Source organism: Momordica charantia (assembly GCF_013281855.1).
Source record: "Momordica charantia cultivar OHB3-1 chromosome 6 unlocalized genomic scaffold, Mcharantia_2.0 BLBB01000006.1, whole genome shotgun sequence".
NCBI classification, from domain to species: domain Eukaryota; kingdom Viridiplantae; phylum Streptophyta; class Magnoliopsida; order Cucurbitales; family Cucurbitaceae; genus Momordica; species Momordica charantia.
Window position 1 is genome coordinate 9,036,185 of NW_028275164.1, and position 60,948 is coordinate 9,097,132.

The window sequence follows — 60,948 nt, forward strand, 5'->3', positions numbered from 1 at the left end:
TAAATTTATCTTGTTAGACAAACATTTTTTTTTTAACTTCATCAAAGTAAAACTGCAATCACACGACTACTTACAAACTTCGATATATTAATTTTGTGAAAATGTATATTGTAGTGAAAATTTTGGGAGGGAAAATACATACTTATACCGGTAGACAAAAAGTTACAAAACTTTTGGAATTCAAAAACTTTTGAAATCCTACTGTTAATTATTATTAGTCCTTCGATAATTAATTAATTAATTTGTTGTTTATCATTACTTATCTGTGTCATGTTTTTATTTATTATAGATAATTAATTAATCAATTTACTATTTCTCATTAATTCTTTATTACATGTTTTGTAAATTGAAATAGTATAATAGTCCAAAAAGATTTTTTCATGTCCTCAATATTTTTAATATAGTTTATATTTATTATTGATAATTAATTAATTAATTTACTATTTATCATTAATTACTCATTTCATGTTTTTATTTATTATGGACAATTATCTAATTAATTTATTATTTTTTAAAATAATTTACTATTTATTATTAGTTCGACATGTTTTGTAAATTTATAAATTCAATAAATGGTATAATAGTTAAAAACAAATCATTTCTTTTGGAGTAGATTATTTTCTTTTAAACTATGAATCCGTTCTCGCATCAAGTTATGTTTTAAACTTTTTTATCTAACATTTAGTTTCGGTATATTTGTTTTAAATTTCATATGTCGTCAATTTATTTTTTTATAACAACTGTGTATTTAATTTTGAAGGAAAAAATAATTTTGAATATTTAAAAATATTATATTATGATTTCCGAAAATCAAATTATATTATAAATCAATTATATCAATTTGAATGAAAAATATATGTATACTATATCAATTTCCAACTAATTTTGGTGAATCAAACTATAGTCCACTTCCAAATTTAATTTCAAAAGTACTAAAATGAAGAATCAAATCTCCTTTGGTGGTTGGGATTTGCCCAACTTGACTGAAAACACATTTAATTACTAATTATTGTTGTTCATTATTAATGAATGTATTTAATGTGTTCCAAATCCCAACAAAAAGATAAAAAATTGTTGTTGACACAATATTTCGAAAAATTTTAATTTGTTGATTTGAACACGAAGATAGCAAGTTTTAATTTGTGAAAGTCTCATCTGATCTCACTTCTGAAATATTTTGGAAATCTTACCATATCTCTAAGGTCCGTGTCAATTATCACTTAATTATTCTCGCTTTTGAGATTATTTAGACGATCTTTAAACCAACTCAAATTGTGATCAAATTGTGATGGTAAGTCGTAAATTATTATTAATCCATGACTCTTAAAAGTTAATTTGTGTTTTAAGGCTGGATTAATATTTAAGAAGTTTTGGAATTGTTTTAAAAAAAAGTATCACTCAAGATATTTTTACAAAATGGCATTTATGTGGCACCCATTTAATTCTAGTGATCTCTACATAAAATATTCTTCAAAGAAAAAAATATCATCAATTTCATAATTATCTTATACTCCAATTTTAAAGAGCAATCATTTGATTTCCATTTTTTCCATATGATTCCAAAATGTTAGTCTCTACCAATATTAGCTTCCATCACATCAAATTTTCAAATAGCATTCCTCACATGTCTCTTTCCCCCAATATTATTCTAGCATGGAAAGTATATTAATAATGAATTAAATTTATTCAATTCATTAACTTAATCTTTTGGATTGAATGGTGGTTTGTTCGATGGTATCAGAGCGGGAGGTCCTGTGTTCGAACCCCTATGTTCGAGGTTGAAATATGGTTAATCATTACTTGGCTTTTAAAACGGTTTATTTTGTCCTCAAGAAAATTTCTTATTTTTGAATTGTCCACATAACTGGTTGAAATAGTATGGAGAGACAGTGCCAAAAACGAGCATAGCGGTTGCGAGTTCGATCCTCCACCACTTGTTTTACTAAAAAAAAAAGTAATGAGAAACAATAGTGTACATGTGGTCGAGGTAGAATATTGAATTATCATTAATCAATTGAATATTTTTTTTTGCGATTTATCCGTTGAATATAATAGTTATCAAAACTTTTCCTATTTGTTCAATTATTCAACTATTATAATTTTGACCGAAACGAACAAAGTTTGACGGTAATTGACATATAACTCCAACGAAGAAGTTGTGAGTTGCAAATATATTTATTTTTAATTATTTTTAACTTTTTTAATTATACCCCTATTCAAGTTGGTAAATGTTAAAATTGACTATTAATGATACCTGAAGTTCGATAAAAATTTAAAAAAAGAATTTGACTACCTAAAGAAAAAAAAAGTCGAAAACTTTTTCAACTTCTAAGAAATTTGGAGGAATTATAAAGCTTAAGCTTAGTTCATCCCCTAAGTTTTTTGCTCATTCACACAATACATACATATGCGTGCATAATAAATAAATAAAAATGATAACATGTTTATTATCCCATAGTTTTCCGTTTCATCATTTCTCAAGTGAGTTAGCTCCAAAATTCTCATGTAGTTTGGTTATTAATTTATACTTGGTTATGAACTACACAAGTAAAAGTAATACAGAGTTTTTAAAACTGTCAAGTTTGTGGTAGAATTTTTCTATAGTGTTACTAATATATCAACAACTAATTGAGTCAGAATAAAGGTTGTTGCTTGGAATCCGTCTATTGGAATAAAAGTTACTCGACATTTACAAATCTCTTCTTACTAAAATCTTTGCTATTTCGATAGACTTTGTTTGACACATACAACTGGAAATACCCGTCTTTTATCGTCCTAACTTAGATGGAAGACAATTAGATGTTAGTTGGAAACTTTTAGAAACAGTTACCTTCAATTATGTGTACAGAGGTTGGAATATGGTTGTTTATCATTTGGCTTTTAAAGCGGTATAATTTGTCCTCAAAATAATATTTATTTCTAAATTTTCCACCTGGTAAATTGAAATAAACAATATTCTGCATGGTACCAAAATGGTAACATCTTCCTGAACCGAAGGCTGTTCAGTTATAAAAAAACAAAATAACAATATAAACAAACATTTTTATTATTAGTTTATCAAAAAAATTTCAGAATATTGAACCTTCTTGCGATTTGTTCCTCAAATAATAGTTATGAAATCTTCTCCTATTTATTCGATTATTGAAATCTTCTTTTAATTATAAATTCTATATTCTTTATACCAAATTTTAAGTTATATTTGTTATTAAATACTGTGTCAGACACGGGCCACGGTCCGGGGACCTTTTTCTTTTCTTTTCTTTTTTTAAATTGTAAAACAAAATCATTATTTTAATATGATTATTTCAAAACTAATATTTAAAATATTGTGGTTTAAATTTAGGCAAAGCAAATTTGTCTCTTCAATAATTAAATAATTAATTTGATTTGATTTGCTTAATTGGTTAATTAGATTTAGTTTAAAAATTAATTTAACTAAATAATATTTAAATATCTATAACTTAATTAAATAATTAGTTTAGATTTAGATTTTATTTGTTAACAAAGTGGGCTCTTAATGCCACTTGGGCAAGAAATGATCTGGCTTCACCGGAATTAAAATTAGCGTTGAAATAATTAAATTTCTTACAATATTGAAAAAAGTCGGGTTACAGATGTTGAAAAAATAAAAAATTTAATTAGCTCGCTCAATATTTGTTATCTGTATTTAGATGAGTTAATTTTGGGATAGAATGGTTGATGAAGCTTGTTCTAAAGTAATTTTAGTTTTTTCTTTTCTTTTTGAAACTGCTTCTAAAGTAATTTTAGTTAAATCAACGTAACTCAAATTTATTATTTACAAATATTTACTAGTTTTAGTAGTCTTTCTAGAAGTTGAATTTAGAATTTCTACTATATTTTTTTAAAATACTATTTATTCTTATATTTATTTTAATCACATTTCGTGATAATTTTCTATTCTTTTACTCTAATAATTGATTTAGATTAGTTGTAAAATGTAGTTTTTTCATCGTATAAAGAACGATCAACTTCTTTTTTAATTCAATGAGTAAAATTAGAAAGAAAAAACATGGTTAAAAGTAATATCATTCCATATCTTTTACAACATTTAGGAAATGAGTAACATGATGCAAATAAAGTCAAATATATTATATAACCGAGTTAAATTAGAGCTATCGAGTTAAATTGGAGCTATCATTTAATTAAATCACACCATTTGATTAGATTCAGAATATCTCTGGATCAAATTTATTTTAATCTTTCAAAATTGTAAGGCTAAATTTGGAAATGACCTTAATGTTTGATTTTTTTTTTTTAATTTAATCCCAATTCCTTTAAAAGTTAGTCTTGTGTGTCCTTTTAACTTTAATTAGACTACCTAAGAAAAGAAAAGTTAGAAAAATTTGCCAACTTCTAAGAAATTTATAAGATAAATTAGAAAGTTCTAGTTGTCTCTAAGTTTTGCCAATTTACCAAGAAAAATATTATAAATAATTTATTATAGTAATATAAACAATGTTCAAACTCCTTCAAAGTTTAGATGTAATGGATTTTGGGTACATGGAAGAGTTTGTAAAAGGTCAAGTTCGGTAGAATTTTGGCTGAGTGTTACTAATAGACTAGCAGTTTTGTAAAGTGGTATTTGGTGTGTTTATGTAAAAGGATTGTACAACGCTGTTCTACGAACCAAGCTCGAACCCGATCCCCGGCTCGACCTGAACTCAAGAGTGAACCTGCACAAGAGGGTAAACTCTCTGACGCTCAAGTCAGTGTAGGTCGGGCACAATATAAGGTTCGAGATGAGATTCGATACCTGAGCGTGAAATGAGACCCTCTATTTATAAGTGGTGGGTTCGACAGTACTCACAATCGACGGTTACTTTTGTCCTTTTTCATGTCGAACCTGTTGGGTCTGAGCAGATCGAACCCGTCCAGGTCGGACCGGAGCTTTTTACACTTAGCCCCCACGATGGGTGAACCTAGTCTCCTCGACAGGTTTGAGGTGGACCTGGTGGTACTTTATTCCAGAAACACCAATAAGCGTCCTCCACGTGTCCCAAGTATTTGTAATGAAATCTCGATATTTACGAATCTCTCATCGTTGAAATCTTTGCTATCTCAATCGATTTTTGTGCGACAAATCAAATGTCCTTCCAACCATACAATTGGAACTACCTCTCTTTTCCATGTATAGAGAAACAGTTATCTTTAATTACGTGTGCAGAGGTTTGGAACGATTTGCTTTGTACTCAAGAAAATTTCTTTATCTTTGATTTTTTCACGTTGAAACAATAATCTACGTGTAGTCCAATTGGCTATATTTTTTGAATAGAAGGTTGTTTAGTTATAAAAAGACAAAATAACAAAAAAAAACAATTTTTATTATTAATATAAATAAAAAAAATTTAGAATATTATATTGAATATTTTCTTGTGATTTCTTCCTCCAATAATAGTTATCAAATATTATCCTACTTGTTCAATTATCTCTTCTTTAATTATCATAAGTCCTGTATTTTTAAAAGAAAATCTTAAACTATATTTGTTATTAATAATATGTCATACACGAACTATATTCGATTAAATTATTTATTCTTAATAATAAGTTCTATATTTGATTTGTTGCTTGCTCAAAATATTTATTGTCTGAATTTAGATAAGTTAATTCATCTGAAGATTGGTTGAATAAGATTTTTAAGTAATTTTAGTTAAATCAAGCTAACTCAAATTTATTACTTCTAAATATTTATTTTACTATGATTAAATTATTTATGTTTAACTCATAGTTCAAAGTTTTAGCTATTCTCAAGAATTGAATTTCCACCTGCATTTATAACGTTATATTCTAAAAAATATTATATTAATTTTTATATCTGTTCTAATTTTAGATTTCACTATATAATAATTTTCAATTTTTTTACTCCAACCATTTTTTTTAACAATTGATTTAGATTTCTTAACATGTTTTTCTTAAATAAAAAAATGACGATTAACTACTTATTTTTTTAAAGCTTTAATGAGTAAAAATAGAAAAAAAAAAGTTGTCAAAATATTATATAATTGAGTTTTGATGAATTCAATTCAATCTATCAAAATTTTAAGGTTAAATATATAGTTTAATTATTAATATTTAAGCTTTTTTTTTTTTACCATGAGTCCTTTTTGTGTCGTTTTAACCTTTTCAATTATACCCTTTAGGTAATTGTTAAAATTTGCTCACTCAAACTTACATTATATAATATTTAGTAAATTATTAACATAAATTTAGAAAACAAATTAGACGCCTAATTAATGAAATAAAAGTTAAAAAACTTTGCCAACTTATAAGAATTAAATTGATTTGGTGGACCACTCATATAGCTTTTTTGCCAATTTCACCAAGTATCACGTCATCTAAAATTTATCATCAGCTATAAAAGATTAAATTAAAACTTTTTAAACAATAACGAGTAAAGCTTACTTTACAACACCCACTTAAATATTTTTCACAAGTCTCCATATTTACAATCGATATTGTTTGAACAAAAGGAAAAGGGTTGAAAAGTTGGGTTAGAAACTTAGAATTTAAAACTTAAAAGCCATCTCTAAAAAAGAAAGATCCAAAAAAGAAAATTCTTTTTAACCTTTTTTTTCCTTTTTCAAAATTCAGTTCATAGAGAAGAGAGATGGAGATCAGCTTTTTTTTCTGACCAATTCTCTGTGTGCGCTGAAATCTGTCTTTTAGATTTCTTTGAACTGGCTTTAATCTCTGCCCTTGGATTCCCTGACTCATTGACGTGGCCTAATCTCTGCCCTACATTGCTTTGACTTTTTTCACAATCCATTTTTAGGGAGTGAAGATTTGGTTTTCTTTTCATTATCTTGTTTAAGTAAAAAGGTAGTAAGGTATTCAATATTCATAGTCAAATACTTTTTAAGGAATTTTGACTCATCACTTAGGTTTTTCATTTCTTGGGTCACTATTTGGTAAGCTAGATTTTGTGTAATCCTCGGTTAAAAAGTTTGAGCTATTATATGAACTTGTGTTTTATAATTATAAAAATTTTATTTATCACGAGAAATTTCTAGTACTATGGAAGTATCATACTTGCTCCCATTTACATAATAAATTAAAGAAATAAATAGATCTCACATCATTTTTAATACACTGTTGATATGACAAGTAGTAAATGAAAGGGAATATGGTACTTCTGTAGTACCATAAATTTTTCCATTTATCACTAATTACGTAAGCCGGTTGGATTTAAAATTTATCGGATATACATATATACATATATATATATATATGTATAATGGTTGCAAATTCAAAAAAAAAAAAAACTAAGTTTACATAATGTGATTAATATTCCTTCCGAGTTGTGAACACTATCAAATACAATATAAATTATGAAAATTACTTAAAATTATTTCGCCAAACAAATATTAAACAAACTTCTATCATTTTGATAATTTAGGGGTAGTTAAAAACAATCTTATTTCCTAATTAATTCAATTTGATGTGTTTTTTAAAATATTTTTTAAATTTTAATACTTTTTCAAAAATAGGTTTCTGTTTTCAAAATCTAATTTCTCTCAAATAAATTTGTTTCTCCCTCTAAAACTTTTTCCTATCCAATTTTCTCTCCCTAAAAAATTTATCTTTCTCTCTAAATTAAAATATATTGAATATTTACTATTATTTCTCCCCTCCAAAATTTTCATCTCTAATATATCATTCTCATTTTTTCTAAATTCAATGTTAATTGCATTCTATATAACTTTTATTTCTCTAGATGTATCTCCAACTTTTCTTTATATAAAATTCTTGTTCTTTCACTTCTATTTCAGTCCAACTTTTAAATATCTCAATTTTTTTCTATCTAAATTTTTTTCACCCTATAATTTTTTTTCTTTCTCTAACACGGCTTTTGCTCTCAACTGTACTCTCTGTTGGAAGGCATTCTCGCCCTTACACGTGGCCTATGCTGGTTGGATCTCGAACAGTACACGTGGCAAATGTCATTTATCTCCAAGTTTCATTAGTTCGGTCATATGCATGTGCCTGCGTCGACGTCTTGCATGGCCGAGCCGACTTAAGCTCCTTCAGGTTAACTATTATCGATTTGGCTGAATTGTCTAGTTTCACCTCGGCTCAGTCCCAGACTCCAACAGACTCTACAACAACACGTCGTGATTCACAGCAACCTTAAGGAGCATTTGAGGCGCTGTCGGGACGATTGTCGGGGAAGTCGCCTATAAATAGACTCATTTACTCCCTTTCATAAGTACACGAACAATCCAATTCTCTCTCTTCAATTGATTTGGACATTCACTAATGTTTGGGGAAGGGTATACTCGGGACACGTGGAAGACCCCTATTGGTGCCCCAAGATGACTCATGAATCACGCCCAGCTCGGAAGGCCGGGATGGCCGCCACCAACGCCGACAAATGCCAAGTGTGAGGGCCGAGGTGAGCCCGGCTCAGGTCCGACCCACCGGGGAGCCCGGTATGGGCCGAGATGCGCAACTGTCTGCGGCGTGATTATCGGGCGTAACCGTCGGTCCCGAGATTACCGGATGTAACCGACGGTCCCGAGATTACCGAATGTAACGGTCGCTAGATTAGCGGGACCACCACCCATAAGTAGGGGACCTCACTCCTCGATCAGGTACGATGATTTCTGGCTTCGAACTAGACTTGGAATCCGTCCTATACTGACTTGATCGTCGGAGTGCTCACCTTTCTGTGCAGGTCCGCCCAAGTGGTCAGGTCGGTCCGGAGGCCGGGTTCGAGCTACAACCAGAAACACACTGTTGTGCAAATCTTTGCATAAACATTTGGCGCCGTCTGTGGGAAACGACTGACAATCTAAGTCATCCCAATTCCTTTAAACCAACACGCGAGCGAACATGGTTCAACCAGCGAATTCGACCAATACGACGGATCGAAGGACTTTGGCTGCCAGCGATGCCCACCAGAGGGAGGTCGGAGCAGCGGCGGTAGAGGGGCAAGGTCACGACGGCCTAGCAGCGGAACCCCTCCGCAGGTCGGCACGAATCACCGCGCCTGCCCTGCCGCCTGCACACCCGAGGACGTCCAAGGCCACCCGTGGTCGAGGTGGGACCTCTAAGAAGGGCGCCCGGGGTCCAGCCCCGGCTCCAACAAGCGAGGATTTTGATGCGCTCCAAAGAGAGATGGAGGCAATGCGCACGCAAATGCGCTCCATGGAGGCGATGTATAACGAAATGGTGCTAGCTGCAGGCGCGGGGTCCCGATCTGAAAATCGGGCGACGCGCATGGACGTACGCGAGCAAAGGGGCTCCCACCTCGGCCCAGCCGAGGAGGAACGTCCCGAAGACAACGGGAGTGAGGGGTACACTCGCCAGAGGGGAGACCTCCGCGAGCATCTCAACCGAAAGAGAAGCTCGTCTCTCCGAAAAGGGCAGTCGCCATCCCGCTCCCACAGGAGCTCCAACCAGCAGGCTGAATCCTCTCACAACCCCGCAGGGATAATCACAAGGGAGGAGTTCGACCAGCTGAGGGGGGAGCTCGATGCTCAAGTGGAGGCCTTAAAGGCCAAATGTGAGCAGAAAGACGATTCACTGAACGATGGCGACTTGAGAGAATCGCCTTTCACCTCGGACGTTTTGGAAGCACCGATCCCCCCGAAGTTCAAAGCTCCTACCGTGAAGCCTTATGACGGGATGAAGGACCCCAAGGACTATGTTGAAGTCTTTGAAGGCCTCATGGACTTCCAAGCGGCATCAGACGCAATCAAATGCCGCGCCTTCCAGATCGCGCTTACTGGCAGCGCGCGATTGTGGTATCGGAGACTGCCAGCCAGGTCGATCTCGACCTACTCTCAGCTGAGAAGGGAGTTCCTCGCCCAGTTCTCTTCTCGGCACTACGACAAAAAGACAGCGACCCATCTCGCCACCATCAGGCAGAAGGAGGGGGAGACGCTGCGGGAGTATGTCACCAGATTCCAGGAGGAGCAATTGAAGGTCGCACACTGCTCCGATGACTCGGCCATGTGCTATTTCCTCACCGGTCTAGCCGATGAGGCCCTCACGGTGAAACTTGGGGAGGAGGCCCCGGCCACCTTCGTCGAGGTGCTTCAGAAGGCAAAGAAAGTCATCGATGGACAGGAGCTCCTCCGAACCAAAACCGGCCGACCTGAACGAAAGATCGGCCGGGGCAGAAGTGGAAAAGATGAAAGGGCAGATCCCAAGTCCAAGGACAAAGGATCTTTCTCCAACGGCCGAGCTGAGTATCGAAGGGCGGAGAACGGACCTACCAGGAGCCGACCCTACGAGCGCTTCACCCCAACAACGATTCCAATCTCCGAGATCCTAACGAACATCGAGGATTCTGGAATGGAAAAACTACTCAAGCGTCCGGAGAAACTTCGGGGAGCCCCGGAGAGGCGCAGCAAGGACAAGTATTGCCGCTTTCATCGGGAGCACGGCCACAACACGTCGGACTACTGGGAATTGAAGCGCCAAATTGAAGATCTGATTCAAGACGGCTACTTCAAGAAGTTTGTGGGAAAGCCCGGGACCGGCTCAGCAGAGAAAAAGGAGGAGCGAAAGCGTTCAAGGACGCCACCCCGGCGCACCGACCGACCTGCGGTCATCAATACCATCTTTGGAGGGCCAAGCGGGGGTCAATCCGGACATAAAAGAAAGGAGTTAGCCCGTGCAGCCAGACGCGAGGTGTGCATCATCAGGGAGCAGGGGCCGACCTGCCCAATCACCTTCGACGGTGCAGACTTGGAGGAGGTCCACCTGCCCCACAATGATGCGCTTGTGATTGCTCCCTTGATTGATCATGTGGTGGTCAGGAGAGTGCTGGTAGACGGGGGCGCATCCGCTAACATCCCGTCCTTACCGACCTACCTCGCCTTGGGCTGGACGAGGTCGCAACTGAAGAGAAGCCCGACGTCGCTGGTTGGGTTCTCTGGAGAGTCGGTCGTCCCAGAGGGTTGCATCGACTTGCCGGTCACGCTGGGGCAGAACCAAACCCGGATCACTCAAATGGCCGAGTTCGCGGTAGTTGACGGTAGGTCGGCCTATAACGCCATCTTTGGGAGACCCATCATCCACTCCTTTCGGGCCATTCCTTCAACACTTCATCAAGTGTTAAAGTATCCCACCCCCAACGGCGTGGGCACGGTCCGAGGAGAACAAGCCGCTTCGAGGGAGTGTTATGCCGCCGCGCTCAAAGGCCCATCGGTCTGCGCCCTCGAAACTCTCAGGGATGGAACGCTCGAGTTCGAGGCCGACCTGCCGAGGAAGGAGTGTGCCGCGCCCACTGAGGAGCTCGAGCTTGTTCCTCTGCTTAGTCCCGAGAAGCAGGTAAGCATAGGAACCAAGCTGGGGGCCACCGACAGAAAGGAGCTAATCCACTTCCTCAGATCCAACTCGGACGTCTTTGCGTGGTCCCATGAGGACATGCCTGGCATCGACCCGCGAATTATGACGCATCGCCTCAGCATAGATCCATCATTCCGACCTGTGAAACAAAAGAGAAGACCTATAACCAAGGAGAGGAGTGATGTAATTGTTGAGGAAGTTAACAAACTTTTGAAAGCTGAATACATAAGAGAAATTTCGTATCCCGAGTGGCTCTCCAATGTTGTATTAGTTAAAAAATCTAACGGCAAGTGGAGAATGTGCGTAGACTTTACGAACTTAAATAAGGCATGCCCGAAAGATTGCTTCCCACTGCCAAGGATTGATCAGCTCGTGGACGCCACAGCTGGGCACGAACTGCTCACTTTCATGGACGCCTACTCTGGGTACAACCAAATCAAGATGCATGTCCCAGATGAAGGTCATACCGCTTTTATAACAGACCAAGGTTTGTACTGCTACAAGGTCATGCCCTTCGGGTTAAAAAACGCAGGAGCGACCTACCAGAGAATGGTGAACAAAATGTTCGCTAAGCAGATCGGCCGGAATATGGAAGTGTATGTGGACGACATGCTTGTCAAGAGCAAGCAGTCTAAGTCGCATCTCTCCGACCTGGCCGAAGCCTTCGAGGTTCTGAGGGCATATCAAATGAAGCTCAACCCTGCTAAGTGTGCCTTTGGAGTCTCCTCGGGAAAATTCTTTGGCTTCATGGTAAACAACCGGGAAATCGAGGCCAACCCCGAAAAGATTAAGGCCGTGATCGAGATGGAGGCACCTAAAACGCTGAAACAGCTTCAGTGCCTCAATGGCAGGATTGCGGCCCTGAACCGGTTTGTTTCAAGGTCAACAGACAAGTGCCTCCCTTTCTTCAAGATCTTACGAAAGAAAGGACCGTTTGAATGGACGGCGGAGTGCGAGCAAGCGTTTCAGCAATTGAAGAACTACCTCTGTTCGGCACCCCTGCTTGCCAAGCCTATGTCGGGGGACAGGCTCCAATTGTACCTAGCAGTGTCTGACAGTGCCGTCAGCTCGGCCCTAATCAGGCAAGAGGAAGCGCGGCAAAACCCGGTCTACTACACAAGCAAGGCTATGACCGAAGCCGAGACTAGATACCCTTGGATGGAGAAGTTGGCTCTCGCTTTGGTCACCTCGGCCCGACGACTTAGACCATATTTCCAAGCCCATACGGTGGTGGTGCTCACTAACCTGCCCCTTAAGAGTATCTTCCACAAGCCGGAAGCTTCCGGACGCCTGATGAAGTGGGCCATAGAACTAAGTGAGTACGACATCCAGTTCGAACCCAGAACTGCGTTGAAAGGGCAAGCAGCGGCAGATTTCATAGCCAAGCTCACACCACCTTCCGAGCTGAGCGGGTCCGACCTGCCTTGGACAGTCTATGTCGACGGATCTTCCAATGAGAAGGGGTGCGGGGCCGGGGTCCTCTTGCTCGGACCAGGGGGTGAACGATTTGAGTACGCCTTGCGGTTCAGCTTCCGGACTTCTAACAACGAGGCTGAGTATTAAGCATTTATTGCCGGCCTGCGAGTCGCTCAAGCATTGGGGGCCTCTTGTGTTAAGGTCTTCAGTGACTCCCAGCTGGTTGTGAGCCAGATCAAGGACGAGTACCAAGCCAAAGACACCCGAATGGAGAAGTATTTGGGTAAGGTCAGGTCATACCTAGCCCAGTTTCGAACTTACGAAGTAAGCCGGATTCCGCGGGCAGAGAATTCTAATGCTGACGCCTTGGCCAAGTTAGCATCGGCGTACGAGACCGACCTGGCCAGGTCGGTCCCCGTCGAGATCCTAGATAATCCCTCGATCTTAGAGCCCGAACTGATGGAGATCGGCGCTCCAGAACCCTCATGGATGGACCCGATCGCGGACTTCATTAGGGGCAACTCACCACGAGACCCCAAGGAGCGCAGAAAGTTGGCAAGACGGGCAGCTCGGTTCGTGATCCGAGATGGGGTATTGTACCGACGTGGCTTTTCCCTGCCTCTGTTGAAATGCCTAACCCCTGAAGAGGGCCTGTACGTCCTCAGGGAGATCCACGAAGGAGTGTGCGGCAATCACTCAGGCGCCCGGTCGCTGTCAGCCAAAGTGATCCGACAAGGATACTATTGGCCGACCCTCAGCCAGGACGCCAAGAAGTTCGTTAGAACTTGCGACAATTGCCAACGCTACGGAACCATAATCCACCAACCTCCCGAGCTGCTCACCCCCATCTCGGCCCCGTGGCCATTCGCGCAGTGGGGGGTAGATATCATTGGCCCTTTCCCTTTGGGCAAGGGCCAGACCAAGTTCGCGGTGGTTGCTGTGGATTACTTCACCAAGTGGGCCGAGGCCGAAGCGCTCTCCCACATAACGGAATCCAGGGTCACGTCCTTCGTATGGACGAGCATCATATGTCGCTTTGGTATACCACAGGCCATAGTGACAGACAATGGGAAGCAGTTTGACAACGCCAAGTTCAAAGACTTTTACAGCAAACTTGGCATAAGTCACCTCAGCTCGTCCCCCGCACATCCGCAAGCAAATGGGCAGGTGGAGGCGGTCAACAAGATCATCAAGCGAGGCATCAAACTTAGACTGGACTCCAAGAAAGGCAGGTGGGCCGAGGAGCTACCCGAAGTTCTATGGTCGTACCGGACCACCCAGCGGGGGTCGATGGGTGAGACCCCGTTCTCCCTGGCCTTCGCTCCGAAGCTGTAGTCCCGGTTGAGATCGGCATGCCATCTGACAGAGTAGAGCATTACAAGCCTTCGACAAATGAGAGAGAGCTGCTCCTCAACCTCGACTTGTTGGAAGAAAGAAGAGCACTGGCCCAGCTACGCCTGGCGGAATATCAGAGCAGGATGGCCAGACATTACAATGCCCGCGTTCGACCTCGGGACTTTCAGGTCGGACATCTGGTCTTAAGGAGGGTCCAAACGCATGTGGGTGCCCTTGATCCGGCCTGGGAAGGCCCATTTGAGATCAAGGGCATAGTCCGACCTGGGACGTACGTATTGGCCGATCTGAAAGGAGATGTCCTCGTGCACCCGTGGAACGCGGAACACCTGAAGCGTTATTATCCTTGAAATGCCAAAAGGATTTTCAATGAATTTGTAACGACTGTTCCAAAAGCATTATTATCGGAATAAATGTGATGATTTAATTTCGTGCTTCCGAGTTCGACCAGAAATTAAATGGGGGCCACGGACTCTCACGCGATCGCATTCCAGCAGTTGGTTCAAATTCAATCCTTCGAAGCCTAAGGGTACGAGGTGCGATGCCAAAACCACTGACGAACTTAAAATTCAAACCTTTAAGACAAAGGGGCGATGTGAAAAGTTCAAAATGATCAAGCCTCCGAGCTTGGGGGTACGAGGAACGATATGAAAAACAGCTACGGACTTAGGATTTTGGCCTTTTTACCTTTTTAAGTTAAGGATGGAATGTTAAAATCCAGAGTTGGTGCAATGTGATTAAACATTAAGAGATTCAAACTCAAGCTTTCAAATTATTTTAATTAAAGGCGCGACCTTAAAAGTAAAGAGGTGCGAGGTGACATTAGCTGCTGTTCAAAGGAAAAGCGAAGAAAAAAGGTCACTAACAATGAAGTCGAAGCGAATGGGAGTCTCTTTATTGAATGAAGAGCAGAGCCAAGGCTTATAGACCTTGCAACTCTGCCCTGACACTTACAAACAAAAAGAAAAGGGAGGGAGAACGGCGAAAAGCCTCGTGAAGGGTGGTCGCCTAAGAGCCTGTTGGGGGAGCGCCCTCCTGAGTGGAGTCGACCTGGTCCTCTTCGGGATCGGAGTAGTCAGAGTTCAGATCCCTGACATACCGATCCACCAACGCTTGGGGGCCAGGGGTGCCGCTAGGCCCAGACGCCCACTTCTCGGCATACCTCCTTTTCAGACCACTTAAATCGATCTGAAGGTCGGGCATGTCGGAAGCAATGCCCTTCATGAGGAACTTGAAGCCCGCGTCAGAAAAGTCTTTGGCAAATCCATCGAAGTCAGGATGTTGCCTGAACGATTCCTCCAGCAGGACTCCATTGCTGAGGCGTTCCTTCGCCGTCTCCAGCTCGGCAGTCGCATGCTCCAACTCCTTATCCTTCGCTTCGAGCGCCTGGAGCATGTCGTCCTTCTCCTTCAGGAGCTGGAACTTCTCCCTCTCCAAGCCCCTGGTGATGGCGTGGGCAGCTCGGAGTTGAGCCTTGCGCCTGTCCTCCTCCTTCTTCAGTAGCTCGGCCTGAGACTCCACCTCGGCCTTCAAAGTCTCCACCTCGGAGTGAGCCTTCAGCAGCTCATCCTTCATGGTGGAGGAAGCAGCCTCCAAGGCAGCGGAGAACTCCTCTTTCTCCCTCGCTGCCAAAGCTTCTCTCCCATCCAGCTCGGCCTTTATAACCAGAGCCGATTGAATGGAAGCAACAAACACCTGAGAAATGGTACAAGGAAACAGTTAGGTCGAACTATCTGTTGGGCGAAATCAAGCAAAAAAAAAAAATGGGGCACTAGTCTTACCTCGGCAGCGTAGTCAATAGTCCTCTGCAGAACGGACCCAGGAGCGCTCACAAATTTGGACGCCCTCCTTATGCAGCGGTCCAAACTCGCAGCTGAGATGCGGGTCACCTGCTCCCTCACCCCGAGACTTGACGGCTCAATTCTGAACCGCGCCGTCACATCGGACGTCCCGCCCATCCTGGCCGCAGGATCGTCCACCCGATCAGCCCAACTTGCAGGCAAGACCCTGCAAGCTCCGACCTCCGAGGGAGAGATCGCCTTCTTTTTCTTCCTTCTTCGCTTTAGAGGGGCTTGCTCCCTCGCCTCCTCGCCCAAAGGCGGGGCGTCCGCCGCCTCGGTCTGGGCGTCCACCGCCTCGACCTGATCCCTGGGGCGCTTCTCCCTCGAGGGACCCCCAGAAGACTCCAGCTCGATCACCGGGGCTGGATCTTCCGAGGCAGGCCCTGCCACGGCAGGGGTGGGCGGTTTCGAACTCTGGGCAGCCTCAAAGGCGTGGGCTCGGCCCTTAGACTTGCGCTTCACGCCGCTTGCAAATCCGCAAACCATGGCTACAAGATAAAATAAGGGTCAACACAAGGTTAGAGGAAAAAGGGGGGAGGCGAGTTCGGCATACCGAGTTCAGAGTTCGGCCTAGAGGATTCGATGGGACGAACTGTAGGGTTGTAATCTAGCAGCCCGGACTCGAGCAGCAGTTCGTCAGTCACCAGGGTTCCGACCTTCCTACCCCTCGGAAAGCGCTCCTTGTAGTATTTCAGAGTATCGAAGGAGGCCTGCGTAAGCTCGGGGACTGGTCGGATTGAAACTGCACGAAGACAAAATCCGAGTTAGACCTGAATGACAGAAGAAAATTACGCAAAATAAGAACTACTCCGTACCTAGGTTCCCAAACCTAGTGGGGACGTCAAAGAAGGAACGACCTGACTCGTCCTTTGCGAGCCATTCCCCCGAAGCGTAGAACCACTTCATCACCCATCCCTTGATGGAGGTCGGCCCCTTAACTATACCGCCTGCGCCTTTCCTTGCGCACATATAGAACCGACCAGGCTTCTTAGCTATCCTTTTCGCCTCGAAGCACGCGAGGAGCTGGTCTACGTCCAACAGCTCGGCCTCCTCACTATCCCGAGCTCGAAGCCAAAAAAGGATGGCCAAAGCAAAAATGACACCCCACCCATTGGGGGCCACTTGAGCCGGAGCCAACCCAGTCCGGAAGAGAAATTCTTGGACAAAAGGGTGAAGGGGAAGTCTGAGGCCGTACTCAAACATCTTGAAGTAGAGAGTGACCCATCCCTCTGGGGATGGTCAGCTCTCTCCCCCTCCTCCGGAAGCCTGAGGAGGATGTTCTCAGGGATAGCGAATCCCCTACGGAGGGATCCGAGGAAGTGCTCAGGTATCCTAGAAGGGTATTCCAAACCCTGACCTGAAGTGGAGGCATCGCTATCCTCCCCGTCATCGGAGATTCTAAAGTGTTCTATCTCCTCGAGCTCGGCCTCTAACCTACGAGCTAGATCGGATCCTAGGTTGCTGCTAATAGAGGACGACATGACAATTATGTTCGAAAGAGAGAGGGAAGAGACCGACCTACCAAGGGTTCGAGCTGCCTTCAGATCGAACTCCAAGAATTCAAGGAACGTAAGGTATGATCTGAAGGATTGGGGGCATTTATAGCCCGTCGGAGGAACTTCCCCACCGTACACGTGTAATCAACGAGTGGCTGGGATCCTCTCTAAGACCCGAAGCGTCGGAATATTTGAATATTCCGACAATAAATCTTCCGCGACGGTTGTATTTTCCCACGAATAGGAAGTCGCCACGTGTCCAAAGCAGGTTGAATGAACTTCTCTGCCAGGTCGAGATCGGACCAGACAGAGAGGGGGCCAATGTTTGGGGAAGGGTATACTCGGGACACGTGGAAGACCCCTATTGGTGCCCCAAGATGACTCATGAATCACGCCCAGCTCGGAAGGCCGGGATGGCCGCCACCAACGCCTACAAATGCCAAGTGTGAGGGCCGAGGTGAGCCCGGCTCAGGTCCGACCCACCGGGGAGCCCGGTATGTGCCGAGATGCGCAACTGTCTACGGCGTGATTATCGGGCGTAACCGTCGGTCCCGAGATTACCGGATGTAACCGACGGTCCCGAGATTACTGAATGTAACGGTCGCTAGATTAGCGGGACCACCACCCATAAGTAGGGGACCTCACTCCTCGATCAGGTACGATGATTTCTGGCTTCGAACTAGACTTGGAATCCGTCCTATACTGACTTGATCGTCGGAGTGCTCACCTTTCTGTGCAGGTCCGCCCAAGTGGTCAGGTCGGTCCGGAGGCCGGGTTCGAGCTACAACCAGAAACACACTGTTGTGCAAATCTTTGCATAAACATTTGGCGCCGTCTGTGGGAAACGACTGACAATCTAAGTCATCCCAATTCCTTTAAACCAACACGCGAGCGAACATGGTTCAACCAGCGAATTCGACCAATACGACGGATCGAAGGACTCTGGCTGCCAGCGATGCCCACCAGAGGGAGGTCGGAGCAGCGGCGGTAGAGGGGCAAGGTCACGACGGCCTAGCAGGGGAACCCCTCCGCAGGTCGGCACGAATCACCGCGCCTGCCCTGCCGCCTGCACACCCGAGGACGTCCAAGGCCACCCGTGGTCGAGGTGGGACCTCTAAGAAGGGCGCCCGGGGTCCAGCCCCGGCTCCAACAAGCGAGGATTTTTATGCGCTCCAAAGAGAGATGGAGGCAATGCGCACGCAAATGCGCTCCATGGAGGCGATGTATAACGAAATGGTGTATAACGAGTTCAGGGTGCTCACTCTGTTTTGCATGCCTTCTGCGTGGTTTCCGAAGCTCATCTTTCGACTCATCCTAGCTGATCCGACGTTCGCGAAATTGGTCATTTTCTTAATCATTTTCTAGAATTTTCTCTTTTTGTCTTGCTAAATTTTTTTCTCTAAATATTTTTATATATTTCTCTAAATTAACTTTTGTAGTAGCTAGCTTAAGCACAGCTAACAAAACGTAGTTTAATAGAAATTGGGAAATCCTCTTTATGGGGTTTTACAGAAGAACAGGGCCCTTAATTTTTGGTTCTTTTTTTTTTCCAGGTACAATTTATAGAATCCTTTAAATGGGTAGATCTTTGACTATGTTATTTACCATTAATTACCAATGAGAAATAGGAATATATGAGCCTAAACTCGTTGAAAACTCGATAAAAAAAATCAACAAATTAAATAATAATTGACTTTGACGAAATTAAAAAGTCAACCTAGCTATAAGAATATGGATCACACAATCATTAAAATGATCTTCATAGCAAGACAGATGTGGCCAACCTCGAGGAAATGGGTTGAAGTGAAAATTTATTCATGGATTACGTTCATATTTAATTTGGGAAATATGAACAAACATGTGCATTCACCAGAGGTATGGTTAGGAACTCAAATTTTAAATGTCGAGTCAACTTACAAAAAATGAAAAATATCGAAGATGAGAATATACATCAATGCAATAAAATGTGGGGGTGGATCGGGATTTAATCCCCTAACATTTTAGTTGATGTTGTAATGTCTTAATCGTAGTTGAGCTCAAATTGATAAATAATTTTGTATTGATGTAGTTTTATGCCTTTAGCTAGATTTATAAAATATTGTTAGTTAATTTTATTTTATTTATGGTTATATTTGGTTGTTCTAACAAGAAAAAAAAATATATATTTATTTATTTATTTATTTATTTTGGTATGTTATATTTTTTTGTAGAAATAAAAAAATATTTGGTTCGTGGGAGTGAAAATTTGAACGAAAAGTTCAACCACACCTTAACTAGTAGATAATGCTGAATGATCATCGATCTTTTCTAGAATTAGTTCTCTTTAGCTTTTCATAGTAACAGAAAGTTGAATAGTTTCATTAAATTAACTTTTACAATTTTCTAAATGCTTATTTTCATTTTTTCTAATTTCTTGGCTTGCATGAAAATAATTTAATTAAATCTAGATTTATTAATTTACCAAAGTGGATGAAAACAAATTCATAAAATTAAACAAACTTTAATGCTGTGTACTTTAATATACATATAGTCATCCGTGAAATTATTGTTTTTTTCTGTTTTTTTTTTAACTATTCTTCTGCTCCATCCAAAGAAAACATGCAAGGGAATTTGTAAGGAGTACATATAAATTTTCTATATTTAACAAAATAACATGCCTTTTTGATATTTTCAGATATAACAGTATTCCCAAATTACTTTTTTTAGTTATCGTTTCGCTATTATATATCAAACATATATCAAATATATATCAGGAGTATATCTGAAAACATTAGTATATTAGAAGTAAATCAATAGTATATAAAAAATCAATAAGTTCTATATCAGTTGTATAATAGTAAATCACTATTTTACCTGCTTTAACCTTTTATCTTGTATTTTTTTTATCAATTAGAAATTAGTAGGTATTGGCATGCATGGAAAATGAGAAAAAAATTTGATACTTACTGAAAATGACAAAGAAAACTTGAAAGGAACGTGAATGTGAATGTCAATGGTGATTTTCGAAATTACTATCACTGAGAAATCAATTAGAAATTAGAGGTAAATAGAAACTTAGGGTTTTTCTGTATATCAATAATATATCAGTGATATATCAAGTATACATCGTATATATATCAATAGTACAATTAAGTTTTATTTAAAGTTTTAAAGATCAAAATGAAATCAGCAACAATGTCATTCTTAAAAGGTTTAAATATCATTCTTGGGTATCAACATCAAATCAGTAGCAAAGTCCTTCAACCAAAAACTTAAAGGTTTATACATCAAAACGAACCAGTGGCATAAACCAAAAGTAGACTAACAATGTCATTCTTAAAATTCTATAAAAGAAGAAGCATAAGTTCTAGGACAACACTTTTGGTGTTGGTTTATGTTGTCTTTTGGGATGAACCACATCAACATTTTCGACGATGTTTTTTTATTTCATTTTTCGTGTTTGTACCATTGCTTTTATCTGAAAAAAAAAATTATTTTATATATTAGTAGTATATCAGAAAACATATATTAGAGGTTATATGTTCGAAATAATTGGTAGATATCATAGTTATATAAGAAGCAAATCAATTTCATATCAAACATATATCACATATATATCAAGAGTATATATGTCAATCATAGCTATGTCAGAAGTAAATCAATAGTATATCAGAAGTCAATCAGTTCTATATCACCTATAATAGTAAATATCATAGTTTATCAGAAGTAAATCAATTTCATATCATATATATATGAAATATATATCACATATATATCAGGAGTATATCTGTCAATCATAGTTATATCATAAGTAAATCAATAGTATAGCATAAGTCAATCAATTCTATGTTACTTATAGTAGTAGATATCATAGTTATATCAGAAGTAAATCAATTTCATACCATATGTATATCAAACATATATCACATATATATTAGGAGTATATCTGTCAATCATTAGTATATCAGAAGTCAATCAGAAGTAGTTTATTGTTGGTTAGGATATATTTGTAATTTAGAATGTGGGCCTCTGTTTTTTTGCAAAAAAAATGCTATATTTGAAAAACTCAAACCTTGTTGCTATTTTGCTTATTTTCCTAACTTTTTTTTGTCATATCTCAAGTTGCCCCTAAAAAGAAACTATCAACGCGACTTCGGCCAACAAGAAACAACAAGGGATGACAAAAAAAAAAAAAAAATACTCGCAGGACCCTAGCCCCGTGGGTACCCGACCCGATCGAGTTGGGGAATCCTTGGTTTGACCGGAGACGGGTTAAAGTGGGGATCCTAAACGGGGTTTCCACGGGGATGGGGGAGGTCTCCCAATCCCATCCCCTCCTCGGACCCCACCATGTTTAATATTTTATTAATATTTTTATTTTTATATATAATAATATTAATATACATTAATTTTAATAAATACTTTTTAGTTTTTTTTTAAAAAAATCCAAATTCCAATTCCAATTTATCCCCTTTTCTTTAATTTCAACTCCCATAAAAATTATATATATATATATATATATATATATATATAAAGTTAATAATAAATATATTTATCGGGGACGGGTTCTCGATCTGAGAATCCCCCATCCCTGCCCCCAAAATTTTGGGGATAGGGGCGGAGATAGGGATGGCCCCCGAACTTATCCCACCCCATTGCTATCCCTAGAAACAACGTCTCAAAAAGATTTAACCAAAGTATATGGATTAAAAGGAAACGTTGGAGATGTAGAGAGAGATAAGATTGGAAGTGATTAAAAGGGTGTGGTAAAGAAGAGAGAGAAGAGGCATTTTGAATGGCCCTATCTAATAAGCCCTGACAGAGTAAAGAAGAGGGTGAAGGGTGCATTTACAGCCATGGCTGCTGCTCCAATTTGTGTAGGCACATTCAGATCACTGCCCTATGCTTAAGGGGCCCCCTCCCCTATGAAGGGTTTTTTTCACTTCCTAAAGTTGTTTTCTAAATTAAATGGTTCCAAATATACTACTTTAGAAAAGGGGTATCCTTTGTAAAGTCCAATTCGAACCTAGTTCAGAGTGGATAAAATTTTTATTGCCTCTCTTCTTTAATTATTTATCAAAAATTAGAACGATAAGAAATCAAAATGAAAATCAATTGAAATGAAAATATTTTTTTTTTGGTCGTTGTTTACTAAAAATTTTCTGGAATCATGATAAAAATACTGATGTTGTTCTACTGAAATGGTAAAAAATGAATTAGATATATAACAATTATTGGTATACCATTTTCTTATTTATAGCTATTTACATATTCATTCACTAAAAAATGTGCTCATATTATTTTAATTAAAATAATAATACATTTATTTTATTTTATTAATAATAGTAAGTATCTTTATTATAACAATTTATTTAATAATAATAACTACTTAAATTAAAATTAAGATTAATATAATTTTATTAGAATTAAAAAAATAGTTTTTTAAACATCATTTATTGGGGTCATTTGATAGTAATTTGATGGTGTAGATAAATATATGATATATTAGTAAATCGTGTGTCGTTGAATTTGAGTTTGATCAAGAAAATTGGATATAAATTATATGTTCTAAAAACTCACCAAGTGAATTTAAAATTTTGTAATAGCTTCATAAATTGAAGGTATGTTTAAAATGTGGGCTTAACCTAATTAATTTTAGTGTACTAAGAAAAAAACTAATTAATCTGTAAACTGATTTTACTTTCCCATCCACTTTTCATTAAAATATATATATATCAAAATCATTCAAGTACTAAAATGTAAATCCACTATTTCTTTTTAATATAAAATGGGTGAAAATTCTAGTTTTAGAATATTACATCACAACAGCTCTGTTTTTTTTTTCTTTTTTAACGGCTCGTTTTTAAAAATTTAGGGTGGCAGTGGAGATATCTTTGACTACTGAACTAAATCATTATTGTCATTTTTTAATGGTCAAACATTGCCTTTTAAATCGGTTAAAATACGATTTTGGTCCCGGTACTTGCAAGTCTTGATTTATTTTAGTCATCGTACATTGAAAATGTTAATTTTTGTTCCTATACTTTTAAAAAGGGATTATTTTTGTCATTCTTTACAAAATTTTGCACATAACGGGAAACTTTTTAGTATAAAGTAATATTTACATTTTAAAAATATATTGATTTTAGTATTGTGTTGAAATTGTGATAGAAAAAAAATGAGATTAAGAATAAAATTAAGAGACTAAAATAGTTACTTTTTAAAAGTACATGGACCAAGATGAACATTTTGAAAGTACAAGGACTAAAATGAACCAAAATTGAAATTACAGGGACCAAAACGTAAATTTTGAAAGAATATGGACCAAAATGAACAAAAGTTGAAAGTACAGGGACCAAACAAACAAGGTGTATTTTAACCTTTTAAATAAAACTGATTTTGGTAGGGTAAAAATCACTTTTTCAAACACTTTTAGGATGTGTTTGGAGTAACGGTAGAATGAGTGATTTAGGAAAAAAAAATAGATTTAAGTATAATTGATTTTCCAAAATCACCGTCTAAGGATATTTTAAAAATCAATTTAAAACTATTTTAAACTTTCCTAAAATCGATTTTTTTAATTTGACAAACATAATCAATGGGGATGGAAGTGATTTTGGCACTCTCAAATACGGATTTTTTTCTTATAATGTTTTATTTTAAACTTATTCCAAATATATATCACCCATCAAACTATTTCTAAAAATAATCCTTGGAAAATTGAAGAGACGACCTACAATTTTCCAACCTACAATTTTCCAAGTAATTGGGAAAGCGTGAAGTGTCACAGATTGTCTCACCTACAATTTTCCAAGCATTATTCTTGAAAATAGTTTGGTGGGTGATATATATTTGAAATAAATTTAAATAAAACATTATTAAAAAAAAAATCCTCTCAAACACACCCTTAGTTTCTTATATTTGACAATGAAATACAAGTGATTTAAGAAAATAGCAAAGAGTGATTTTAGTTTTTTAGCTTTTTTTTTTTTTACTTGATTGATGAAAATACATATATTTCTAAGGTAAAGTAATTCAATTTTTTTAGTACAATAAATGTGGGGATGAGAACTGAACTTCTCATCTCTAAGAAATGAGCTAGATATCTGTTGAGCTATACAGGTTGGCCATTCCATCCCATTTTTAACTTTTTATTTCTAAAAATTATACTTATTTACTAACCATTTTTTTTAATCTAACTAAGATTTCAACTCTTTCTGAAAATTAAAAGAATAAGAAGTCTTTCTATTTATGTTTTTGGAAAAATTGAAAAAAAAAAGCTCCCTACTCTCCCTCCCTTTCTACATTCTTCTCTCTTACTAGTAAAAAAAAAAATATATAATTGTATTTAACATAAGATTCTTATACTGACCAATCAAGAGGCAATTAAATATTATTCAATGTAAAAGGCTGAAATATAAAAATTACAAGTGAATAAGCACAATTTTTAAAGAAATTAAATGAAACATTGGAAATAAAATGATAATGAAAAAAAGAGTAGGAAAAATTCAAACATGGTATCCTAGCTATGACCAACAATACTCATCATATTTGGTAAGGGAATAAAACTATATGCTAAATTGAATTTGGTCAAAAATGAATATATTGGCTGTTGCACCAACTAAGGAAACCAAAAACTATCAATATCAACCCAACAAATTCAACCTTCTTCTTGTGAGCCTTCCCAACTTCACTCTCTTAATTACCTATAAATACAAGACTTTCTCGTCTCTTTGATTCATTCGAATAAACTTAATAAGAAGAGTTGATATTTAGGGCTCGTTTGATAATGTTTATGTTTCTCATTTCTTCTTGTTCAATAAAGAAAAACTAAATTGCGTATGGTAACTATTTCTTGCTTTTTTGTTCTCAACGATTTTAAAATAAAAATTTTAAGCGAAGGTCAATTTTTTTTAATTAAATATTCGAAAATTTTACGTTTGATTTATTTTTTAGATATATGGTATGCATTTATAAATCAAGAATGATAAAATAATGTCTTTTACTTATGTTTTGAAAAAAGATGGAAATAGGAAAAAAAAAATTTGATTTTGTTATCAGTTTAGAAATATTTCTTAAAAATAAAAATGAGAGATGCATAGGAACAAATATGAAACACTTATATTTATCGAAAATTGAAAATTGAAAATGTGAAATAAGAAATAATAAATATACCAAAACTTTCCTGCAATTAGATTAGTTTCTTTAATTTAATTAAAATGATCATATGATTAAAAAATTTTTTTTTAATCTTTAAGTCAATTCCCAAAATCATTCAGCCAGATGAAATCTTTGTCAAATAAATTTATACTCTTACACTTTTTTTATTTAATGATTTTGAGTTCATATATAAAATCCCATGTAAAGACACGTGTAATGTAATAGGTGGACAGGCTACGAGTTAATTTATTTGTCAAATAATTGAGTTTGAAACAGGTTGCCTTTTTCTTCAATTATTGCCTTCCATAATTACATCGCTTTTGGATTAAAATATTGTTTCTAATTTTAAAACTACTTTTGATTTTTAAAAGTAAAAACAAAAATGAATTTGGCATATTAGTTTTTTAAAACCAAAGGGTGGCCTTCAAAGTTCAATATTAGTTTTTTTAGTTTTCTTTTTTTTTTATATTAAAAAAAGACCTTTCATTTTAATGTGGGAAATCAAAATTTTAATTCCCTTTTATTTCTGAAAAATAATTTAGTAATTTTGACTTTTTTTTTTCTTTCTTTTCAATAAGCATGGTTTGGAGTGGATGCATCCAAACATATTTGTATTTTATTTAAAAAAAATAAGAAAGAAACTATAAATAAAAAATAATTATGGGTCTCATTTGATAATGTTTCATTTCTTTCTTTCTTTGTTTCGTTTCCAGTTTTTAGAATTATATTATTCCTATTTCTCATCTTTTTTAGAAACGTTTTCTATAAAAAAAAATTTAACAACAATTAAGTGATGAGTTATCTATAATAATTTTTATTAATCATAACTTAGTCATAAAATTTTTTATTTTATATTTTTTTTGACATATAAAATTTTTTATTCATCATGTGACCATTAAGATGAATAATTTATCCACCTCAAAATAGCTAGCTATTATAGGAAAATGATACCATTTATTTGGTCTAAAAATGTTGTTATTATGTGGTAAAAAAAATTGGTTGTTAATTACCCTAATAAACTAACTAGTCTCAAAATAAAAATTAACATCTTTCTTAAATTTACCAAATGATCTTTTTTTTTAATTTTTAGTGATCCCTCATTTTTAAAAACTAATACATAAATAATGAAATTGAAACGAATTAAAAAAAAAAACTAAATATATATTTTAGTCCATGACGTTCAAATGTTCTTTCGATTTTGCCCACATTGTTTAAAAAGTTTCAATTTAATCATTCATATTTTAAAAATTTTCAATTATACTCTTTTTGTTAGTAAATGTTAATTTTCGCTTATGATAAGTTTACATGACATTATTTTGTGTGAGTTGACGTAAATTTAGAGGATGGATTAAGTCACTGACAGAAAAAGCTAAAAGTCAAGTTTTGTTATTTGAAAGAGAAATTAGAAACTCTCGATCTATTAGACTGGTTACCTATTCTAAATTTCTGTCAATTATGACATTTACCCATTAGAAATTTATAGTGAAAATTTTACAAATATATAAGGGACTAAATTGATACTTCTTAAAACAAAAAAGACTATATTGAAAAAAAAAACTTCCAAAATATTAGAGGCTAAAACAAATATGGTTTAAAAATAATTTGGTCGTTTTACCTTTTAACTTTGGTTCATTTTAGTCTATATACTTCTAAAATATTCATTTGATTTATCGTACTTTCTACTTTTATCCATTTTAGTTTTTTGACTTTCAAAAAGTCCATTTTAGTCTCTCTACCTTTAAAAAGTGACCAAATTGATCCCTATTTGCAAAATTTTATATACATTGAAAACCTTCTAATATAAATTTGTGGCTACAATTCAAGAAATTCAATGCGTGAAATGTCATGCTAAAATTATGATCATAAAAAATGAGATAAAAATAAAAATGAAAAGACCAAAAGGGTCACTTTTAAAAATACATGGACTAAAATGAATATTGCAATCGTACATCGACTAAAATAAACAAAAGCCGATAAAAGTCTAGCTGCACAAAAATAGATATTTTGAAAATAGAGGAACCAAAACGAACGTGGTATCACCTATCACGAAGTCTTGGATTCAAGTCGTGTGCTGCTCAGTCCAAACAACGAGCCTCGATTACAAGAATCCACCGAATAAGTCATACAATATTAATTTCAAAATAAAAAAAATGAACTAAAGTTGAAAGTAACCGAGTAAATAACATTTAACCAACAAATATTTATCTTTAAAAAAAAATAGCATAAAATCTCATAGAGGTGACATTGCTTTTTAGATGTATGTTGAATGGTCTTTGTACAAATTACAAAAGAGAGTGAGTGTGTGTGTGTGTGTGTGTGTGTGTGTGTGTGTGTGTGTGTGTGTGTGTGTGTGTATGGGTGGCAGTGTACGATTTTATTCTTGTCAAATAATTGAGTTTGAATAATAGCCTTTGCCTTTTTTCTTCAATTATTGACTTCATCTATACTTTCATTTACTTTTCTTTTCAACAAATAATTATATATATATATATATATATATATATATATGAAATGATGGTCCAAGAGAATTTTTTTCTTTTCCATTTTTTAACCAATGCAGTTTGTTTTTTTTAGCGTATTACATTGAGGTGAAGATTCGGTCTATAGTTTTGGTCTGGTTATGACGCATTAATACTTTAACGTTTAAAGTATATTTGAGTTGACATGTGATATGGTAATTTAAAGCCTATTACGTCATATACATGACATGTTATGTTAGTCTATTAAACGTAAAAAGATAACAAGTTTATTTTTAGCCAAATATATTATTTGGGTGTGGGAGCATGCATATCATTTTTAAATCTAGAGATAAAGTTTGATATTTGATATTGAAAATATGTCTCACCTCATATGAGAATAATATTTCGCAAATGTGAGATATCGAAAATGTTATATTATTCCGCTTTATTTTTTCCTAGAGTTTTTTTAAACCAATGTTTATTATGGTTTTATATAATAAAATGTTATATTTTTTTTAATATGTAAACACTTCCCAACACAATTACGAAAATAGCACAAACTATATAATATATATATATATATATATATATATATATACACCACAAGTGAGATATTGTGACTTGTTTTTAACTTTGTATTTTGTTATTTTTATAGATTTAAAAATTAGATATTATGACTGTATTATTATGATTTTATTATGTTATTTCTTTAATTCTTTACATTTTGTTTATGTAATATACATTGTGTTTTAAAAGACTTTTTGTATAAAAGAAATGGCTTCTTGACTAGTTTTTTTTTTTCTTTTTGCTGTATGAAATAAATTTAAACATCGAAAGTCCAGTTTCCTTTTGTTATTTTGTTTTGTAAAACATTTTTTAGAAGACCTAAAAAAATCTTTTTTTTTAACTTTTTGAAAACAATATTTTTTTAAAAATTTTGTTTTTAACTAGACATATATCTCCAACTAAAAAATATCGTGAGTTTGAATCCTCATTCTTATTTCTTATTGTACTAAAAATAAACAAATAAATAAATATTTTCGAGAAAATATATAGCATTTAATGTTTATACAATATATGATTCTCTCTGAATTTTAAAAAGTTTTGAGTTACCTAACAAAAATTCTATAATTTGGTACTTGATCTCTTATAACTATCAATTTTATCCTTGCTATATTAAAAATTCTCAATAAAATTCTTCCATTAAAAGAATGGTTAAAATTTGAAAACAAAAATTTTATGTTTCAAGAATTATTGTTTTATTAACATTGTTGGGTTTAGTCCCATATAGGTTAAGGAAATGAGTGATCTAAGAAGAACAATTATCTCCATTGGTGGGAGGACTTTTTGGTGGAACTAAAAGCAAAGCCGTGAGGGCTATGCTGGACCATAACACATCAATTTATATTAAGATCAAAGACCAAAACATAAAATGGTATTATACAAATCAATGAACGGAAAAAATAAATGATGGTTAAATACTATTTTGATCCATGTACTTTTAGTTTTAGTTCATTTTGATCCATATACTTCCAAATTTTGTTCATTTGAGTATTTACACTTTCATGTACATTTTAATATACACTCTTTTAAAATGTGCATGAATTAAAATAGATATTTTAAAAATATAGAAATCAAAATGGTACTGAAACAAAGTAAGAAATAGAACTATAGACGTTTTGAAAATACAAATATCAAAATAGTACGGAGACGAACCAGAAATATATTAGATTAAAAATCCATAATGAAGTGGGGCAGGTGGAAGGGTGGGGGTGGGGGTGGGCAGGGCTATGATTGTCATTTCCTTAAACCAGGTGAAAGCTTGAGGCCCTGTTTGGCTTTATTGAGACATCTTCAACAATTTTGTCTTCTCACACCCTCCCCTCCACTCAACTCCATTTCCACTTCATTTCAATCCTTCAATTCTTTTTAACAATTTTTTTTGTTAAAATCAATCAATGGCTTACCTAAATTGAGTTAATCAATTCCTAACCAGTACGATACATAGTTTGATTTACGTGTATCTAATAAAGAATAGATAATTGTCTAATATGAGCGTCACAAATGTGGCTGTCACTCTCATAACCGTTAGATGCATGATTGTAAAATACTTTTTTAGTTTCTCATTGGTGCATTTAACTTCGTGAAAGTAGTAGTCGTGTTGTGTTAGTAATATGTATGCTAAATTATTTCTTCAAAGTTTGGTGACAAATTATAAATAATTAATGTATTGATTTTCGTTATCATCGAAATGTTACAAATCATATTGACTAACTTTGAAAAGTAAATAGTTGATTAATGATTTACCATGTCAATTTGACTTTGAAATAATAAAATTTCAGTTGATATTTGAAGTGTTATAACACATTGACTTATTTTCAAACTTTAAAGGTAATGTTATTGGTTGAGTATGAGGATTAAACAAGTAATTTAACATAAGATTAACTTGAACGAGAGAAAAATGTTAGAGGAATTTTCATCAAATTTTTAGAAACATAAATGTGCAGTAACTATTGATGTTTATAGTTTCTTATTTTTGAAACATTTTAAAATTTGTATAGAAATTCTACTTCCCTTCTTTAAAAAACTAAATATAAGATAAAATTTTTAAAAAGTAATTTTCAATAAAATCTTACCTTTTACTTTTCCTAATTTTAAGATTTTAGAAAACAATATCTAATTTTTCAATATATGCAATTCTATTTCTATTTATTAAAAAAGCATAAACAAATTACAAATAATAGAAATAGAAGCAAGAAGCAAGAGCATTCCTAAATAAAACCCCAATAATCGTTTTACTTGATATTAATAGGTCATTGAAAAATAGTGGACTAAAGAATGGCATAAGCTAGCCAAAATAAACAAGAGACATATGACAAATCTTTGCATCATTACTTTATAATGCAAATGTTATTTGATATTAGACCTAAAAATTTCTAACAAAAAACACAAAAAAAAGAGGGCTTTACTGTGATGATTGGAAAATGACGAAATCCAAAAGAAAAGCCACGCCATTGATAACCAAATTTGGAACAAAAAAATATATATAATAATAGCAGGTGACAACACAAAAGGCATAAACCTCAAGAAATCCAAAAATGAAAAAGAAAGAACAGCATAAACCTCAGGTCTCTAAGTTACATACAATTCATCAATCCAAATCAACGTCCGACAATTGAGTAAGCTCAGTAGAAACATCTCCTAATCCAATCCAAAAGGAAACACGCTCCCAAATAAAATCCAAAGACAACACACATGGGAGGACTTCTACACCTCAAAATCAATATCTCCTCCTCGGGCTCCTTGAACGTCGTTCCCGAGTAGGTCTGCAATTAAGTTAGGAAAAATATGGTTCGTGAATTTCCCATAATGCAAACCTTTGGTTATCCCCAAGCTTTGAGAAGCATACCTTGTGTTCTTTCTTCTGATGGGTCCATGGCTGAATGCCCAATCGACATTGATAATTTGGGTCAGAAGTTCAGATCCATCCATGGCAGATATGGCTCTCTCTGCTTCCTCAAAGCTCTCGTATTCGATCAATGCATAACCCTTCATGAAACCAAAATAAAATGTCGTCACATTGCCACAGCAGAAAATTGGTAAATATCTGAGAGTTAGGTAAAGATACCCCCACAAAATAGATGGAATATAATGAAACTCAAATAGTAGTCAAGATATAATATTGGAAACAAATATCATACGAACCAAAGAAAAGTGGCTCTAAAGCCGAGCATACAGGTTGGTTGGGTTAACAATTTAACTTATAAAACAAAGCCTGTTAAAAGAAATGGTGGGAGAGTGGCTCCTCGAGGTACAAAGGAAAAGGCAGAGTCCTCTAGTCCAATACCTCTACAGCTCTTTCTTGGCTCCTATGCAAGGAAAGAAATGCTAGGACTTTTTCAGAGGAACTTTTTTGTGATGTTGTACCATTAACAGCCTTGGATTGGAGTGCTCAAAAGAACTGTTCCTTTGTACCTAACTAGGATTGGAGGGCTTTTGTTTGATCCATTCCCTTTGGAAAAGGAACATTTGTCCCTATGTTCTACAGATTGTTTTTGTCGGCTAAGGCCCCTTTGAATGTCATTCTCTGTTTCTTATCTTTAGAAAAAATGGTGGAAGAGATGATCAACGAGGTTGATGGCACTAGCTGTGGACTTCCTCATGTGAATCTTAAAACCCTCCAGTCAACTTTATCGTGAAAGTTGATCCACATGACTGAATCTGAGGGGAGTTACGGATTTGAGAGCTGGATAGAAAAGCGTCCTTTTCCACCAAATCCTTACTCCTAGACATTGAAGCTAAAGGTGAATCTACACATTCCATATTCCCTCTTATATGAGTTCATATGGAGAGATCAATACCCAAAAAAGATTAAATTCTCTCTTTTTGAGTTGGGTCACCGAGCCATCAATACTTTTGACAGGTTTCACCATTGATTACCATGCATGTCGACTTTCCTCAATGGTGCTTCCGTTATAAGAAGGATATAAAGTCTCAAAGCCACATTTTGCTCACTTGTAGTAGTAGCTATGCAATGAGATTTTGGGAGAAATTGCTTTCAACATTCAGTTGGTCAATAGCCTTGCCTACCAATACAAAGAATATTCTCTCTTACATACTCAAGGGCCACCCTTTCAACAAAGAGAAGCAGCTTCTTTGGATGCACTTCATTAGCCCATGTCTTTGGGCTACATGGAATGAGACAAACCAAAGGGTCTTTTGTTTTTGGATGCACTTCATTAGCCATTGCCTACCAATACAAAGAATATTCTCTGTTACACACTCAAGGGCCACCCTCTTTCAACAAAGAGAAGCAGCTTCTTTGGATGCACTTCATTAGCCCATGTCTTTGGGTTACATGGAACGAGACAAACCAAAGGGTCTTTTGTGCTAAAGAGCAAATTTTTGTAGGCTTTTTGAATCTATTGTTTATCTAGCTATTTCAGGGTGTAAATTCTCATCACTTTTTCATGTTTATAGCTACTTTACACTTTTGTCCAATCGGGGAAGTTTCTCGTAACTCCCTTGGATTGAGATTTTTCTCCCTCTTTTGTAATTACATACATTAATGAAATTGTTCTTATAAAAAAATTATGGAGAAGAAAATCCACATGTTTGACTCTAGAATGAGCAATCTATGTTGGCAATCGATATGTAACTTTACCTGAGAAAAATAAATAAAAGTGTCTCCATTGCTTATCTCCATTTAGATGAATTATGAATGTGAAAGTCGACTCTATGATGGTTTCTTCGTAGGAACGTCACTAGGTTCTTTCTTTCAAGATCCTCAAGGGGTCAGGAGTTTGTTGGATTTTATCTATTCTCAAGGTGCACTTGCATTACTTTATCAGGATTCTATTCATAAAAATTTCCTAGCACTCTTTGGATGGTGCATTTCAAAGCTTTCATTAATGAAATTATGGCATATTAAAGAATCTTTGAATTCAAGGACATAGTACAACCTAACAGAACTTGTTCAAGTAAGTTCGTGACATATTCAATAAATTTTCCAGAAGCTTGAGTAGAGTTGAACTGCTTTTTCATCTTGTGTTTGCCAATTTGAAACACATTAATGTTCTTTATTCCATCGTAGCTGGTTAACTGTCCTGTAAAATCTTGGGTGGAGGACACCTTATACTCCAACCTTTTGGTACCCCTTCTTTGATTTATTTATTGCATTGGAGCTGGTTTCCTTTGTACTGCAGGATCTTATGTGGAGGACATAGCCTTAACAACCTCTGGGCCTCTGGCCTTTTGTACTCCTTTAATTTTTATATCTTTTTAATATTAAATTGCAGAGAAAAGGGTACTTAACCACTTGAGCTATGCTCAAGTTGGCCTTTTGTACTCCTTTAATTAATTAATTTCCCCTTTTTTATCAAATTAATTGATTAATTTTCATAATGAACACCTTTAATACAACCAAGAAAGATATTCAGATAAGACCAATAGAGCTTGAAAAGAATTACCCCAATTGGTAGACTTAACAAAGAAATATAATTACGAAAGGAAGGGGGAAAGGTACACCAGAAAGGGTGAGGAACTACTTGGTAACACCCTGTTTAATACTAAAACAATTTATTGTGCTTTCAAGAATGGTAGTGGAACTAATGTTGCCTAGAAAAAGGGAGAATGCGCAGATAAAAAATTGTTTTCAAATATAAAAATAAATTCCACAATACTACTTTCTTCTTACGAACCATCCATCAATCATTAGCAAAACATTAAATTTCTATCTGGATTCCTCTAAAAAATTCCTAGTTATTCTACTTTTTTTAGTTTAAAACAACCAAGTATATGCATATTTTTCTTCTCTCTAATAGGAAACAGATAAAAATATGTAATTCTTGTTTCCTTAGGATTAAAAAAATTAAATAATATAGTATAGTAACCAAATATACCTTGACAAACCCAGTACGACGATCAAGATTTAGATGCAAATTCTTTATCTCCCCAAACTCACCAAATGCATTTTGTAGATCATCCTCCTGTGCCTCTTCATGTACACCAGTCACCAGAATGATCCATCCTTCAATAGCTACACAGTACACACAGTAACTTAAATCATAAATTAATCTGAGGTGTAATAGCTAAAGGATCTATTACCCTCCATATGAACTATTAAGATCACATATTTAAACATTTCTCACTGACAACAGAGTGCCAAGGATAAGCTCGGAAAGCCTAAACAATGGCAACAGACACCATCAACAAAAATAAATGTTTTAAATTTGAAAAGTAAGAAGCAAAGGATCCATCACCTTCCTGCAGAAGCAAGTGCATAAGTTATCCGACTACAATTTACTGTAGCATTAAATCATGGTTAGGATAGTCTTGATCTTTTTGAAAATTCATGATTATTCTAAACTCATGAGATCATAAGAAAAAATGCAACGAAGTAACCTAGGTTATGTTTAGCACCCTAAACCTACAATGAAGAAGCTTTATAAATGAATAAAAGGTCAAACACAGATTCTTACATTGAATCATTAATTTACTCGTAAATTCATTTTAGAATCTTCGATCTGATCTGGAAGCAAATTCTATATTATCAGGGTAAAGTTAATCCATTTTTGGTATGAAACACGATATTTCATTTATAAAGTTTGTCCATTTTCAGTTTCAACCTTTAAGAAAGTCTCGGTAAAATGTTCCAGCCCAAAAATTGAAAACTCAAAACATCTAGATTCTAGAACTGAAAAAGATTGGATATTTGAGAGATCATAAGACCTAGCAACAAGTAGAGTTCTAAAACACCCAACCAATCCAATAATCTTTCCTAAATTTAATTCTTTTCCATTTTCCAACTTAAAATAGCAGAGCTGGTCTACTAAAGATCTACATTTTTTGATTTGGAACCAAGGAGATTTAGGACAAAGGAATGGTGAAGAACAAGTAAGCCAACCGAGACCATCCAGCCCAACCTTGATTTTTAATTAGTTGATGTTGAATGGTCTTCCAAGGGAAATCTCCCAACCCCCACTAGGCCAAAAGGGCTAAATTACCTAATTTTACGCAATGCCCAAACCTCCTTCAGAATGTAAAGGAACATTGAGCACTTCACAATGTGGCTGCCACACTGTATTTGCCCCGCCTTAAAAGAGTACCTGATTAGGTTTAATACTTCTTTATGGGGATCGGTCATTAAGACCTTATGTAATTATCAGTTAGGTTTTATTCTTTTGGATTGAAGTCTGTTTCTTTAGGGGTTCCCTTTTGCAGGGCTGTTTTTGTTCGCCTCCATTTTTTGTATTTGTTTTTTGTATCTATTTTTCATTTCTCAAAGTGATGTTTCTTAAAAAAAAAAAAAAAAAAAAAAAAAAAAAAAAAACTTCTCCATTCTCTTAATAATTTTTTATGGGATTTTAAAAAGGAGAAGTAAGATCATTTGAACGAATCAATTGAACTAACCCCATTTTCTAAATAAATTTTGAAGGGGCATAGAAAGGGAAAGAAAGTAAGGTAATTTGGAGCAGGCTAGGGCTTTCGAATCAAAGCATGGGCATCTGCAACTAAGAGGGCAGTAGATCATTGATTGACCCAATCAAACCAATGTTATTCTTCCACCCCTAGAGAGAATATAAGTCTTCCTTTGAGATAAGTAGCCAGAGATCCTCTCACCAAAAATAGAAGATGAGAAAAACATTGGTCTGATCCCTACCAGTTGTAAAGACCTTCAATAATGTTGGCCACTGTAGACTCATAACTCAGAAGTCCATTGCTCAAGAAATCAGCCAAAACTGTTGAGAGAAAGGGAAAGCCTGGCTGGCGGACTTCCAGACAAGGTCAATGCTGTTGGCCATCCCAAATGAAGCTGAATAAGGGATATTTAGTCATGATTAAATGGAGAGATGTCTTTATGTTAGTCAACAAACCAACCTCTAATCAGGTTGAGCGAACATAAGCATTTAGCCTTTTCCTTGAATGGGTGGTTAGTCGGGATAGAGTGGAGAGATAACTTTATGTCCCTGTGCAAAGGGTTCGTCCGCTCATAAGAAGAAAAGAGGAAATTCCAAAAGCAGGAGGCGAGGTGGCAAATGAATGGAAAAGTGGTTTTGAGACTCATTCTTTGAATTCTCTCTAGAATGTTGATGCTCCATCATAACTTCCCACTTCAAGACTTCGATCCTTATCTCTATGATAATTTCCCACATCAAATTTTAGCCAAGATCTGTTCATTGTTGAAACAGTAAGGCACACGAGCTGACATCAACAGTAAGCAAAACCCCTAAAAAGCTCAAGGGAAAGATTTGTCTACTCTAACCTATAATTTCCGAAGATTCAAGAAGAAAAGAAATAACTTCCCTCACAACCCAAGGGGCAATGTATCTAAACTCGCCACCTACAAAGTAAATAAACATCCAGAATTTCATAACCCTAGCTATAACGAACGGAAAGAACCCAACAAACAAAATGGTGAAAACCAATCTGTCAAACTAGGTAATGAGGAGGAGGAGACAAGGAAGAACTAACATCGTTGGGGGCCGGGGCCATCAGCAGACTTGAGGGAATCAAAGTCGGACCCGGCGAGACGGGTGTTGCGATCGGATTCGTCTCGGAAGCCACGACCCTTGGTCTTCTTGGGACCGGCGAGAGAGGACGAGGCGCCGCCGGTGATGGCGGATTTGAGCTTAGGAAAAGGAGCTCGTGGGGAGGCGTCGGCTTCGGCGGCTCCGTCCTCGTCCATGAGATCATCTTCCTCGGGCTCAAAGTCCACAGCCTCAACATCAGCGCTTGCCATGGCTCGCCGCCGTCTCTCAGAGCTCCTCGTGGGTTCTGCGGAAGAAATGGGAAGGAGAAGGAGGAGAAGAAGATTGGGAAGGTGGGGTTTTTGGGGATCGGAACGAGGGTTTCTGGTTTGCCGCTAACCCAATTTCTCTCTTTTTTTTTTAGATTTTTTTTTCTTTTTTCCCCTTTTTCTCTTCTGATCTTATGACATGCTTTTGCACGTTCCCATTGTAAATGGATTTTTTTTTATTTACGAGTTTGATTTTCAATTTTTTCAAGGACGAGTATCAAACTCACAACTTTTTCGTTTAAGATATATGTCAATTACTACTGAACTATGAACTATAGTTAAATATTTATGTAATTTTAATAATTTCTAAAACATCAATATAATACATACATGTACTTGATTTTTGATAGGTTTGTGACTTTTTTTTAAATTTTTCTATAATACATATTCGTACTTGATTTCATTAAGCTATACTCGTTTGGACGATTTTTTAGGAGAACATGGGTTATGTTCATGTTGTCTATTCATTATTTTTATTAGTTTAATGCTTACGTAGCGTATTGATTGTATTATTAAAGAGTTATATGATAACATACCAATGACACAAGTGTGAAATGATTAGAAGTTTTTTAAAATACTTAAATATATTAGACTCAAAATTGAGATTTCAAATTCTTATTAAAAAATTTTTAGAGTTGATCATACGATATTGGAAAAGCATTAGTAATCTGTCATGAATATTAAACATTAAAATCTCCTCTCCTGATCCTATTCTCGATTGACTACACAAAAAAATAGACTTGGTATTTAAAAAACCATCAATTTTGTTATTTATATTATTTTTTATAATATGTAATGTAATGCGTTAACCTACGTATGGTTCAATTTGTTAAGACATCTTTGACAAAGATGTTAGAGGTTCATATTAATATTAATTTAATAATGTATTTTTTCTTACCGTCATCTATCTTATTGGGCCTCTTTTACTTGTTTTATTTTATGGCCCATTTTTCACCCAACCCATCTAAGTCTAGGTCTTGGTTTGTAAAGCTTATTTAAGCATCCTTATCTCTCTTTAGTTGAAAACTCGAAGAAGAAGAAGAGGGATAGACGAGAGTCACCACCATGAAAGATAGAGATCAAGCCACCGCCTCCACCCACCTTAAATCGGCGGCACCACCCGGGGAATCCGCTTCACCTGCCAAATTACTCTCTCTACTCCTCCACTAACTTGGGTAAAGAGTTCACTTTTCCCTCTATTTTTTCATTTGAAATTTATTAGTTGCTTTTCATCGTATTCTCTCTCTGCCTCAAAAACCTCTCCTACCTCGGTAAACGAGTTTTTTCTTTTTTTTCCAATTTTATGTTTGATTTGTCGTGCCTGTTCGCCTTTCATGGTAAGTTTTCAATTTTTCGTTCCCCAGCTCCCGACCCCTCCTTTCGGAATTTTTTTTATGTATTTCATTCATCATCGCACGTGTTCTATTTATGTTCTTTTGAATAAATATTGTATGATTTCTCATGTGTTCGATTTCTATTATTTCAATAAATAAATATTGTTATGCTTTGGTTTCAGATTGTTTTCTTTATTCTTCTTCATTAGTTTGACTCATTGGTATGTTCAGCAATTGACTGAGTATGATGACGGCAACCTTTTAGGGTGAGAGGTATTTACACGAAGCAATGGATATGCATTACTGAGAGTGACTGCAGATACTAACATAGAGAACAAACAATAACGAGAGTAAGAGCAACAGTGAGAGTCAGAGCAAGAGCGAGACAAAATACAGAGAGGTTTTTTTTTATATATTTTTATATATATTTGTTTGATATTGCTAGAGAATGAGAATTTTTAACATTACTGGAGAATTAAAATACATCAAAATATTTGAAATTTATTGGAAACCAACGCAACTAAGGCCACAATGCCTCCATTGCTCGCAAACGAGCCTCTAATGTCGCCACTCTATCTTCGAGTTTTTTTTCTCCATCCAACCTGTCTGCCCATTCATGTTATCTGTTCGTTATCCTTTCTATGGCGTACATCTTGATTCTTGCAATGCCTTTTTTCTCATCCTCCAACTTACCCCTTGTAGGATCTTCATATGGACTTTCCCTTTGTGATGTACCCCGTACAAAATAGAAGATAAGGGAACATAAGAGAAATGATAAAACTTGAATGCAAATGTATGTCATATATATAAGACGAAGAAGTGCCGGGGAATTAATATTCATTGAATGTGGTTAGGTTATCATTGTTTTGGTCTAATGGCGTGTGAGATTTTCAAAACTTAATTAATTGGTTACGAGTTTCTAGTAATAGGGAAGTGCAAACGTCAAATCATGATACAAAGAGTGAGAGCGAGATCAGTATATTATACGTATACTTTTGTATTTCAATATAAATTTAACTAACAATTCATCAAATATGAGGATTATATAAAATTACAATTATTTAAAGAAATAAACGAGGACTAATATGAGGGCATCTACCCACCCAAGGTTCATAAACGCGCCTTCAATTCAACGACTATATGCGAGCTGTCTTTTCTCTATCCCGCATCGTCGTTCAGTGTCGCGCTCGTCGTTAATCATTTTTTCCATTAAGGAACAGGTTTCCTCTGTCCCCCATTAATAAGAATCTTGTGTTATTGAGTTCATGTATGATAGTATGAAGTTCTCCCTTCAGTTGTCGAATGTCCTCCTCGTTTCTATTAATATAAGCACCATAGGGTCCCATGAAAATTTTCTCCCACTGAAGAAGTTGGTATCACCAGTGGACTTGTTGCCTCTTAAGCAGACATTTCTTTATTACATAGTATATTTCTTACAAATGGCGATATAAGGTAAATGTTAGAATGATTTCACAACTTTGTTCCAAAGTATTATTATATATAGAAACAGGAAGATAATGGTTTTAAAGGAACATTAAATGTAAGTTTGAATATATTAATTGGGAGGTAAAACAACGGTTTGCTTTTTTATACGTGTGTTCCCATGCGTTGGGAATCTTAAAGGTCACGGCCATATTGGAAAGACGCGAGAAAGGGTTAGAAAGAAGTCAATGTAGAGCAAGAGAGAGAAGATAAAGCGAGAACGAGAGCGAAAAGATAAAGCGAGAGCCAAAGCGAAAGCATGAAACAAAGCAAGAGCCAGAGCGTGTTGTGAGCCACGACTAGAGCAAGAGCCACAATGAGATCGAGAGCCATAGCAAGGTCGAGATCGAGAACACATCACAGTCAATAGCAAGAGCACAAAAAAGAGTAAAATTGAAATATAGCTCACAATAAGTGTTACGGTTTTCAAAGAAAAAATAAATAACAAAATAAACATAACCATACATGAAGGTGAAAGTACAATGAGCATGAGATACATTACAGCGTTCCAAAAATGGATGATTTACTTAATATCACTATGCACCCATGACAATCATACGAGCTTCCAACCATGTTACAAAATCATTGAGCTTCTTTTGTCGATCTTCTAGTTCATCTGTCCAAGTGGTCACTTCGTTCAACATCTATGATTTCTCTTGTTTACAAGGGTAAAAATAAGCTAGTTAGATGTTGTTTTCCAGTATTTTACACTTAGAAACCGTGTTTTTAGCTTACTCTAGTGTCCAAAACCATTCATTCATAGTTATCTTGGGTTGTACATGCATATAGAGTATTTTTATAATATTTAGAGCTGGTTTATAACAAAAATTACGATTTTGTGCAGGAAATTATCAAGCTAGGTGCTTGACGCCTTGTTCAATGTCGAGATTGCCCTTAATGTGAAACGAACATTTTTATGTATTTGATAGCTTCTCCTAACCCTTCTACGTGTCCTCTATGCAATGATAAACTCAGTTGAAGAAGTTTTGAAGGCATGACTCCCCACGAAAAGCTCGACTCCCTAACCACCTTGGAGCTTCCTATAAATACAGTAGTCTCCTTCACCTCATTCATCATCCAAGTGATCATTTCAAGCATTCTACATTTGTTCTCAGCTTATTTTGTTTCCTTAGTTCTTTAGCTTGTCATGTTTATCTTTAAAACTTAGTATTTTCAAGTCATTGTTTAAGTTATAACTCTATTTTTCCACCTTGTTACTTTTAATGGTAAGTTTTGAATTATTTTCAAAGTACTTCCAGCAATTGTTGTTGCATCTCCATTCTTATTCTTTACAAAGCTGGTAATTACACAATTTTGTGGAATCTGAGTATTGCTCCCCGAATCTCGAAAGAGAAAAGGTAAGGATCATTCGGGCTACAAACTTCTTATTTGCAGCTTGTTCTTATTTTAAAAATCGAACAAGGCAAAATGTGTTTTCTCTACTATCTGTTTCAAATTTCGGTCAACACATAGACACGTCGTTCTCGTCGAAAATATCAAGACAATAAAAAGAAAAGAAAATTTTAACTCGATGGCTGAGCCCTTAAATCGGCCCAACCAAGCCCAAAATGTGATGAGACCCAACTACTTATTGTGTAGAGCATTGAGCAGGGGAGGGAAGTATATCTATTTATAAAGAATTTACCCTCCTCTCTCACAGCCACAACCCATGTGGGACAACATGGATGAGTTCTTCTAACTTTTAACTTTTCTTTTTCAAGCTTTTCAATTTTTAATTTTACATCACTTCGTTTTTCCTCTCTTTCCTCTCTTTCCTCATTTTTCTTCATTCATAAATTCAAATTATTCTCTTAAATTCTTGTTTCTTAAAAAATATATTTTCCTTTTATATATATGATAGATACTATAAAAATTTGTTTTTATTATTATTCTTCTTACTAATATTTGTTTTATTTTTATAATTTATTTTAATTATATTAAGCAATTTTTTAATCATCTTCTTTTATTTCTCATATATAAGATATTGCACTAGAATATCATCTTTTTTGTATTAATTAAGTTACTTATTCTACTTCATTAATTAAATATATATATATATATATATATATATATATTTCACATATTTGGTTCAATTATCTAACTAAAATTAGATTGGATTAGAAATTATCAATAAAACATACTCAAGCAACGATGAACTTTAATTTACAAATTCAAATAATTTCCATGTATGTATACATGATTTTGTTTAGACGTTTCCATCGCAACGACATTTCCATAAGTATATTTTTCATAAGTATATTACTTATATATTTAGAAACGATGGTTAGAAGTGATGAATTATGGGCTAATTAAGCTCTAATTAAAGTCTTATTTACTAATTCAAAAAATTTGCATCAATATCCATAACTTCCGTGATTTTTTTCCGAAATATCCGTCGACATCGACATGTCTATAAAAGCGGGACATCAACATCGACATTTTGAAGTAATTGGGTTGGGTTTATTCCATTGAGTTTTCAAATACCAAAACCAACATCATTCTTGATATTTGTTACCCCAAAATCAATTGCAAAGTTGCCGATCAATATCATTTTTATTTAAAAAAGCTTCAATTGTCCATGTGGATGGTGTTGGGTTTAGTGCTCTAAGCTCCTGAGTTTGTAATTTGTAAACATTTTATTTATTATTAATAAAAGTTATTTTATTATTTCTTTGCATTACTCGTATTCCAATAAACTAAGATCCAAGGTTATTTAATGTAACTGGAACAATATATATTTGATATACAATATATAGTTAATATACGGTGTATATATTTGATATACAATATGTATACAATATATATTCGATATACAAGCTTGGAATAGTATATATTTGATATATATTTACTATACATTATATATATTCCATATACAAGCTTGGAATAGTATATATTTGATATATATTTAATATACAGTATATATAATCGATATACAGTATATATATATAGTATATAGTTGATATACAAGTGGATAATGTTCCAGTAATAACCTAAACGGCTATAGTACGTGGATAAGATTGGATACCTTATCCTGTTAACACTATGGATACAACCCGTTTTGTAATAGTAATAGTTACAAACGACTTTATCCAAGTCATTCATGTAGAGACATGTGAGTTGGGGTATGCTATACAATGAGTTTGTATAAGACTGGACCGCGAAATAATTAATCATTGGCTCTAACATCGTTAGTCAATAGATTGTTATCTCATATGATGACCAAGTAACTCGATCATAATCTGGAGCGAGTTATGGACTCCTACCTATAAGGGATTGTCCTTTGATTTGTATGAGTGAGAGTGACCCAGGTTGCCGACTCAATAATTCTACCATTTTGGGAACGAAACCGAGTCGGGAGCTGGGAACATAACTACGCAAGATAAAATTCACTCCTTCCCGACTTTAGGGAAGTAGATGAGTGTTCCCTTACATACTGACTCTAGTACTTGAACAAGGGTCTTCACCCTCTCACTGGCCCAAGAGGGACTTTCAGTTATTGGCCAGACCATAACCAGGTTATTCATTAGAGGAGCAATAGTATTTAAGGGACAAGATGTAACTCAGGGGTAAAATGGTAATTTGACCCAGAGTTACGAGCACTTTTAAAGGATTGACTTGTCGTTAATGGTCGTACATCGGTAGACATGAAAATATTCTGTAGTGAGAGTAGTGCAGCTACGGGTCTTTAGTGGAGTGACCCGCAGTTAACGAATGTTGATTAACTCGATTAATGAGTTTGACTGATTAATCTTGCATCGTTAGAGCTTCTGATCGGTAGGTTAATTAGGTCTCATGGCTAGCTGTTCGTTTCCTCACAACTAAGGAAAAATTAGTATAAGTATACACTATTCTCGCTGATTGTAGTATAAACGAGGTAGTCTCCATAGGGATTTAAGTTAGATTTTGATTTAATAATTTAAGAATATCAAAAAGGAAAATAAAAATGGTTTAATCAAGATATTGTGACTGATAAAACGTAATAAAACAGTAAAGCAATAGATTAGAACATAGTAGAGAATTCTAGGTAAGACTTCTAGAGCATCCAACACAGAAAACACGCAAGTTACAAGGAAGATATGATTTATATGTAAATCGAGGGGGATTTTGCTCAGATGCTTTCACCCAATGCTAGCTATGCTCTAACAATCCAAAAATACTAAATGCCAGACTGTCACGGTTCTCTCCCGAGATACCCAAACATACTTTAACCCAACTCTCGTTGTAATGAAAACAAGCAATAAAATCAATCTATAGGCACTAGGGTGAGCCTTATCCCTGAATGCTCACCATCCTATTTAAAATAGAGGAATCTATAGCTAATAGAAGCAATCGCATTCAACAAGGACTCTCCCGAGCCTTAAACAAGTGAGCATACTAAATAGGTTGGCCAAACGAATTCAGTGAGATGAAAGAATAAACACAATACTATTAAGTATTTAAGGTTACTAAACATAACAAACACTAAGCTACAACGAGCTCATCCCCCCGAAGGTGGGGTTTAGTTTATAACGAAACGAAGAAAAGAAATGGAAATAAAGCAAGCAATCTCCATCGTTGAAGTAGACAACAGAGGGCTAGAAGCTTCCTTAATAGTAGAACGTGACCCACAAGAAAGCAACCACTCTCCTCAGCTCCCTTTTCGATGAAAAATATGGTGACAAGATGCAAATGTTCTCTGAAATCGATGCTTCCAAAATGGATATCTGTTTTGTTCCTCCTTTTGCAGCTAGGGTATCATTTTCTTAAATAACGGATCCTTAAAATTTAGGGCACCCCCTGGAAGCTGTATGGATGCAGTGAAAAAAAGATGTAGAGAATAATTACTGCGCGGTCACATGTGTTAGGGCATCCAAGTGGCTTTAAGCTCCAGCATAAATGCTCTTCCAGGCACGCTCCAGCAACACCCTTGTAGCTTTAGCAGCACTTAACTTGTGCTCAACAAATTCTACAATTCCTGCATAAAACCTCAATAATTAAGCATAATTTATTCCAATTGAGGAAATTGAGAACTCTAACAGCTCAGGGACCTAACTGAATGATTTCTCCTATTTTCAATGGTTTTTTGACAATGATCCTCACATTTCCATACAATTAATCTAGGAAGCATGGACACTCCATTTTAGATGGAGTGTCAGTATCGGACACCGATACGTCCGGAAACGCTTCAGACACATGTCCGATACGCCAGCTGGCGGGTCCAATTTTTTTTAATTTCGGACACGGCGCGGACACGCGTGGACACGCTGGGAGAGACATGGGATACAGTCCAACAGGCCTGGCCCAAATTTTTTTGAATAAAAAAATTGAAAAAAAAGACAGCTGAGAAAATCACAAAACCCCGTTATCTTCTGATTTCACGTCTGCTCTCCTTCTCCCTTCGACACAAAACCAACAAAACCCTATTGTCAACCCTTGTTGCCACCAACACCGTCGCCCTTCGTCGCCGCCATCACCGGCAACCATCGCCATCGCCATCTCCGGCCACCTCTTCTGGCAGGTGCCATCTAGGTTCATTTTTTGTTTCTTTTTTGCTTTATTTTTTTAATTAATGGTTAGTACTTAGTTATTTAGTCAAAACTCAAAAGCTGAAATTTTTTTTTTGGGTTTTTTGTTTTAATAATAGATGGCATCTTCTACCTTTAGCAATAATCGTCAAACCCAATCAACTCCAACCGAGCTATCAATTTCTAATTCTAATATTGAGGATGACTCAAAGCCACTTTGACACTATGTGACAAAGCATTAAAAATTGAATGAAGGAGGCGAGAATATTTCATGGCAATGTAACTTTTTCCATGTTATAAAGAAGAGTTCTTATACAAGGGTTGGGGCTCATTTATTACCGATAAGTGGCCAAGGTATTGGAATTTGTCCTAAAGTTACACCAAACGATATTACCGATATGCAAAAATTAGAAACGGGGAAAAGAATCATGCCACTCAAAAGACTCCGAAAAACATTCCTTTACCACGATCAAGCATAACCATTGGTGGAGTTAGTGTGAGAAATGCTCCTACTCAAAGTTCTTTTGAGCCAAAGAAAAGGAAGGGTGCTCCAAGTGCATTAGAAAAGTCATTTAACATGGCATCAAGGGACCAATTACATGCACTAATTGCTCGGATGTTCTATTCTTCGGGATTGCCTTTTCATCTAGCAAGAAATCTGCATTTCATAGGTGCATTTTCTTATGTCGCAAATACTTTATTGTCGGGATATTTGCCACCTAGATATAATTTGTAGAGGACAACTCTTCTTCATAAAGAAAAAAAATATTGAGAGATTATTGCAGCCTATTAAAGACACATGGTGTGAGAAGGGCGTAAGTATCGTGAGTGACGGCTAGAGTGATTCTCAAAGAAGACCTTTCATAAATTTTATGACAATTTCATATGGTAAGCAAGTGTTTCTATGAGTAGTGAACTGCTTAGGTGAGATCAAACATAAATACTTTATTGCCAATTTGTTGAAGGAAGTAATTACTGAAGTTGGACCTCAAAATGTAGTCCAAGTAATCACTGATAATGTTGCTATTTGCAAGGTTGAGGGGCAGATTATTGAAGCACAATTCCCGATAACTATATGGACACCATGTGTAGTTCATACTTTCAATCTGGCATTGAAGAATATATGTGCACCAAAGAATGTTTAAGACAATCAGGTAACATATGAAGAATGTAGTTCGACAGCTACAACTGTTGCTGATGTAATGGTGGTCAAGAACTTCATTATGAATCATTGGATTAGACTCGCTATGTTTAATAAGTTTGTATCTTTGAAATTGCTTTTTGTGGCAGAAACACGCTTTGCATCAGCCATTATTATGCTTAAGTGGTTTAAACTCATTAAAAGTGGTCTGCAAGCAATGGTTATTAGTGACAAATGGACATGTTATAGAGAAGATAACGTGGGAAAAGCGAGATATGTAAAAGAGTTGGTGTTGGATGATGTGTGGTGGGACAAAATTGATTATATCCTTTCCTTCACTTCACCAATATATGACATGATCCGAATTTGTGATACGTATGCACCTAGTCTTCATTTGATGTGTGACATGTGAGATAGTATGATTGAAAATGTGAAGACGACAATTTATAGACACGAAAGAAAACGTGGAGATTAAGTGTCCTCTTTTTATGATGTAGTGTATAATATTCTTGTCTGGCACATTCTTTGAATTTGAGGTACCTGTTCATTGTTACATCTTTCTGTTTATTCTCATTTTCTCATTTTATCTTTAGGTACTATAGTGAGCCATGACTTAGAGAGGATCCTAACCGAGTACCTCCACATAAAGATATTGAAGTAACTCGTGAGAGGATAAAGTGTCTAAAGAAGTTTTTAATGCAGAAGATCGTCCAAAAGTGAACTTGAGGTCAAACGATTTTTCTGATTGTGACTATGTGACTGATAGATATCTTATGAATGCTAAAGATTGGTGGGTCATCCATAGTGTCTATGCACCTATCCTTCAATCAATTGCTTTCAAGCTACTAGTGCAACCTTTATCATCTTCATGTTCTGAGAGAATTGGAGCACGTACTCATTTATTAACTCTATTAGACGGAACAAGATGATGCCACAACATGCAGAAGATTTGGTATTCATCCATAGTAATCTACATCTTTTATCAAGAAGAACTCCAGAATATTTACATGGAGAGACAAAGTTATGGGACATTGCTGGAGATTCTTTTAAGGACGTTGGCATGCTTGAAATAGCTAATGTATCATTGGATGAATCTGATTTAGAGGCTGTGGTTTTTACCGATGATAGTGATGGTAGTGGACCTAGTGGTAATCAAGATGAAGACATTGTGGAAGTTTGAGATGAGATGAAGAAAGTTTTAGTTTTTTCTTGTACAAAAGATCAATTTGACTTCTTTTTAAATTTAAAGTGTAATGTAGGTTGGATAATGGATTTTGTGATGTTAAGTATATTTTGATTTTTTTATGTTCAATTTGTGTGGTTAATTTATGCAAAAGTATTACTATAATCAATTCATATGCATATATTATCTAAAATAAATAACGTGTTCCCAACGTGTCCGTGTCCTGTATTTTTAGAAATTGGCGACGTATCACCGTGTCCGTGTCCGTGTCTGGTGTCCGTGTCTGTGTTTCTTAGCATTTAATACCCCATATTAGACTACAAAACACTCTCTTATGGAGAGTTATCACTGGCTCACAACGGGTAAAACGAGGATCAAGAATTATGAAATAATTTGAAATGTTCAAATTATATATGGGACTGTATATAATGTATATTGATACATTATATAAATATATGTTAATTTCGGATAAAGATTCAATATTAATACTATGTATTTTGAGACTGTGGGCTAACGTTATGGATTAGAAAAATCCCTATTTTCTACAAATTCAAAAGAAGACGATATCCTGATGATCTTAGGATTTCCCTTAGATTTAGGAGAAGATATCCTATATCCAAAATGATAAGATATCTTGATGGTCTAAAGATTCTTCCTCTATAAATATAAAGTCAGCTGAACCCTAAAGAAAATGCTAAAAAAATCTATCAACTCTCTTACTCTCTCAATCCCTTGCAATTGGATCCCACAATCTGGATTCTCGACCGAGAGACTTAGCAAGGAAGATCGAGTGGTGTTGTCTCATTGAGTTTACACAAAGAAGGGTCTTTAAAGGTAAAATCTAACATTCTTCTCTATTTTATATTTTTCTGTGTTTTAAATTTTCAAAAGAAATTCAATAACGTGTTCTACTGCTTCCACTCTGGGATTCACATCCCTTCAGAACAGAGATTCAAAAAGAGAGCATTGATTTTAGAGAACATTCCACATCTTGTCATTATATTTCATCGAAGAAGGAGCTGTAGGAGGGTCGATTTTCTTGGCGTTTCCATCTTCCTGCGGAAGAGATCCCCGTTTTCCTACTTTCTACTTCACCGATGGAGCTCATTTCTCTTTTACACATCATTTTCTTCTCTTTCATTATGAACTGAACCCCACATTTGGGGGGGGGGGGGGATGAGCTCGCTATAGCGTTTTGTTTACTGTGCTTAAGTATCCTTTAATATTGTTTTAGTAGAAGTGTTTTTATTCTTCCATCTCGATGTTTTGTTTGGCTAACAATATTAGTGTGTTAGCTTCCTTGAGGCTCGGGAGAGTCCTTGTTTAGCGTGATTGCTTCTATTGGTTATAAATTCCTCTTTCTGAAGTAGGATGGTGAATACTCAGGGATGAGACTCGCCCTATTGTGCTTATAAACTATTTTTATTGTTTGATTTCATTACAATGGGAGTTAGGTTTAAGCATGTTTAGGTATATCGGGAGAGAACCATATTGGTTTGAGCATTTAGTATTCTGGAATTGCTAGAGCATAGTTAGGAAAGAGTGAAAGCATATGAGCAAATCCCTCACGATGTGCATTACAATCATGTCTTCTTTGCAATCAGTTTGTTCTCAGTATTGGATGTTTCAGCATTGTAGCGAGTATCTCTAGAACTGTTTTCTTCTACGGTTTATGATTTATTTCCATCACATTAACAATACTTTAATCAAACTTGTTTTATTTTTACCATTTGGTATTATGAACTATTAAGTCAAATTATAACAACAATCCCTGTGGAAACGACCTTGTTTTTTACTACAATCAATTATTTAGTGTATACTTGCACTAATTTTCTCTTAGTTGTGAGGAAACGAACAAAGACACAATGTTTAGTGTAGTCGAAGGGTGAGACGACGTACTTACATACCCTGCAGGGGCATCATTGGTAGGATCAACATCAAAAGTGTCATTCCCCACCTCACAGCCTACAACATCATTGTTCCCAGCAGGAAGATCGGCATCTTGCATGTCAAAGTCATCTCGAATGACATCATTGCTATCAATGGCATTAGCAGTAGGTCGAGTTGGCATCACGACATCACTAGATGGATGCACGAATGTGACATCTTCCGTGTCTGCACCTTAAAACGTAAAATCAACGCTAAAAAACAATTGGAATTAAGATTGTGAATGACGGGTTAGAGGAAATATTACCTTACATAGAAATTGTAGCATCGACCTAATCTCCCTAAACTCCAACCTAATATCCCTAACTTCTCTGTAACAAGCAGATGATCATTCAAGGGTTGGCTAAAGTCATCATCCTGCAATCCAGCACTTCCCTCCATCCTAGGGAATGATTGTGTACCTCTCAACGTTGGACTTTGACTAGTACGAGGCAATATTGGTGGGGTGGGATCAACCGCCAGTCCAAGTCCCTTGATCATCATTATGGTGTGGATATCAGAGCGACTGTTCGCATTCGCAACATGATCTGAAGCAATATCCACGTACGAGTCAAGCAACTCATTAAGCTCAGCCTCATTAACAAATCCAAAATGATCATGCAAATCGGGAGCTACTTCCCCATAGTCATGAGGTGAAGTGGTGCCCGCTCGGATATTGGCATAAAAAACAGATCTATCGTCGAAAGGATACTCTCGATATACCTTTTCTATATCGGACTCTAAAACTCAATTAATAATAGTCAACTGCACATGTAAAACCAGTACGAATGATTGAAAAATAATATTAAACATGTTACAATTGCTTTAAGAGAAAAAAATGTAAGATACGAAACTATTTTCCTAACCTCGACTGAATCAAACACTTCGCGTTGAAGAACGTATTTCGTGATCGATTTGTAGCACGGGTACTTAAAGATGTGAGACACATCTGTATCGCTCAGCTATAGGGGTGTTCAAAAAACCTGACAACGCTCAAAGGGTTGGGTTTGGTTTAGTTGAAAAATTCCCAACACGACCCGACATACTGCTTTTTATTTTTTTATTTTAAACACAATATATATATATATATATAATAATTATTAATTAATACCTTTACTTTTTATGCTCAATCTAAGCCGTCCGTTGAGATTTAGTCTCAACCATTCATTTATCATTTAGGGTTTCTCATCTTTCTCCCCTACCGCATTTTGAATCTCTTCTCTAATCTCTTCCTCTCCTCCATTGTTACCCAACCAAACTCTCTCCTCCATTTTTGTCCACCCAACCAAGCTCTCTTAACCCTACTGCCGGCTGCACCATCTCCTTCTACCGCTGTCGCTCGCTGAACCATCATCGCCCGCCGTCACCCACTGACCGTCGTCGCCCTGTTTTTTAAGTCATTAAGTTTCAAATCTGATCTCGTTTTTTATTCTTAGTTTTGTTTATGTTTATGGGTTTTTAATTTAGATTTTGATTCATAGTTTAGTTTTTGTTTACTTTGATGTGTTATTTTATTAAGTTTTAGATTTTATTAATCTGGCATTGTCGACTAATATATTAGTATTTACATTAAGTTGGCTTGTCAATTGATTTCAGGATTTTGACTATTTTATCTATGTTGGAGGATACTTGGAAGAACTTGTACTGTTTTGTAATTGTAAATAAGTGAGTGATTTGGGTTTCTAATTGGGTTGCATGTTAATTTGTCATCACTAGTATTATCCTTAATGTCCCAGTTCAAAGCATCATACTTTTTATGCATATTTTAATTTATAAATTTCTTGTTTTCCCTATTATGTGTTATCTTTATTATTCATGGTCGATTTCTTGTACTTCGGCTATGTTCCCATCTTAACTGTTCTCTGAGGTAAACTAATCGTTTTGATGGATCCCGTTTTAGTTGGGATTCTGTTTTCTTTTTATAAAGTTAGATTTTGATTCAAAGTTGGGTTTCTATTTTTTTTTTCTTTTGCTTTATATTTCTATCGATGTTTTTTTTAACTACTTCATTATATATATTGAAAACAGATTCGTCCGTATGGTAGATCCGTCCGTTGCTGGTGAAAGAGGTCGTCTCCGGTGAGCTAATAAGTAGCTATTAACCTTATTGTTAATTATTTCAAATTGAATTATAGTTACAAAGTATAAATTAATAAATGTTAATTAGTCTCTAGGTATGATAGACTATAAAACATGAAATATAGAATATTTCTGTGAAGTATGATTGAGTTGATTTTTTTTTTTTTTTGGTTATTAGTATCTAATATATTGTGGCTGTGAATTTGTGATTTAATATATAAAGTTGTATTTTATTGATTGATCGAGTTGAAAGCCATAACTACGATGCAATGTGAGTGAGTAGTAATTTTTATTTAATTACTTTTTGTAGATGGAAAGTAGTAGTTCAAGTAGAGGTAAAAATGAAAGTCTTTCCCCTACTGTTGATATTATTTCTGAGATTGGACCTAAACCACCATTACCTACCAAATCTAAGAAGAGACTAAGTAGACCAAGTAAATCTTCGATGTGGGATCATTTTACAAAAATGGAGGTGGTCGATAGTGATTCAGGATCTAAATGCAAGTACAATTATTGTGTGAAAGATTATGCTTGTGACACTAAATCTTGTGAAACTAGTACTTTATGGAAGCACTTAAAAAATCAGTGTATAAAGTATCCATACAGAGAGGAAGAAAAAGGACAAACTACTTTAACTTAAAGATGGAAAAATTGTAAGTAATTTTGTGTCTACATTTTTTAGTCAACAAGCATCTAGAACGGTATGTGCTAAAATGATAATTATAGATGAGTTACTGTTCATATTTGTAGAGAATGAGGGATTCATATTATTTTGCAGTGTTTAATGTCCTTAGTTTGACCCTCCATTGAGAATAATTGTTGCTAGAGATGTGTATCAACTCTATCTTGAAGAGAAAAAATAGTTAAAATCTCTTTTAGTCAAAACTTCTCAAAGAGTTTGTCTTACAACTGACATATGGACTTCACTGCAAATGTTAACTACATGGTACTCACGACACACTTTATTGATTAAGAATGGAACTTGCAAAAAAAATAATTTTAAACTTCTATCAAATTTTTAAAGGAGACTATTGGAAATGTTATTAAAGGTTGTTTATTGGAATGAAAGATTGATAAAATTTTCACTATCACGATTGATAATTCAAGTTCTAATGATGTGACCATTTCTTATATTAAGAAGAGACTCACAAGTTAGAAAAGTCTTATCTTAGATGTAGAATTATTACACGTGAGGTGTTGTGCTCACATCATAAACTTGATTGTAAATGATGGCCTGAAAGATATGCATGACTCCATTTGTAATGTTCGTAATGCAGTAAGGTATGTTAGATTATCTCCCAAGAGAATTGTTAAGATTTAAAGATTGCGTAGAAAAGGAAAAAAACGAGTCTAAAGCTCTTGTTTGTTTAGATGTAGCCACTCGATGGAATTCTACTTATTTGATGCTTGAACATGCTTTGAAATTTGATAAAGGTTTTCAAAAATTAGAAAGAAGAGTTAGATTTTTCTTACTTCAAAGCAGATGAACCAGGGAAACAAAAAATTAGGGGCCACCAACTTCTGATGATTGGAAAAATGTGAATATGTTTGTAAAGTTTTTGAAGGTATTTTATGAAGTCACTACAAAGATAAGTGATTCTCTATATGTGACTTCTAATTCTTACTTTCATAAACTTCATGGTATTCAAGAGCTTTTATTGACTTGGAGTCTAAATGAAGATTCTATTTTATGTTCAATGGCTTTAGCTATGAAGAAAAAGTTTGACAATTGGGGTTCAATTGAGAAAATGAATAAGTTGATATTTATTGTTGTGGTGTTTGATCCTTGTTACAAATTGGATTATGTAGGACTTTATTTTTCGAATTTCTATGAAGATGCTATAGCTAAAGAGATGCTTGATAGTATCAAGACGTATTTGGTTCGTATGCACGATTTCTACAAAATCACATGACAATACACGTAGTTTTGATACTGAAAGTTGTAGTATCGAGTCTTCCCAATCAAATGTTACCATAGATATGTAAATTGGTGGAAACGTTCAAGCGAGTAGTCTTGTAATATCAAGATACAAGAAGAGAAGATAAGATAAGATAAGAGAAGACTTCTTTGGAATTGAAGAATGATGTAGATTGATATTTAAGTGACCCTAGTGAGGAGCTTAATGATAGTTTTGATGTTTTGGTTTGGTGGAAACTTCATGGCTATAAATATCGAGTTTTATAAAACATTGTGCAAGATGTTTTGGTAGTTCCAGCGTCTATGGTTGCTTCTGAATCAACCTTCAGTACAGGGGAGAGGATTCTTGATTCTTTTAGAAGTTCTTTAACTCCTAAAAGCTTTGATATGCACACAAAATTGGATTCATGACAAATAAGTGTTATTAGATCTTCCTCTACAACTCGAAGAATTGGAGACTCGTGATAAAATTGAGACATGTAACTTATTTATTGTCGAGTTGGACTCGATTTTTTTAATATATTCTTAATATTTTATATTTTCTCTCTTTTGATCTCTTTTTTTTTTTTAGAGTTTTCACTCCTCTACCAACACCATGCATAAATAAATCTCATTAGAACCTTATGGTTTCGATGGTAAGTAAAATAATTAAATATTATTCTAATGATAAATGCTTCTCTTTGTTCTTGATCGTTTCAAAACTAATTGTTATTATTGTATTTGAATTTTCAGGACTAGTATATAGAGTCAAAGATCAAGATTTTTTAGCATGTTGCTCGTGATGTCAATTGTTGCTTGTCATAGAGATTTAAGAATTTAATTTTTTTTGTTTGTTTGGACTTTAGATAAACTTTGGATGACTACTATTATAAGCTACAAACTTTTAATATTTGTATTGAATTAAGACTTTCATGCTGGTTTGAATTAGGATTTGAAATTGTGCTTAAATTAAGATTTTGATTTTTTTTATACTTTTTCAATCCATGTAATAAACAAAATTAAAGTAAATTAAAAAAAAAAGGACAACTCGACAACCCAACCCAAAATTTTTTGGTTGGGTTGGGTTGGCTATCAATTTTCAACCCCTGGTTCCCACATATGGCCAATCTGAAAATCCGTGAACACCCCTACTCAACTAAGTAACACTGCCCAACGAGAAAACCTAAGATCAAACATTAATAATACTTGTAGATGGATTGTATGAAACGCCTGGACAATAATTTTAATGATGAATATTTTACTTGGAATGCAAGAGGAAACCCTTTAGGCTGTACCGAATTTGATATTTACCGTTCGAAATGACCATTAACTTGTAGAAAGCAACATTGTCTTTCAGTCATTCCCCAATTTGTATTGTTGCAGTGGTTAAGGTCCTTTACTTCCCCAAATAGATCAGCATTAAAGTTGGATTTCACCTTTTTCTACTCATCATTACAAATTCAGTGTAATATATCAAGGTTAGCTTCACATCGTTGTCGTTGTTAGCAAAGCCAATCTTCTTATATCGAGCTTCAAACTTGTCCAGTTGGATGTCGATCAGATCGTTGAAGTGTTAAATTCGGAACCTTATCTTTGGGACCTTCTTCTGAACCACCGTACCAGATGGCTGCCAAAACCCTGTTATTAATAAGAACTCGATCTCGGAGAACGTCACAATGGTATTGCCAATATTGAAGCTCATTGCATCTTCCATGTTGTCAGCAACCTCCCTAAGTAGAAAGTAATACACCAGAGCACTGCAGACCACGAGATCGAGGTCCACAAAATGGCCAAATATTGTTCTTTTTTTTGAATATATGCAACTGTGTTGGAGTAAACTTCTGTTTGATAAGCTTGTTCACATCGCTGAAATGAGCCAAGCTAGTACTTGACTTGGAAATCGAGCGTCCTCACTTATCTTAGTGGTGGGATCCATTTTAGTCCTGCAATAAACAAACATGGTTTTAGTGTAAAAAAACAAACCAAAATAAAGTAAATAAAATAAGGAAAAATAAAAGGGGGAAAAAGTTACTCTGTTCAATTATAAAGCTCGAATTATGTAACTTTTCTCGCTCTCCCTGACCCTGATCAACACGCTCATCTGACCATTCATTTTCTCTCGCTCGCTCTCGCTTATGTGGAACACCAACAAGTAGACGGATGCTCGAACCACACTAAAATCTAAATAATCCAAACTAAATCATGTCTACTTTTCCAAAAAAAAAAAAAAACATGACAACGGTTGAGTAGGAAGTAGACACAATCAGATTACACAAACCCTAATTAGTTTAAATTTAGGAGAAAATCGACAAAGAGACCCACCCATCTTGCATCAATATTGGGAGCAAATACAACATAAACAAACAAGGAATGAATGAAGCACATGAGTAAAACGAATTCAAAAGGAAATATAAAATCATAAAATGAAAATGAAAATGAATCAATAATACGCATCGTGCGTTGACAGTAAAAGCCTCTAAAGAATAGGTGAAATACGGAATCTTCATGAGAGAAGAACGCCTCGAAGAGCAAAAAAACACGAAGTAAATTGGAATCATTGCTAGAGAGACGAAATTGATAGATTGGTATTGAATGCGAAATAAGATTTAAGGGATCACTTGCAGGAAGTAGAAAAGCAAAGTAGAACGATGGGAGAGGGAGTGTGAGTGAAAGAAAGAAATAAAACAAAGAAAAAACGTGGGAAAATTTTGGAAACCAAGACAAAATTAATTTTTTCATTGAGAAAAGTGTGACTTAGCCCAAATTTCCATAAGTGAGTTACATTTGGGCCCTTGAACCATCTTTTCTATGATTTTTCTTTATTCTAATTATTTTTGCGATTTTTTCCCCAAGTTTTATATAGAAAACGAAGACCCGTTTCTCTTTAGATTTGTTTCAATCAAAATTACAAACAATTTGTAAATAGAGAAATAATCAAGTGATAGATTTGTTTATTAAAAAAAATACCCTTCGATTTTGTATTCATTTTGAAAACCCCTTTCCAATCTCTAAAACACTGCTTTTGCTCCATTCTCCAGACCCCTCCAAGCACTAATATTTTCGTGGTAATTTCGGCGAGAGTGAGAGGAAGAGCGAGAATTTCAGGGAGCTAGAAAGAGCGAGAATTTTGGGATTTTTTCTCTCTCAATATATTACAAGTTTGAAAAAGCTTGAACAATTTGAGATCTTCTCTCTTCGTATAACAACCTCAAGATTATTTTGCTCGACTTTTATTCTTTGAAAAACAGGAAAAAAAAACATTCATAGACTATGGAGAAGAAGACGATCGAGAGATTATGGAGGAGCCAAATCGAAAAAAGAAAGAAAAAATCGTGGAGGACAGAGTTATTACCAGAAATTATGGAGAAGAAGACGATCGTCATAAGATGGAGAAGAGGCACAAATTTATCTCGTTATCGCGCTCTTACCCTAGCTCAAAATCTCGCTCTCCCTCCCTCTCAAAGTCGTTCCCATATCAACTTGCACCATTCTCCCACAATAAACGATCGTCTAAGGAAAAAAGAAAAAAAAAATGGAGTTCCTCGTATCTCGCACAATTATATTCATTATTTTTTTAATTTGTCTTGTAAATGTAACATCTTGCGTTACTGAAGTTAGATTTAATCTAGACTCTCGAGATTCTATCCCAAATTATTTAAATTTATATCGGCATAACTTATTTTATTTTGTTTTATTCTTACTATATTTTATTTTGGATCTCCACTCGCTATCGTATAAACGAGCGTTAGAGCAAGCGAGGAGTCATAATGATTTATAATTTATGTTTCGAAAGGTACTATTGGGCCTGGGTTTGAACCGTTGGACTTAATTATTTGACTTCAATTTTTTTTAGGCTGTTAAGTTTGGTAAACTTGAACAAAAATAAACATATGAGAGTTCTAGTTCTCTACACCTTTGGACGACCTGTTAGAATTGAGAATTTGAGCCTTTTTGTTTTAAATCCAAACAAAAGAAAAGGAGGGGGAAATGCCAAAAACCTAAATTTTTTCTTTTCCCTCCTCCTTCACGCAAGTCTCTCCCCCCCCCCCCACACGTTTCTCTTCCGCTCGTTGGTGACGAGCCTCCATCGATGCGGCGACCCCGCCATCCGACGACCCACTCCAGCATTAGTAGCGCCGCGCCTCCGTTCCCCGACGACGCACTCCGGTGAGCAGCAGTTCAGCGACGCGGGCGTACCGGCGGCGTGTTGCTCGACGTTCGCAGCGGCTGGGGCTTTTCTGGGCGTTTTCGGTGGCTGTTGACGAAGTTCCGGTTGATTAGCGGTGACCCACGACTCTTAGCACTTAGTATTGGTGGCCCGTGCTCCTTGGGTAGTGGCCAGCAACGTTGGAGGTGGTTTTCGGATGACTTTTCCTGCTGTAAAAACGCAAACAGCTTAGATTTCTGCGTTCGACAACTACCCACGCCTATCCGAAACAGATCTAAGTCATTTACACCTAAACAAAGTCGATCTCGTGGTAACGAACTTTCGAAACCCCCTTGGAATGTTTTTCCCATAGCTGAAAATTGGAAATGACTTGTTGTTCTTCTTGTTTTATGGTATAGGTGTTGACAACACGCAAGGACTAGGAGCGTGGTAGTGAGTAAGTAGTAATAGGGGCGGGTGTGTGCGTTTATGAACTGTTGGAAATGTCTTTTGGTTATTGGATTATCTAAAATGCATATTTCATGTCGTTATGAATGTTATGAAATTGGCCATTCGTGCTAGAATTACATTGTGGGAGTAGGTTGAATGAAATTGTTTAGTTTTCTTTTGTCAGAATAGTTACCTGTTGAAAGGGTCTATTTAAAGGCGGTGCGAGTTATATCTATTCTTATTCCTTTGTGTAAAGCATGTTGAAAATGTCTGCGAGTGTTGTTATTTATCTTACAAGAGCCATTACGTGTGCGTTTTCCTATGATGTGAGCATGCTGCTGGTTGTTAAATGTTATGTTATGCGATTTTTATGAGTTAAAATCATACAGGACAACGGGTTGTGCTAAGACATCCTAATAAGTGTAATTAGGAAGTTAGTACTGGAAATCTTGGTTGGAGACGAGGGGTGGAGTGGGATGTTATGAAAGAAGAAACCGTGAGTGTCAGGGCCCCGGGTGCAAAGGTCGGGGACTGATATGGTACTACTGGGTGTCGAGGCTCTAGGTACAAAGGTTGGGGGTCGATACACCAGTCTTAGTATGGGCGAATGTCGAGGCCCCGAGTACAAAGGTTGGGGGTCGATACACCAGTCTTAGTATGGACGAATGTCGAGGCCTCGGGTACAAAGGTCGGGGGTCGGCATGAAGAAACAAATCATTGGATCAGCACTGCTAGTTAGGTGTCGGCTTTCCAGGTACAAAGGCCGGGGGTCGATACGCCAACTTAGTTAGAATGGGTTTCGAGGCTCCGGGTACAAAGGTCGGAGATCGATACGTGAAAATGAGCGTCGAAGCCTTGCGTACAAAGGTCAAGGGTCGAATGCCAAGTTATGTAAATGAGTATCGAGACCTTGGGTACAAAGGTCAAGGATCGATACTAAGCGAAATGTGGTGACGAAGTTAGAAGGTGTTTGAGAATAGTCAAACACCTATGGGCTAAGAGATGTGAGTTGTGATAGTTTAACACTCGTTGTATGTAACCTTTACCACTTGTTGATTGCTTGAAATTCCAGTCAATATGCATTTCGAATATCATGTGATAGTATGCTGGTGTTGTGTAGTTAGTGAGGGTTACTTATGGAGTATTTTATATACTCACCCCCTATGCAATTATTATTTTCAAGTAAGGATCAAGGTTATGATCATGGTGGTGACGTGGAGAGGGCTCAACTGAGGAAGGACCATTAGACTGCGTTTTTTTTTATTTGTTATTTTTCCTTATACTGTCAGGATAGTAGAATTCCTTTTGTTTTGGACATTCTAGTAGAGCGATGTTTAGGTGTGGTCTCGGTGGCATTGTTTGATGTGTCTGGACATTTTATTGCTTTTGAGTTGATGTTTTTCTCTTGATTATTTAGTAAGTTACGAGTATTGGCTATTGAATAAGCAAGATTTTATGTTTTGTTAGCCCACGAAGGGCGAGTTGACTTCTTTGATTATTGGACTTTTGAACTTTTTAAGACCATGTTGGCTTTCATTGTGTGTTAAGGAGGGTCGGTGCATGTAGTTGGGTAAAGTTACACTGAGTGTACAGTAGAAATTCAGGGGCGTTACAGTAAAATTCTAGAAATACTGTATGAATATGTAAATGTTTTTATTATGTTGTTGTTCAAAGAAGAAAAGTGGGGCAAAATAATCTTGTATATATTGAGAGAGAAGATATCTCACAGTGAAAACGAAAAAGAAAAAGAGAGAGGACGAACAATTATAGGAAGAGAGAGAAAAATATAGAAGAGAGCGAGACCAAGAGGGAAGAGAATGAAAAGGAGAGAAGAAAATAAAAATAAAAAAATTGGACGGGAGGAAATAGGGAAATTGGGTTGAATAGGCATTTTAAAAAGACAGTATTGTTTTTTGAATCACTCTTCAGAAAAGTCATGCTTTCTAGGCATTTGCTGATATCACTTGCTACCAAATTATTTTTACTATCCTCCACTCATTTTTTAGATTTCTCTCTTACTTCCTCATTTCCCCTCTCTCCTCTGAAAATTTCTTTTTATTCTCTCCCTCCTCCAATATTTTTTCTTTTCTTACTCTCTCATTCCCCCTCTCTCCTCCTTCCTTAAAATTATTTTTTTTATTCTCTCCCTCCTTCAATATTTTCTCTCTCTTCTCCATTCTCATCTCGTTCTCTCCTTCTATCTTGTAGTTGTTTTGTTCTCCGTCCCTTTGTTCCTACATTTCAAACCAAGAGATATGCGTTCTTTTTGTTTCAATCTTTAGCCGCAATGTTGGATGAAAAGCAAAATTTTCTTTTCCTAGCTCATTCTTTTTTTTTTTGTTATACTTTGATGGGCATTCCTTTGGAGATGTGTGTTCGATTTTGCCTATTTTCTCACATTTGAATCATTTTGATTTGAATTTTGATGGTCCATTAGAAGATTTCAAGTGAAACCTGGAATTTGAAGACCTTCTCACCAGCCCTTCA

The 60,948-nt window shown here is 36.0% G+C and overlaps 1 protein-coding gene, 4 long non-coding RNA genes and 1 pseudogene across 9 annotated transcripts; 4 read left to right on the plus strand and 2 right to left on the minus strand.

Moving 5' to 3' along the window:
• Window positions 1-31,034: 31,034 nt before the first annotated feature.
• Window positions 31,035-37,441, minus strand: Y14 (RNA-binding (RRM/RBD/RNP motifs) family protein). The gene is made up of 4 exons (XM_022298674.2): window positions 36,994-37,441; window positions 34,422-34,558; window positions 31,430-31,569; window positions 31,035-31,346 (listed from the first exon to the last, which is right to left on the minus strand). Exons 1-4 carry the CDS (start codon window positions 37,259-37,261, stop codon window positions 31,301-31,303), a joined length of 591 nt encoding a protein of 196 aa, XP_022154366.1. The 5' UTR covers window positions 37,262-37,441; the 3' UTR covers window positions 31,035-31,300.
• Window positions 37,442-38,304: 863 nt separating this feature from the next.
• On the plus strand, window positions 38,305-39,163 carry LOC111021607 (uncharacterized). The gene is made up of 2 exons (XR_002602853.2): window positions 38,305-38,493; window positions 38,884-39,163. It is a non-coding gene; the product is annotated as an uncharacterized LOC111021607 (long non-coding RNA).
• A 7,550-nt stretch (window positions 39,164-46,713) lies between these two features.
• On the plus strand, window positions 46,714-47,959 carry LOC148210646 (uncharacterized; annotated as a pseudogene).
• A 3,063-nt stretch (window positions 47,960-51,022) lies between these two features.
• Window positions 51,023-54,812, plus strand: LOC148210647 (uncharacterized). Of its 4 annotated transcripts, none has more exons than XR_015791216.1 (3): window positions 51,051-51,967; window positions 54,457-54,520; window positions 54,618-54,812. It is a non-coding gene; the product is annotated as an uncharacterized LOC148210647 (long non-coding RNA). The 4 variants fall into 4 exon arrangements; XR_015791215.1 differs by lacking the exon at window positions 54,457-54,520 and having other exon boundaries at window positions 51,057-51,553; window positions 51,917-51,967; XR_015791213.1 differs by lacking the exon at window positions 54,457-54,520 and having other exon boundaries at window positions 51,023-51,967.
• A 322-nt stretch (window positions 54,813-55,134) lies between these two features.
• On the minus strand, window positions 55,135-57,521 carry LOC148210648 (uncharacterized). Of its 2 annotated transcripts, XR_015791217.1 has the most exons (3): window positions 57,217-57,428; window positions 55,897-56,045; window positions 55,135-55,807 (listed from the first exon to the last, which is right to left on the minus strand). It is a non-coding gene; the product is annotated as an uncharacterized LOC148210648 (long non-coding RNA). The 2 variants fall into 2 exon arrangements; XR_015791218.1 differs by lacking the exon at window positions 55,897-56,045 and having other exon boundaries at window positions 57,217-57,521.
• Window positions 57,522-57,676: 155 nt separating this feature from the next.
• LOC111021657 (uncharacterized) lies at window positions 57,677-58,716 on the plus strand. The gene is made up of 2 exons (XR_002602857.2): window positions 57,677-58,342; window positions 58,431-58,716. It is a non-coding gene; the product is annotated as an uncharacterized LOC111021657 (long non-coding RNA).
• The last annotated feature ends 2,232 nt before the right edge of the window (window positions 58,717-60,948 follow it).

Excerpts from the sequence above, each read along its gene's own strand:
- Y14 (XM_022298674.2), bottom strand. The coding sequence starts at position 37,261 with ATGGCAAGCGCTGATGTTGAGGCTGTGGACTTTGAGCCCGAGGAAGAT. Across the intron at positions 34,559-36,993 it reads TGGCCCCGGCCCCCAACGAT|CTATTGAAGGATGGATCATT; the intron begins GTTAGTTCTTCC and ends TGTACTGTGTAG. Across the intron at positions 31,347-31,429 it reads ATCAGAAGAAAGAACACAAG|ACCTACTCGGGAACGACGTT; the intron begins GTATGCTTCTCA and ends ACTTAATTGCAG.